Here is a 72089-nt window from a genome sequence, read left to right as displayed (position 1 = left end):
AGGAGTACGTTTCAGGCAATTTAAAGTTGATTGGTAGTGAATTTTTTTTGGTCCCTAACATTCATCGAGTTCTGGACTTAGTAAAATGTTTTCCGTTTCGGTAGTGACTACCGAAACGAAAAAAATAATGTTTCCCCCAAAAACCTGTTAGGAGTACGTTTCAGGCAATTTAAAGTTGATTGGTAGTGACTATTTTTTTGGTCCCTAACATTCATCGAGCTCTGGACTTAGTCAATTTTTTTCCGTTTCGGTAGTGACACTACCGAAACGAAAAAAAAAAAAATCCCCCAAAAACATGTTAGGAGTACGTTTCAGGCAATTTAAAGTTGATTGGTAGCGACTTTTTTTTTGGTCCCCAACATTCATCGAGCTCTGGACTTAGTAATTTCTTTTCCGTTTCGGTAGTGACACTACCGAAACGAAAAAAAAATAAAATCCCCCAAAAACCTGTTAGGAGTACGTTTCAGGCAATTTAAAGTTGATTGGTAGTGACTTTTTTTTTGGTCCCTAACATTCATCGAGCTCTGGACTTAGTAAAACATTTTCCGTTTCGGTAGTGACACTACCGAAAAAAAAAAAGAAAAAAAATCCCCCAAAAAACTGTTAGGAGTACGTTTCAGGCAATTTAAAGTTGATTGGTAGCGACTTTTTTTTTGGTCCCTAACATTCATCGAGCTCTGGACTTAGTACGTTTTTTTCCGTTTCGGTAGTGACACTACCGAAACGAGAAAAAAATTGTTCCCCCAAAAACCTGTTAGGAGTACGTTTCAGGCAATTTAAAGTTGATTGGTAGTGACTTTTTTTTTGGTCCCTAACATTCATCGAGCTCTGGACTTAGTAATTTTTTTTCCGTTTCGGTAGTGACACTACCGAAACGAAAAAAAAAAAAATCCCCCAAAAACCTGTTAGGAGTACGTTTCAGGCAATTTAAAGTTGATTGGTAGTGAATTTTTTTTGGTCCCTAACATTCATCGAGTTCTGGACTTAGTACATTTTTTTCCGTTTCGGTAGTGACTACCGAAACGAAAAAAATAATGTTTCCCCCAAAAACCTGTTAGGAGTACGTTTCAGGCAATTTAAAGTTGATTGGTAGTGACTATTTTTTTGGTCCCTAACATTCATCGAGCTCTGGACTTAGTACGTTTTTTTCCGTTTCGGTAGTGACACTACCGAAACGAGAAAAAAATTGTTCCCCCAAAAACCTGTTAGGAGTACGTTTCAGGCAATTTAAAGTTGATTGGTAGCGACTTTTTTTTTGGTCCCCAACATTCATCGAGCTCTGGACTTAGTAATTTCTTTTCCGTTTCGGTAGTGACACTACCGAAACGAAAAAAAAATAAAATCCCCCAAAAACCTGTTAGGAGTACGTTTCAGGCAATTTAAAGTTGATTGGTAGTGACTTTTTTTTTGGTCCCTAACATTCATCGAGCTCTGGACTTAGTAAAACATTTTCCGTTTCGGTAGTGACACTACCGAAAAAAAAAAAGAAAAAAAATCCCCCAAAAAACTGTTAGGAGTACGTTTCAGGCAATTTAAAGTTGATTGGTAGCGACTTTTTTTTTGGTCCCTAACATTCATCGAGCTCTGGACTTAGTACGTTTTTTTCCGTTTCGGTAGTGACACTACCGAAACGAGAAAAAAATTGTTCCCCCAAAAACCTGTTAGGAGTACGTTTCAGGCAATTTAAAGTTGATTGGTAGTGACTTTTTTTTTGGTCCCTAACATTCATCGAGCTCTGGACTTAGTACATTTTTTTCCGTTTCGGTAGTGACACTACCGAAACGAAAAAAAAAAAAATCCCCCAAAAACCTGTTAGGAGTACGTTTCAGGCAATTTAAAGTTGATTGGTAGTGAATTTTTTTTGGTCCCTAACATTCATCGAGTTCTGGACTTAGTACATTTTTTTCCGTTTCGGTAGTGACTACCGAAACGAAAAAAATAATGTTTCCCCCAAAAACCTGTTAGGAGTACGTTTCAGGCAATTTAAAGTTGATTGGTAGTGACTATTTTTTTGGTCCCTAACATTCATCGAGCTCTGGACTTAGTCAATTTTTTTCCGTTTCGGTAGTGACACTACCGAAACGAAAAGAAAAAAAAATCCCCCAAAAACATGTTAGGAGTACGTTTCAGGCAATTTAAAGTTGATTGGTAGCGACTTTTTTTTTGGTCCCCAACATTCATCGAGCTCTGGACTTAGTACATTTTTTTCCGTTTCGGTAGTGACACTACCGAAACGAAAAAAAAATTGTTCCCCCAAAAACCTGTTAGGAGTACGTTTCAGGCAATTTAAAGTTGATTGGTAGTGACTTTTTTTTTGGTCCCTAACATTCATCGAGCTCTGGACTTAGTACATTTTTTTCCATTTCGGTAGTGACACTACCGAAAAAAAAAAAAAAGAAAAAAAAATCCCCTAAAAACCTGTTAGGAGTACGTTTCAGGCAATTTAAAGTTGATTGGTAGTGACTTTTTTTTTGGTCCCTAACATTCATCGAGCTCTGGACTTAGAACATTTTTTTCCCCAAAAAAAAAAAGGAGTACGTTTCAGGCAATTTAAAATGTTCATCTTACTGTGGACATGTTTGCCTGAAAAGGAATCTTTGAAATGTTTAATAGTTTTAGAATTGTACTCCTTTAAAAGTTCAGAGATTTAGAATGGAGGTCGATGGACGAATTTTGGACCTAAAAAAAACACTTTCACCTAGAAACTCCATTCACAGTTCAAAAATTCCACCTTACTGTGGACATGCATGCTTGAGATTTTTTTCTTTGAAATCATTTGTAGTTTGGGAGATATTTAACTTTAAGCGCCCAATCCATTATGAATGCGGCCAATGGACATTTAAAGGCAGGCTTACAACTACATACTTATGCCTAGTAACCTCAATCATACTTTAAAATGTTCATCTTACTGTGGACATGTTTGCCTGAAAAGGAATCTTTGAAATGTTTAATAGTTTTAGAATTGTACTCCTTTAAAAGTTCAGAGATTTATAATGGAGGTGGATGGAAGGTTAGGGTTAGGGTTAAGGGACCTCAAAAAAACACTTTCACCTAGAAACTCCATTCACAGTTCAGAAATTTCACCTTACTGTGGACATGCATGATTGAGATTTTTTTCTTTGAAATCATTTGTAGTTTTGAACCCCAAACCTTATACTTTCAAATCTTTGACACAGCTCTCATGCCACAGAAGCTTGGTGGAAGCAAGAGAGAAGGAAATACTTAACCTTATAGAATTTAGATGGCGAGTGGAAATGTGAAAATGTGCCTAATGGCAGCCTTGAACACCAAACCTTGCACTTACAGACCACTGACACAGCTCTCTTGCCACAGAAGCATGCCACAGAAGCATGGGTAGCACTTTACAATAATGACCCGTTATAAAGCATTTATAAACGTTTATAAGTAGTTTGTAGACTATTAACAAATCATTAACAACCTGTTTGTTGACATTTGTAAATGATTACTAAAACCTTTATAACTACAGTTACAAATCATTTGTAAAGTATTAGTAAGTAGTGAACTATTCATGAATAAGCCATTTATATACATCTGTAAAAGATTATTAAATCATTTGTAACGACCCATTCTAAAGCATTTATAAACGTTTATAAGCCGTTTGTAGACTATTAACAAATCATTAACAACCTGTTTATTGACATTCGTAAATGATTACTAAAACCTTTATAACTACGGTTACAAATCATCTATAACGGTATTAGTAACTATTCATGAATAAGCCATGTATAATACATCTGTAAATGATTATTAAATCATTTGTAACTGATGTTACATAATATATACAAGCTATTGGTAGCTTGTTCATGTTTAACATATGCTTTGTTAAACATTCCTAAAGTATCTATAAATCCTTAGTACATGTTATTATGTGCCCTATAGTAAAGTGAAGACAGTTCATCATTTACAACTGTCTGTTAATGTGTTTGTTCATGTTTAACATGCTTTGTAAAACATTCCTAAAATATCTATAAATCCTTTGTACATGTTATTATGTGCCCTACAGTAAAGTGAAGACAGTTCATCATTTATGACTGTCTGTTAATGTGGACTTTCTCCTTACCTGTTGCAAACTACCTGGCTTTCATGAATGCAGACACCAAACAATTACTAGAATTATCATTCATGTTAAGCAAATGATGCGTAAGACATTCGTAAAGAGTATGTAAACCATTTGCAGACGTTATCATGAGCCTGAGCCTATAGTTGCTTCTTTTGGGCTTGTTTTCATAGACCTGTCCGCTTGTTTCTTTTGCAAAATCTGGCAACACACTGACTACCTGCATTACACCTGCAGTAGCCTACTAGGGAGGAAGTGAACAGTGATGCAGTTGCAGACTGGACAGAAATATGTCTAATTCATGTTTTATGTGTTTTAACTGTCTTGTTGCAGGTGATCGAGGTAACATAAAATGGCTAATCTTACACACATGAAGTAGCATTATGACTAGGGGGTATTTTGATGTTGGCTGTTTGTATCCACAATGTTTGTTTTGATGTGTAGGCTAGTAATGTCCTCCATGCTTAGCAGTTTAGCTTAGCAGCTACTCCAAGCTGCTACTCTGTGATTCTGTTGTGATTAATTTCTTTGTTTAAATGTCAGTGTGTGTGCTGTGGCCAAGAGTTGCTACATTTTATATCTTAATAAATTGTTGTATACTTGTATACTATATAACGTTACTTTTGCCACTTTTTGATGTCACATGTTTTACTAATCACTGTTAAACATGAAATAATAATGCATAGTCTTCACTTTACAACAAGGCCCATGATAACGTTAGCAAATGGTCAACACACTCTTTACGAATGTCTTACGAATCATATATTAAACATGAAAGATAATTCTAGTAATTGTTTGGCATCTGCATTCATGAAAGCCAGGTAGTTTGCAACAGGAGAAAGGAGAAAGTCACATAAACAGACAGTTGTAAATGATGAACTGTCTTCACTTTACTATAGGGCACATAATAACATGTACTAAGGATTTATAGATATTTTACTCTACTCAGAGTCATAAGTTTACAAAATGTACTAAAGTACAGTGAACGTCTGTGCGGTTTGTCTTCATCACTGAAAATAACGTACATGTAAACTGATATAAAACTGCTGTCATGTGCAGTTGGGGTGAAGAAACACAACCATTTCACTCCTAATGATACCTATTTGATTTGACATCCTGACTTGCTGCTGTAGCTGAGGCTTGAACCTGTTACCTGCGGCTCACTAGTCAGTGACTATCCATTCACCTACAGCTGTTTCCTTGGAATCTGTGGTTCTGAAACGTTTTGTTGTCAACCCCCCAAATTGACATGTATTTGGGCAGTGGACCCCAATGTGAAAAGATGTAGTGTCAGGGCCCCCCATGAAAAAGATTTATATTTATGCTGTAACACATTTTTTAAAAGTTATTTGTCTTGTTTGTTGTTCAAGTCAAAGCACCAGGAAGGCTGTACTTGTCATCCAACTGTTAGCTCAATGGGTGAGACGCAGTATACATGATCCAGAGGCCATGAGTTCAAATCCCATTGATGTCGTTCCTATGATTCTTTCCTTTGCAGACTGGCTTCCAGAATATCAACTGAAAACTACCAGGAAGGCTGTACTTGTCAGCCATCTGTTAGCTCAATGGGTTGAGACGCAGTATTCATGATCCAGAGGCCATGAGTTCAAATCCCATTGATGTCTTTCCTATGATTCTTTCCTTGAGTGGGTTCGATTCCCACTCCGAGGCATGTGTCCCCGGTAACTTGGGGCAACGGATAAATTGACTGATATCCTTAGTGATGCTTCCCTTTGCAGGGAGGCATGCGTTAATCCGACAGACCTTTTCTCCGACTATGTGGCATCCGCGTGCGGTTAGGGTTAGGGTGCGGGTTTGGTTCGGGTTTACTGTTTAATGTCGGAGCACTGCGCTGTCGGAGGAATGCGCTGTCGGACTAACGTATTGCACCCCCCTTTGCAGACTAACTTCTAGAAAACAAGTTAAAACCACCAGGAAACCTGTAACTCTCAGCCAACAGCATAGCTCGACTGGTAGAGCGTCTGTCCAATAACATGACTTGACTTGACTTGAGTAACGTCATTCATACTTTAAAATGTTCATCTTACTGTGGACATGTTTGCCTGAAAAGGAATCTTTGAAATGTTGCATAGTTTTAGAATTGTACTCCTTTAAAAGTTCATAGATTTATAATGAAGGCGGATGGAAGGTTTTGGGACCTCAAAAAAACACTTTCACCTAGAAACTCCATTCACAGTTCAAAAATTCCACCTTACTGTGGACATGCATGCTTGAGATTTTTTCTTTTGAAATCATTTGTAGTTTTGGAGATATTTAACTTTAAGCGCCCCATTCATTGTCGATGCGGCAATGGACATTTAAAGGCAGGCTTACAACTACATACTTACGCCTAGTAACCTCATTCATACTTTAAAATGTTGATCTTACTCTGGACATGTTTGCCTGAAAAGGAATCTTTGAAATGTTGCATAGTTTAAAATTGTACTCCTTTAAAAGTTCAGAGATTTAGAATGGAGGCGGATGGAAGGTTAGGGTTAGGGTATAGGGACCTCAAAAAAACACGTTCACCTAGAAACTCCATTCACAGTTCAAAAATTCCACCTTACTGTGGACATGCATGCTTGAGATTTTTTCTTTGGAAATCATTTGTAGTTTTGGAGATATTTAACTTTAAGCGCCCCATTCATTGTCGATGCGGCAATGGACATTTAAAGGCAGGCTTACAACTACATACTTACGTCTAGTAACCTCATTCATACTTTAAAATGTTGATCTTACTCTGGACATGTTTGCCTGAAAAGGAATCTTTGAAATGTTGCATAGTTTTAGAATTGTACTCCTTTAAAAGTTCAGAGATTTAGAATGGAGGCGGATGGAAGGTTAGGGTTAGGGTATAGGGACCTCAAAAAAACACGTTCACCTAAAAACTCCATTCACAGTTCAAAAATTCCACCTTACTGTGGACATGCATGCTTGAGATTTTTTATTTTGAAATCATTTGTAGTTTTGGAGATATTTAACTTTAAGCGCCCCATTCATTGTCGATGCGGCAATGGACATTTAAAGGCAGGCTTACAACTACATACTTACGCCTAGTAACCTCATTCATACTTTAAAATGTTGATCTTACTCTGGACATGTTTGCCTGAAAAGGAATCTTTGAAATGTTGCATAGTTTTAGAATTGTACTCCTTTAAAAGTTCAGAGATTTAGAATGGAGGCGGATGGAAGGTTAGGGTTAGGGTATAGGGACCTCAAAAAAACACGTTCACCTAGAAACTCCATTCACAGTTCAAAAATTCCACCTTACTGTGGACATGCATGCTTGAGATTTTTTCTTTTGAAATCATTTGTAGTTTTGGAGATATTTAACTTTAAGCGCCCCATTCATTGTCAATGCGGCAATGGACATTTAAAGGCAGGCTTACAACTACATACTTACGTCTAGTAACCTCATTCATACTTTAAAATGTTGATCTTACTCTGGACATGTTTGCCTGAAAAGGAATCTTTGAAATGTTTAATAGTTTTAGAATTGTACTCCTTTAAAAGTTCAGAGATTTATAATGGAGGTCGATGGACGAATTTGGGATCTCAAAAAAACACTTTCACCTAGAAACTCCATTCACAGTTCAAAAATTCCACCTTACTGTGGACATGCATGCTTGAGATTTTTTCTTTTGAAATCATTTGTAGTTTTGGAGATATTTGACTTTAAGCGCCCCATTCATTGTCGATGCGGCAATGGACATTTAAAGGCAGGCTTACAACTACATACTTACGTCTAGTAACCTCATTCATACTTTAAAATGTTGATCTTACTCTGGACATGTTTGCCTGAAAAGGAATCTTTGAAATGTTTAATAGTTTTAGAATTGTACTCCTTTAAAAGTTCAGAGATTTATAATGGAGGTCGATGGACGAATTTGGGATCTCAAAAAAACACTTTCACCTAGAAACTCCATTCACAGTTCAAAAATTCCACCTTACTGTGGACATGCATGCTTGAGATTTTTTCTTTTGAAATCATTTGTAGTTTTGGAGATATTTAACTTTAAGCGCCCCATTCATTGTCGATGCGGCAATGGACATTTAAAGGCAGGCTTACAACTACATACTTACGTCTAGTAACCTCATTCATACTTTAAAATGTTGATCTTACTCTGGACATGTTTGCCTGAAAAGGAATCTTTGAAATGTTGCATAGTTTTAGAATTGTACTCCTTTAAAAGTTCAGAGATTTAGAATGGAGGCGGATGGAAGGTTAGGGTTAGGGTATAGGGACCTCAAAAAAACACGTTCACCTAAAAACTCCATTCACAGTTCAAAAATTCCACCTTACTGTGGACATGCATGCTTGAGATTTTTTCTTTTGAAATCATTTGTAGTTTTGGAGATATTTAACTTTAAGCGCCCCATTCATTGTCGATGCGGCAATGGACATTTAAAGGCAGGCTTACAACTACATACTTACGCCTAGTAACCTCATTCATACTTTAAAATGTTGATCTTACTCTGGACATGTTTGCCTGAAAAGGAATCTTTGAAATGTTGCATAGTTTTAGAATTGTACTCCTTTAAAAGTTCAGAGATTTAGAATGGAGGCGGATGGAAGGTTAGGGTTAGGGTATAGGGACCTCAAAAAAACACGTTCACCTAGAAACTCCATTCACAGTTCAAAAATTCCACCTTACTGTGGACATGCATGCTTGAGATTTTTTCTTTTGAAATCATTTGTAGTTTTGGAGATATTTAACTTTAAGCGCCCCATTCATTGTCGATGCGGCAATGGACATTTAAAGGCAGGCTTACAACTACATACTTACGTCTAGTAACCTCATTCATACTTTAAAATGTTGATCTTACTCTGGACATGTTTGCCTGAAAAGGAATCTTTGAAATGTTTAATAGTTTTAGAATTGTACTCCTTTAAAAGTTCAGAGATTTATAATGGAGGTCGATGGACGAATTTGGGATCTCAAAAAAACACTTTCACCTAGAAACTCCATTCACAGTTCAAAAATTCCACCTTACTGTGGACATGCATGCTTGAGATTTTTTCTTTTGAAATCATTTGTAGTTTTGGAGATATTTGACTTTAAGCGCCCCATTCATTGTCGATGCGGCAATGGACATTTAAAGGCAGGCTTACAACTACATACTTACGTCTAGTAACCTCATTCATACTTTAAAATGTTGATCTTACTCTGGACATGTTTGCCTGAAAAGGAATCTTTGAAATGTTTAATAGTTTTAGAATTGTACTCCTTTAAAAGTTCAGAGATTTATAATGGAGGTCGATGGACGAATTTGGGATCTCAAAAAAACACTTTCACCTAGAAACTCCATTCACAGTTCAAAAATTCCACCTTACTGTGGACATGCATGCTTGAGATTTTTTCTTTTGAAATCATTTGTAGTTTTGGAGATATTTAACTTTAAGCGCCCCATTCATTGTCGATGCGGCAATGGACATTTAAAGGCAGGCTTACAACTACATACTTACGTCTAGTAACCTCATTCATACTTTAAAATGTTGATCTTACTCTGGACATGTTTGCCTGAAAAGGAATCTTTGAAATGTTTAATAGTTTTAGAATTGTACTCCTTTAAAAGTTCAGAGATTTATAATGGAGGTCGATGGACGAATTTGGGATCTCAAAAAAACACTTTCACCTAGAAACTCCATTCACAGTTCAAAAATTCCACCTTACTGTGGACATGCATGCTTGAGATTTTTTCTTTTGAAATCATTTGTAGTTTTGGAGATATTTGACTTTAAGCGCCCCATTCATTGTCGATGCGGCAATGGACATTTAAAGGCAGGCTTACAACTACATACTTACGTCTAGTAACCTCATTCATACTTTAAAATGTTGATCTTACTCTGGACATGTTTGCCTGAAAAGGAATCTTTGAAATGTTTAATAGTTTTAGAATTGTACTCCTTTAAAAGTTCAGAGATTTATAATGGAGGTCGATGGACGAATTTGGGATCTCAAAAAAACACTTTCACCTAGAAACTCCATTCACAGTTCAAAAATTCCACCTTACTGTGGACATGCATGCTTGAGATTTTTTCTTTTGAAATCATTTGTAGTTTTGGAGATATTTAACTTTAAGCGCCCCATTCATTGTCGATGCGGCAATGGACATTTAAAGGCAGGCTTACAACTACATACTTACGTCTAGTAACCTCATTCATACTTTAGAATGTTGATCTTACTCTGGACATGTTTGCCTGAAAAGGAATCTTTGAAATGTTGCATAGTTTTAGAATTGTACTCCTTTAAAAGTTCAGAGATTTAGAATGGAGGCGGATGGAAGGTTTTGGGACCTCAAAAAAACACTTTCACCTAGAAACTCCATTCACAGTTCAAAAATTCCCCCTTACTGTGGACATGCATCCTTGAGATGTTTTACCTTGTAAAGATTTGTAGTTTTTGAAATATTTAACTTTAAGCGCCTAATGCATTGTCAATGGCAATGGATATTTAAAGGGAAAAGGGTACAAAGTTTTGAAGGCTAAGTTAACAGAGCAAGTCAGAACCTCTGTGGTGCAGTGGTTTAGTTACAGGACCTGCAACCAGAATGTTACCGGTTCAAATCCGACCAGGACAGGTTTCCAACAAATACCTGACTCTTGCACTTTATCTGATCTTTCACTGGAAAGCGTGTAAGACACCATAGAAAGTATGTACCATGATGGAGCAGTGGTTAAGATTCAGGCCTTACACACTGAAGGTCCTGAGTTCAAATCTCGCAAGGACATCTTTCTAACTTTTACCTGGGGCTTTTACCTTTATATAATCTTTCAGACAAATTCCACGCAAGTCAACAGAACATGTGAGGACCTCTGTGGTGCAGTGGTTTAGATACAGGACTTGCAACCAGAAGATTCCTGGTTCAAATCCAACTGCCACACTTTTTTTTTCTTTCCCAAGACTCAAGACCCAAAAGAGTCTTGAGTCGAACCAATTACTCCCGCGGAGACATCAAATTTCTCTTTTGGGCCTTGAGTCCCAAGACTCAAGGCCCAAAAGAGAAATTTGATGTCTCCGCGGGAGTAATTGGTTCGACTCAAGACCCAAAAGAAGGTGAACTGACTGTAATGATTCAAAATGTCATATATAGAATAGAAACCCCATTCAAACTTTAAAATGTTGATCTTACTCTGGACATGTTTGCCTGAAAAGGAATCTTTGAAATGTTGCATAGTTTTAGAATTGTACTCCTTTAAAAGTTCAGAGATTTAGAATGGAGGCGGATGGAAGGTTAGGGTTAGGGTATAGGGACCTCAAAAAAACACGTTCACCTAGAAACTCCATTCACAGTTCAAAAATTCCACCTTACTGTGGACATGCATGCTTGAGATTTTTTCTTTTGAAATCATTTGTAGTTTTGGAGATATTTAACTTTAAGCGCCCCATTCATTGTCGATGCGGCAATGGACATTTAAAGGCAGGCTTACAACTACATACTTACGCCTAGTAACCTCATTCATACTTTAAAATGTTGATCTTACTCTGGACATGTTTGCCTGAAAAGGAATCTTTGAAATGTTGCATAGTTTTAGAATTGTACTCCTTTAAAAGTTCAGAGATTTAGAATGGAGGCGGATGGAAGGTTAGGGTTAGGGTATAGGGACCTCAAAAAAACACGTTCACCTAGAAACTCCATTCACAGTTCAAAAATTCCACCTTACTGTGGACATGCATGCTTGAGATTTTTTCTTTTGAAATCATTTGTAGTTTTGGAGATATTTAACTTTAAGCGCCCCATTCATTGTCGATGCGGCAATGGACATTTAAAGGCAGGCTTACAACTACATCCGCCTCCATTATAAATCTCTGAACTTTTAAAGGAGTACAATTCTAAAACTATGCAACATTTCAAAGATTCCTTTTCAGGCAAACATGTCCAGAGTAAGATGAACATTTTAAAGTATGAATGAGGTTACTAGGCGTAAGTATGTAGTTGTAAGCCTGCCTTTAAATGTCCTTTAAATGTCCATTGCCGCATCGACAATGAATGGGGCGCTTAAAGTTAAATATCTCCAAAACTACAAATAATTTCAAAAGAAAAAATCTCAAGCATGCATGTCCACAGTAAGGTGGAATTTTTGAACTGTGAATGGAGTTTCTAGGTGAAAGTATTTTTTTGAGGTCCCAAAACCTTCCATCCGCTTTCATTATAAATCTATGAACTTTTAAAGGAGTACAATTCTAAAACTATGCAACATTTCAAAGATTCCTTTTCAGGCAAACATGTCCACAGTAAGATGAACATTTTAAAGTATGAATGACGTTACTCAAGTCAAGTCAAGTCATGTTATTGGACAGACGCTCTACCAGTCGAGCTATGCTGTTGGCTGAGAGTTACAGGTTTCCTGGTGGTTTTAACTTGTTTTCTAGAAGTTAGTCTGCAAAGGGGGGTGCAATACGTTAGTCCGACAGCGCATTCCTCCGACAGCGCAGTGCTCCGACATTAAACAGTAAACCCGAACCAAACCCGCACCCTAACCCTAACCGCACGCGGATGCCACATAGTCGGAGAAAAGGTCTGTCGGATTAACGCATGCCTCCCTGCAAAGGGAAGCATCACTAAGGATATCAGTCAATTTATCCGTTGCCCCAAGTTACCGGGGACACATGCCTCGGAGTGGGAATCGAACCCACTCAAGGAAAGACATCAATGGGATTTGAACTCATGGCCTCTGGATCATGAATACTGCGTCTCAACCCATTGAGCTAACAGATGGCTGACAAGTATAGCCTTCCTGGTAGTTTTCAGTTGATATTCTGGAAGCCAGTCTGCAAAGGAAAGAATCATAGGAAAGACATCAATGGGATTTGAACTCATGGCCTCTGGATCATGTATACTGCGTCTCAACCCATTGAGCTAACAGTTGGATGACAAATATAGCCTTCCTGGTACTTTTCACTTGATCTTCTGGAAGCCAGTCTGCAAAGGAAAGAATCATAGGAAAGACATCAATGGGATTTGAACTCATGGCCTCTGGATCATGAATACTGCGTCTCAACCCATTGAGCTAACAGATGGCTGACAAGTACAGCCTTCCTGGTGCTTTGACTTGAACAACAAACAAGACAAATAACTTTAAAAAAATGTGTTACAGCATAAATATAAATCTTTTTCATGGGGGGCCCTGACACTACATCTTTTCACATTGGGGTCCACTGCCCAAATACATGTCAATTTGGGGGGTTGACAACAAATCCCATTGATGTCTTTCCTATGATTCTTTCCTTTGCAGACTGTCAAAGGAACTACAGATTCCAAGGAAACAGCTGTAGGTGAATGGATAGAGTCACTGACTAGTGAGCCGCAGGTAACAGGTTCAAGCCTCAGCTACAGCAACAAGTCAGGATGTCAAATCAAATAGGTATTATTAGGAGTGAAATGGTTGTGTTTCTTCACCCCAACTGCACATGACAGCAGTTTTATATCAGTTTACATGTACGTTATTTTCAGTGATGAAGACAAACCGCACAGACGTTCACTGTACTTTAGTACATTTTGTAAACTTATGACTCTGAGTAGAGTAAAATATCTATAAATCCTTAGTACTGTACATGTTATTATGTGCCCTATAGTAAAGTGAAGACAGTTCATCATTTACAACTGTCTGTTAATGTGACTTTCTCCTTTCTCCTGTTGCAAACTACCTGGCTTTCATGAATGCAGATGCCAAACAATTACTAGAATTATCTTTCATGTTTAATATATGATTCGTAAGACATTCGTAAAGAGTGTGTTGACCATTTGCTAACGTTATCATGGGCCTTGTTGTAAAGTGAAGACTATGCATTATTATTTCATGTTTAACAGTGATTAGTAAAACATGTGACATCAAAAAGTGGCAAAGGTAACGTTATATAGTATACAAGTATACAACAATTTATTAAGATATAAAATGTAGCAACTCTTGGCCACAGCACACACACTGACATTTAAACAAAGAAATTAATCACAACAGAATCACAGAGTAGCAGCTTGGAGCCTCTGCAGTCACCACCTCCCAGTGCAAGTTAGCTTTAGCTGCTAAGCTAAACTGCTAAGCATGGAGGACATTACTAGCCTACACATCAAAACAAACATTGTGGATACAAACAGCCACCATCAAAATACCCCCTAGTCATAATGCTACTTCATGTGTGTAAGATTAGCCATTTTATGTTACCTCGATCACCTGCAACAAGACAGTTAAAACACATAAAACATGAATTAGACATATTTCTGTCCAGTCTGCAACTGCATCACTGTTCACTTCCTCCCTAGTAGGCTACTGCAGGTGTAATGCAGGTAATCAGTGTGTTGCCAGATTTTGCAAAAGAAACAAGCGGACAGGTCTATGAAAACAAGCCCAAAAGAAGCAACTATAGGCTCAGGCTCATGATAACGTCTGCAAATGGTTTACATACTCTTTACGAATGTCTTACGCATCATTTGCTTAACATGAATGATAATTCTAGTAATTGTTTGGTGTCTGCATTCATGAAAGCCAGGTAGTTTGCAACAGGTAAGGAGAAAGTCCACATTAACAGACAGTCATAAATGATGAACTGTCTTCACTTTACTGTAGGGCACATAATAACATGTACAAAGGATTTATAGATATTTTAGGAATGTTTTACAAAGCATGTTAAACATGAACAAACACATTAACAGACAGTTGTAAATGATGAACTGTCTTCACTTTACTATAGGGCACATAATAACATGTACTAAGGATTTATAGATACTTTAGGAATGTTTAACAAAGCATATGTTAAACATGAACAAGCTACCAATAGCTTGTATATATTATGTAACATCAGTTACAAATGATTTAATAATCATTTACAGATGTATTATACATGGCTTATTCATGAATAGTTACTAATACCTTTATAGATGATTTGTAACCGTAGTTATAAAGGTTTTAGTAATCATTTACGAATGTCAATAAACAGGTTGTTAATGATTTGTTAATAGTCTACAAACTGCTTATAAACGTTTATAAATGCTTTAGAATGGGTCGTTACAAATGATTTAATAATCTTTTACAGATGTATATAAATGGCTTATTCATGAATAGTTCACTACTTACTAATACTTTACAAATGATTTGTAACTGTAGATATAAAGGTTTTAGTAATCATTTACGAATGTCAACAAACAGGTTGTTAATGATTTGTTAATAGTCTACAAACTACTTATAAACGTTTATAAATGCTTTATAATGGGTCATTATTGTAAAGTGCTACCGAAGCATGATAGAGGCAAATGAGAACGAAATACATAACCTTGTAGAATTTAGATCAGTGTTTCTCAACCTTTTTTGGGCAAGAGACATCTCCAATATTCAGGTCCCCATGCCGTGCATAATGAGGACTATTCGGTTTGTTTTGTTGGAGCCATGTCAGATTACAACTATTTAGGCTGGCCAGTCAAATCTCCCATCACTAATATTGTCTCCAGTGACCAGTTCCTAACAGTACACATCCAACCCTTTCATTTCCTCCTCAGGCGGATATGAACTCTCCTGTCAGAAAATACATCAGCACTATCATTGTCTGACAACCAATGGGCTCAGAGAGAACTCATTCCTGACATTGATCTCTAGGACAAAGCACTGAGAATTTCATATTGACCAAAACCCAAACACTTGATGGCTGCGGTGATATAGGGATAATAACGTTTTATACACACTCATTTAAGAGTGTGCTATCTTGTTTTGCATTGGAAATGTTTGTTATACCTGGAGTGGGAATCTGAAGAAAGGTTCAGACTAACCTTCTGTCTGTGTGTACGTGGGATTTGGCTAGCTTTCCCACCTGCTTTTTCACAGGATCAGACAATCTTAATTTGGAGGCTCTGTGGCAAAGATGTTCCCTTGACTGATTAATCTAATGTGCATGTGATGCAGGGCAGCCAACATTGGACTGTCAGAATCCAGGAGATTTTGGGGGTGTGGCTTGGGGTAATTGGTCAAGTAATTAGTCAATATTTTTGCACAGTCCAACACTCTAGTGTGTTTTTAGAGGATAATATTAAAAATCACTGAAGTTCAATCCCCTAGAGCAGTGGTAGGCAACAATACCTTTGAATTGATGAAATCAGGTATGATGAACAAATAGTTCTATTTCCATTCTTTGAATGTTATGTTTTCACTGTCAACTTTCCTCTTGACACTTTTGGATGAAAAACTCCTCTCACGTTTAAAAAACACACCAAAGCAAAGCTGTGTTTCACATGCCTGGCTTAAATGATACTGTTTCTCTCCATTCTAAGAGACCTTGAACCATGAAAGAGCTCTTGTTCGAAAAGGAGTACTCTGCAGATAAAATGTTCACTAAATATCCTCATAAGTGACACATTCAAGGATGACGCCTGCACAAAAAGGATTACATAAGCATTTCTGTGTGCACCTGTAACATTTGATTCCACATGCTTTTCTATCAATTGCTATACCACATATGTAGTAACTTTTAAAACAATACAGTTATTATTGTATATAAAAGGTTGTTTGTTGCAAGTTCCAGGTCCTAAATTAGCCATTGATTGTGTTCCCCAAGCGTGGGGTTTGGGAGTCCTCCCCCCATTTTACATAGTAGATGTAATTTCCTGTGTTCTGGTGAATCTTGGGAGTTTGATACCAAATCCAGGAGAAATCGAGGAGACTCCTGCAGGATCCAGGAATGTTCTAACAATCAATCAAGATGCCACTTCATGCGGGCCTGTATTTATTGTTATGAGTAACTTGTGACACAGGCTCCCCTCTTTCTCTGTGTATAAGAATGCTCTGGTCTCTCTTTCAGCAGAGAACTACCACCGACCTGTGTTTCATTTACTTCTCCCATGAGCTCAGCCTTCTATCTTAGACATATTCAAGTGTCTCTGCCTCCGTTTGCCTCAACATCCTGATTGATCCAGAATTCAGGGGAAAATAGCAGATCTGGCGAAGAGGTTTGGTGTAGAAGGAAAAAGAGCAGTGTTGACACATACTGACCATGATACTGACATGATACTGACCATGACACTGACACGATACAGACCATGATACTGAGTTGATACTGATGATGTCAGAATCATGTCACAGGGCTGTGACAGGGCCTGACATCCCTGTGACAGTACAGCCAGCTCTCATTGAGCTGGTAATGTGTTGGACCTATAGTGTTCTGTAGAACCTGCTCTCCCTCAACCCCTCTGTTACTCCCCTTGATGTCCCTGGCCACCATGTAAACTTCTCCACCTCTCTCTCAGCTCTAAGAGAGATAGAGATGACTGTGTAATTTCACCACTTTCAACTGGCATTTTTTTAATCACTGTGTGTTTGTAATTCTGTTTTGTTATATGGACCCCGAGTATGAAATAAAGATTGAATTGAATTGAAACCCACCAAATGTTTTTTTCTTAGTATACAGTATGACATTAGTTTTTATGACATATTCAATTCATACACATTTGACTCCAAAATAAAGAAGCAGAGTGAAACTCTAAACAAAATAGTTTAATCGTACAGCACATGTACCTGTCAGGGTCACTAACATAGAATAGTTACAATGGTTGACAGAGGTACATACAATTCTCCAATAAAAATAAAAATGTACGTTTTTTTACTTTTTTATTTTCATCACATTCCAGTAACAGATAATTACAATTAAAGGCATTACTGATTCTGACATACAGTAACAGGCTACTTTGTACACTCCTGAAATAAATTGTGCATCACATAATTGTAAACGAGCAAACCTTGTGAACGACAGGTGCATCGGAGAAGACCGAGAGCCGATCAATGTAGAAGCAAGACTCCTGCACAGGCACACACTGTCTTCAGATGTAAACGCAAAGTTTAACTCCAATCACAACATTTTGATCCGGAGACCTTCATCAAGTTATGAAGGGTTTGTCCACTCCTTTTTTTCCTTTTACGCCATGTCTCTTAGCTAAAAATAGCAGATCTGCAAGTTATGCAGATTTTCTCCAAATGTTTGTCTATTTTCACTGAATGTTCGCCTATTATGACATGCCAGATGTTTATGTGGTTAAACTTTGTATTTGCATTTGAAGACATTTGAGACATAATTGTGCTACAAAATATGATAGGGCCCCTCAAGTTTTTTGTTGTTGCTTTTTAATGCCTGTAAGCAGTCAAATATTTTATTCTAATGAGACAAACTTTCTTTGTGCTTTCACACTCCTAGAAAATCTAATTTGGTTTAGTCCATCCGTAAAGGGTAATTTATTGTGCTGTCAAACAATTGGCTCTGTATTTTACCCTATTTAAAATATTTCATGAATGAAGTTGAACGCATTCTTCTCCAGATTTGCTAATATACGTAATAAACTATGTCTTTAATGATCGATGCCATGAATTATACATGAAAAGATATTCTTTCTATCTAATCATTGGATAGATGTCACTGTTATTTGTGTATCGACGCTCTAAGGAGAGGATGCTGTCGGGTACAGCTGGTCCCTGCCCGTTTTACTAAATTCTTCAAGAGTACCGAAGTCCTGATGTCACAGTATTTTTTTCTATTGAAATCCCATTGGGAAATCTTGAATCGCGTCATATAAGAACAGCTGTGTACCAAAAATAAACATATCATTCTGCGATTCTGTCAGGTACTGTATATGACTATGTGTTGTTTATAATATTGAGTTACATTTGAAACAACCGCTGTGTTTGGAGATGGTTTTTAAATCTTCTTACTCTTTTGATAAATTTGTACTTTTTCACCATCAGTTGACGCTTCATTATCCATAGGAGTAAAATCGCGGGCTGATATGTTTATTTGTGTTATTATTTGACGATGATCTAAGATTTCCCTATGGAATTTTCAATAGAAAAAACTACTCTGTGCCCCAAGGGGATAGCGGCCTCTAGCCGTGATGTCAGACTTCGGATCTCTATTTTGTGCTCAATAAAAAAGTCCTCCCCGCCCTTCTTCATTTTACCATGATCTGTCTTAGCTTAACTTCACTGTCACTGAAATATAACCTAGAGAAGTTATGAAGAAACTTTAGATATTAATTTTCAAAGTAAGACGTCTTAATTAAAGGGGCATGGTTGTGTGGGAGAAAAGGGACATCACTAAAGTTACAACATTCACTCTGCTTGCAAAGACTATACAAAGATAACAAAATGGCAGCAATGTCTGGGAGCAAAATATTAACTCAACATTTGCTGGTATTTATCTGTGATATGATATCTAACAAGGTACATACATTTTAAAACAACATGTATGAGTAGTTTGGTTTCAAAATGATTGCATACAAATGATCAATTGAAAGCTGCAAGCAAAAAGGCTGACTTCACAGTAAATCATAAGGTAGCACACCACAGACGTCTCATATCAAATTGGCACAAATTTGCATTATAGGAGACTGCTGGCACGTTTCATGACAACAAATACAAAGAATGTTTTTGTTCTTTTACATATCCTCATTTTGACATGAATGAATAGCGCCTATGGAACCAAATGGGGAAAACACCAGTGGTATCCTTTAAGATAGTGATTCTCAACCTGTGGGCCGTGGACCACTGGTGAGCCGCGATAATTGGCAAAACACAAAGATTTTAAGGATAATATAACATTAATATACAACAAATTATGTAAAACAAAATATCATGGTATTCTTTTTTAAAACCTTGAAAGAAATGTAGTTTTCTTTGTGATACTGATATGAACTTAAAGTATACTAAGTTAGTTCCATTGATCCAAATCGGAATACATAACATGCTCTGAAAATGTACGCGGTCCACTCATCTGACCACAGCGTGGTCATATGGGGAACCAGAAAAGGTTGAGAACCACTGCTTTAAGATTGTTCACGGGTATTTTGATGAGACTGAATGTTAAAACATGAATTTTAAGAGCTGGAGTTGTCAGGTAATGTGCTAGAGAAACCCTCATAATAAAATAAGTGTACAGTATACAGTACTGTATACAGACAGTATAAAGTACAGTTGTTGCTACACTGAATTTCCTCTACTTGTGATGGAGAGGAAATGGAAAATAACTATGTCAATGTTTCAGTAATTTGTATCAAGTAATATCCACTTAAACTATAAACCACGTCCTTCATTGTAGGAAAAAGGCAATTTATTTTTTTCCACTTCCACTCCAAGTTCAACACATCCGTCATCCCTCAGCTATTGTTATTTTTTAAATGTTAACAATGCTAAACTACAGCTAGTTTGGTAGCTTGGTACCTTTTATTATAAAAATAAGATGCCTCTTGTGTCTCTACCTTCTTGTAGACAGGCCTAGGTTAGGCCACTAACCTGTATATAACCCAGGCTGCTCCAGTACCTTGTATCCAGCCCTTGTACCTTAACATTATGATTCTCTTACAATAACTAAGATAAAAAAGATATGTTTTGATATCAAACAAGATATGACAAATGCAGTTAATTGTATTAAAATCAAATGTCAAAAGATGACCAATATTAGTATCATTAGTAAAAGATTTGCCAGTGTGAGACCTAAACACTATGTACACGGGAGTACATTCATACAGTATATGCTGTTTTACCAAGAGTGGTGAAGACATACTGGAAAGCAACAGTGAATGAATGTACACATGTAACTTACAGTATGTTCCATTGAAAACATTGGGTTACACCTTCATTTACAATGGCCTAATTCCAGCGTATTATATCATTTAAGTATACTAATCAGAGGAAATGTAATTTAAGTACATAATAATGATGTTTTAATGATGTTATAAGTAGCCTACCACCTTTTGCATACTGCCCAAACTAGTATAACAATTGTATTACCAAGTACTTACACATGTGCCTAACTCCCTCAAAAAAAGCCTGTGTATTTACCAAAGGTATATACAGGCTAACTGTGAAACTGAAATAAGACCGTTGTAATGTAAAGTGCTACCTAAGAATCTGTCTGCAGTTGGTCTGCGGCCTCATGTTGCTCCTTCTCCTCCGGTACCGACATGAAGATCTTCTGACAGAACGTGGTGAAGATTTCTGAGGAGAGACAACTCATCGTGTCAGCCACTCCCTGTTGTTTTCCAGCTTGCTCACCCCAGGCTAAATCTAATAAGGTCTGAGCTATTATGAAAACATCGGGGGAACACCTTGATTCAATTCCATCGCCACCAATACAAACATTCCAATTGTATCAATACTCAAAGTTGTGTTACTGCACTAACACCTTTCCATGAATTCCATAAGAACCTATCCCCAGTCTGGACTGTGCCAAATAAATAGACAAAAGACTCTATGAAAACAAGCTCTCCTACTCACCCAGCATCTTCTGGACAACGTGGGGTTTCTTCCACTTGTATCCCAGCAGGTAGGCCGGGATGCCTGTGAGAATGATGCCGGTGCCCAACAGGCATTCAAAGGGAGCTGCCCAGAAGGACACCACGATCATGAACACACAGCCCAACACGAAAGTCACGGGGATGAACAGCCAAATCTGGAGGAAGGAGAAACAAGTTATGTCAAATAAGTCTTGTTTTTACAAACTTTTGGTGGGGTCCTTCATTTAGACAGGACAGTCTAAATGAAGGATGATGTGATACAACATATACACATATAACTACAGTATGCGATCATGCTGCAAATGTAGTTAATTATATTATGTTTTTTAAATTTCATTATACATAACAACCCCCCAACACACACAATTTAGTTTTTATAATAGTGACAATAAAAAATCGACACATTATAACAATAAACGACAACATAACAAAAACAAACAATCAAAAAAAAAACACTGCCATACATTGTATACATCCTTTTCATTAGGTCCCTGTTTTCATTTGCTTTTTATGTTTTCACCAATCCTTTTAAATGGTCTATGAAGGGAGTCCATATTTTTGTCAATCTTTTTGACAGTTTTTATAGCCTTTTACAATACATTTTTGTGAGCTTATTGTAACTGACAGAATACCCCACAATTGAGTGGACATGATTGAAAACTTGTAATTCGATGTTCCAACCCTACCAAAGCTATCTAGATTGAGACGTTAAATTGCACTGATATTATATTATTATAATATGATATTATAATTATTATATATATATTTTTTTATATGGCCTTTTCACAAAACTGTTTTGTGAGCTTCTTGTTATAGAGTAACTAGGCTGAGAGCGTAGTGACTCAAAACGAAGGTGAAAACACTCAGTCAAAGCAATATTCCCAGGGTGAAAGAAAGGGGAATGGCCGTCTATCACTACAGATAGAATTTCATAACAGATAGAAACATAACAGATAAAAACGAGTAGTTCACCCAAAAAAAATCGTATTTTCTATCAATTACATACCCCTTGAATTCATGATTTTTGTCATGAAATATTTTTGTTTTTGTCGCATTCCTAAGCCAATAATTTGATGACCGGGTCATCGGTCAATAGGGGACTCAGTAGTCTCCTACTGGAGACTCTGCCGGTCATCAAATTATTTGATTAGGAATGGGACGAAAAATAAAACATCTCCATGAATTCAAGGCTTTGTGGGGTGTGTAATTGATAGAAAATAAGTAGTATTTGGGTGAACTACTCCTTTAAAGTGTTCCCTCCCTCCCCCCAACATTATGGACTACGGTTATAGCCGCCATAGAGTTAACAGGTCCTCTCGAAAAAGCTGACTAAGATTCTGTTTCGTAAGAAAGTTGGGACACTTAAGATTTAAGATTTGGAAAAAATTACCGACCATACTGTACTTATTGACTAATGACATACTCCAAGGCTATGAATGGACTTTTAAATGTAGTCTCTGAGGCTCTCAGATTGGAACATTCCAAGTGTTGTCGAAAGGGGGGCATTCACTTAATGAGTATTAAAAAGGGCATAATAAAGAATATGGTCATTAGGAAAAGGGGGGAAATGTGTGCTGTAGTTTTTTTTCTTCTCCAGAATCTCTGTCAACAGAAGTAAGTATTCCCCAATGCATACTGATTATTTGCATCATTGATTTGATCAAAGTTCTCTGACCCGGATTGTTCTACCTTAATGGGCCTGTGGAGTTCAGGCTTGGTCCAGCGGAGCCAGAGCATGCCAGCAATGGCCATGCCGACACACATCCAGGTGAAGAAGCTGAAGAGATTGATGACTGAGAAGATGTCCTTAGAGATAGCGTACATCATGGACAGGCAACACTGGCAGGAAGGACATCAAAGGAAAGCTAATGTTAGGCCTGTAAAGCAGGGACGTGCACAGATAGACTCTAGGTGGTGCTACAGCACCTGCCCTTTGCCCTCTTGACCAGAAGTGCCCTTTTGGAAAAAAAGGGGGAAAAAGTATTTTTTTCCCAGTTTACAGCAGGGGTCTTCAACAGGGGGTCCGGGACCCCTAGGGGGTCCTCAGAGTTACTACAGGGGGTCCGCCAAATCTTTATGTGATATGATTTTTCTTTTTACCATAACCACTCGAAACCTAGGATCCCTTTTCTGAGGAGAACTTTAGCCAAAAATAGCAGATCTACAAGCCCACAACGCCTCGCGCTGCGAGGCGTTGTGGGCTTGTAGATCGGCTATTTTTGGCAAAGAGGTATAGGTGTAGAGGGAAAAAAGAGCAGACCAAGTAAACAAAAAAAAGTATAATTTACTTGAGCCCCTGCCCCTCAAAATGTCTGTGCACGTCACTGCTGTAAAGTGTATTAGCATATGAGATGTAGTTTTGTATAACTCTGCCAAATCAAGTCGTCTTCACTAGGAACAATATTTTTTGAATACTGTTTATTTAATGGGACTTTTAAAAGGACCTTATCAGCGTGTGGCATGTTTAGCCCATTGACTAACTCACTGTATACTTGACATTACTGTTATATTCTATTCTCTGTAATTGTTTTGCTCTTGATACGTATTATTTGGCTTTTTTTTTTCAACAATATGTTTATATATTTTTCTTTCTTTTTTTCACAAAGTATTTCAACATTCAATACAAATACAATAAAAAGACAAAAGACATTTACAATAAACCATACAAAACAATCAATGACAAAAACAAGAAACAAAAGAAAAACATACAATACAATGACAACAGCACTACTCCTCTCCAGATTCTTCCATTAAATGTGGCAGATTATTGTTTTCCATATATTGAATAAAACAACCCCACACCTCCTGAAACATTTCTTGTTTGTCCTTAAGTATATACGTGATTTTTTCTAGAGGTAGGCATAAAGACAGTTCTCTGAACCATTGTGCAATGCTTGGTCTATCCGGCTTCTTCCAGGTCAGTGCAATCACTCTTTTTGCTTGTAAGAGACAAATATTTATGAATAATTTCTCATTGCGCTTTATTCTGTGTCCAACTGGATAAAGGCCTAGCAGAAAGAACTTAGGTTCTGGTACAATGTTAATTGAAAGTATCCTTTGTATTTCCTGTCCAATCTCCCTCCAAAAGTCCACCAATCTTGGGCATGACCATAAACAATGGAACAGTGTGCCTCTATCTTCACCACATCTGGTGCATGAGTCAGGAATATTGTTATTGAACTTATTAAGCTTCACAGGTGTGATGTACACTCTCATAAGCCAATTGTATTGAAGGAGTTTTAGGCGTGTATTTCCAGTCTGAGACTGAGCCAATTAACAAGCTGTACTCCACTGCTCCACTGTTAGGTCCTCCTGTAAATCCTCTCTCCAGGCATTGAGCCTATGCTCAGAGGATTCCGGAGAAAATGACAGTAGCAGGTCATAAAATTCTGATATTATTCCCCTTCCGAATGGATTTCTAACCAAAACTCTCTCCAACACAGATAAGGGAGGGGCCAGCATGGAGTGATCCTGGTTAGCCCTAATAAAGTTCCTTAGTTGCAGATATTTGAATATTATTTGGCATTTAACTTAAAATAATGCAAACATTACTCAGACGAAACAATAGACATGGCAAAACCAAAAAATCCATTTCATATTGGGCCATTTTGGTATTGTGCAATGTGTATATTTGATTACATTGCATTTTTGAATACGTTAGCATATATAACGAGTAGAGGCCATTCAACTGTTCATCCAACTGCTTTGAGAGAAGCTACAAGTAGTGTCTATTGGGTGCACGGCTCAGAAGAGTTCAGATAAACAGAAAAATGGCAGCTTTCACAGAGAGCAACCATCTGTTGCCCTGCCTATCTAAATCAAAAGTACCTAAAGGACATTTCCGTGAGTGCTGGCATTTTTCTATTTACATATTATTTGAAAAGCTGATAGAGAGAGTGTGGGGGAATCACAGAATAAAAGCATTGACAGGACTCATTCCTGCAGCAGACCAATCTTGGGTATTGAGCATATCGATTCGTCGCTGTCAGGCAGATTTTTTTGGGGAAAGTTAAAGTAATTTAGTCTGTCTGTGGGTTTTATATGTATATATATTGAACCAAAGGCAAGTATTAAAAAGAGTTTGTGACGAAATAATAATTACATTGGATCCATTGGAACACAGGTTCTTTTTTTACCTTTCCTGAAAAGCGACGCTTTTGGACATACAAATTGGCCATGTGAATGATTTCCACATGGCATTTTGCTTATCAAAAGAAAAACAAATAGTCCACGGAGACGGGCTACTCACTGTGAAGATAAGAGAGGGAACAGGAGTAAACAGGTCAGTATGGACCAATCCCAGAGCAGCAGGAAGCTGACCCTCTCGAGCACCAGCATAGAACAGTCTGTTAAGAGGAGAAAGATGCTGACAGCTCATTATGAATGTCAGTCAGCCGGAAAAAGGAGCAGATAAAAGATACTATTGACAATCTTAATTGAAGTGGCTCAATCCGATCAGACAACCACACACACACGCAGTGGTGGAAAGTAACTAAGTACATTTACTTAAGTACTGTACTTAAGTACAATTTTGAGGTATTTGTACTTTACTTGAGTATTTCCAATTTCCAATACTTTTACCTCTACTCCACTACATCTCAGAGGCAAATATTGTACTTTTACTCCACTACAATTATTTGAAAACTTTAGTTACTAGTTACTTTTCAGATATAAATTATGATATTATAAAACATACATTAACCACTTTAGACATATTTTATACATAGGCTATTTGAAAATAGCAGATCTACAAGCCCACAACGCGTCGCATCGCGACGCGTTGTGAGCTTGTAGATCGGCTATTTTCAAATATTTAGTACTTTTACTTTTGGTACTTTAAGTACATTTTGATGCCAATACTTTTGTACTTTTACTCAAGTAAATTTTTAATTCTGGACTTTTACTTGTAACTGAGTATTTTTATATTGCAGTATTGGTACTTTTACTTAAGTAAAGAATTTGAGTACTTTTTCCACCACTGAAATATACACACCGTGCTGAAGTGAAGAGTGACCCGTTGACAGCTCCAAAGCAGGACAGGCCAACGAACACAGGAATCAACCAGGACATGAAACCAAGGTGATACTCCCCAAAGCTCTGTCACACCACACACAATGTCAGCTCATATTCAGTCAATCTTGTTGAAATTGAGAATCTGTGTTGTTGTTATATATATATATATAGTTGATGTACCTATATTTGTGTTTATTAATGCATTTATTTCTACATGTTATGGATTTTATTTATAAATGTCTGCAATTCTTTGACAGTTTTGTTTGCTCCGCAAACACATTTGTCTCCATTTGACCTGACATGCTCAGACCTACACAGTCAATTCCTGAGAAAACACGAGAGAGCGTACAAATCTGGTTCCATTTGTATGCTCTGAGAGTTAAATGAACACTCAGGATTTAACAGTGTCGGTGGAATAGAATGACAATTCATTGCTGTGAAATATACAGGTTGTAACAAACTGTATTACCAATGTTGCCACGTCCACTTATTATAAGCGACTTTGGGTTTGTTTTTCTGTAAAGTCTCTTCAAAATATTGGTAGTTGCAAGTTGCGTTTTTTTTGGCTTGTTTCTAAAGTGTAGATGCTTATTTGGGCTTGCTTCTTAATGTTACACATTGGCTGCCAAAAACGCAGATCTGCGTTCTATTGCGTCCTTAGAACGCAGGCTGCAAAAGACGCAGATCTGCGTTTTTTGTTTTTTTTCCTATTTGACCCAAAGACCAAGGAGATATGATTTTCCGAAGATTTAAACTCCCATCCACTTCCTTGTTAACTTAAAACTTAAAAATTCTGTATCTCGGCTACTGAGTACTTTTTTTTTTTTTCATTGAAAAAGTCTGGCACTCTACTGTAGAAAATAAATAAATAATTCTGGCAGCCAATGTGTTAAGTGGTTCTCAAACATTTTCATGTCAAGGACCCCCAAATTCATATTTGTATTTGTCTGTGAACCCCCATCTGAAATAGGTGTGTGCCAGGGACCCCCATACAAGATTTGTGTATTTAAAATGTTGTCGTAGACCTGACTGCTTGTTTCTCTTGCAGAATCTGGCAACACTGTTTATTACTCACCACAGCGACAGCCTCTGACTCAACCATCTCTTCTGGAGAGATGGTGGTGAAGTAGGCCAAGTTGGTCAGAACATACACCACGGTCACTATCGGCATGGAGATGATGATGGATAGGGGCAGGTTCCTGGTGAAGGGAAAGGTTGCAGGTCATTTCGGGAAACCCCACAAATTTGGTTTAATCATTACATCCATTCAAATTTGAGCCACAAAAATTCTCAGTGATCCTTTCTCGCAAAAACAGCAGCATCGGTTTTAGGTGAATGCATCTTTCATGCAATGTCATAGCCATGTTCCATCACCTTCAATATGTCACTAATAGTTTCATATCTGATTTCCCCCAGGTCAATGGTGTGGGTTCTAGACTAGCAGTCTTAACACTGGAGGGCGTATGCGTATGCTTGTATTTAATATGAAGCTCTATATTGTTCAATACCACCATGCATTCAACAGATAAGCACGCTTAGATAAAGATGTGAAGGTAGTCATTATAGGCATATATTTACAGGAGCGTCTGTAAAATCCTCAACACAACCTTCATCACATTTAAGTCACCTCTCTGGATTGATCATTTCCTCGGTCACGTAATTCAGGTAATTCCTGGAGAAACAAACACAAACAAAAGATATATCATGTGCATTCTTTAGCACTAGGACACAAATGGATTTTGAATATGTTCACTGACTGTCTCTCTGCCTTACCAGCCTCCAAAAGCAAACAGACCACTGTAGAGAGCTAGGACTATATTGCCAACTCCCATTTTAGTGCCTTCGAACGCCAGCTCTGGTGTAAGGTATGGCGTATCACCTGCACACACACACACACACACACACACACACACACACACACACACACACACACACACACACACACACACACACACACACACACACACACACACACACACACACACACACACACACACACACACAATGAACAGAGTGAGTCCAGTAAGAACAGATAATGAATAAATAAGAACTATTTCCTGCCTAAACAGCTTCAGCTGATTTAGTTCATGTGTTGTTGTTTTTTTACTGAGGAAAGTCTGTTGCTCTCTGTTGACAGACGTGGCATTTTCAAAAAGCAATGAGAGCACAGCCTGAATCCCACTATATATAGGGTGATGCTGCGCCTGAGCTACCCAATACCATTCTCTCGCCACTCGTAGAGAACAACATTGTGTTTTATTTGTTTATAAGGCCCTGTGCGGCAAGCTGCCATTATATTTATCTTCTTTTTTTAAACACCAATCCTACGGGATATCACACGCGCTCACAAGCTTACATTTCTCTTAAAATTCCTCGAATGAAAAGTGAACAAGGAAATCTGCTTTTTCATTTTATGCCCCTAGCAAATGGAATAAACTCCAGTTCTCTCTGAAACTGGATAATCTGATCTCCATAGAGTCTTTTAAGGTTCTTCTCGACGAGGTATTACGTAAAGAGTGTACCTGTTTTGCATTCCCATTGTGATCTTACATCATGTTGTATTCTCTGTATTATTATTATTTTCTTTAATGTTTTTCTATATTTAACTATATCTTACTTCACTGTTTATTGCTTTGTATTGTATATTGTGCTGTACAGGGCATCCTCGCAAAAGAGAGCGTGCTCTCAATGGATTACCCTGAATAAATAAAGGTCAATAAAAATAAAATATAAATAATGGTAGAACAGGTTTCACTGAGGGGAACTCTACACAGTCAAACCTCAGTGTTCATTTAACTGAGAGTATACGCATACTGTAGCTGCTGCTTTCACACATGCACTGCAACCTTGAAGTTATTCTAGACATTAACCGATGAGACTGTATATGAGAACACAAATGTCCCGCTCAGTAGGACTTGACATGCATGCCAGCTCTCTAGTGCTAAGGCGTAATGTACACTGGCGAAGTGTACACTGATGTGGTTGTAATGACTTATAATTGTAATAAAAGTGTAAGACTGAGTCTAAAGTGAGACTGAGAGTTGTTCATTACATGTGTAGCCACCAACCATTTTGAATTGCAAAGCATGCACTCCTATTGAGCAAAAAATGTAAATCATAGGGGGGTCTTCTGTTGAATCTTTGAGACCGAAGGGGTCCAGTGCTCAGAAAAGGTTGAGGACCCCTGACCCTAATGTAAAGCCTTCGTTCCACTTCCCCCTCCTTTCTCTACCTGTCTCTTTCAGATGGAAATGACTCCTTTTTATTGGTGAGCCATATTTACATGCATTCTACTCCCCCTGCATCATTCCCCTAGAAGGAGCACAGCGCCACGACAGACGGCAGGCCCCCCATGCATGCCCAGTTTCCATGGCAACGCAGCGTGGAGGACAATGGCTGGTGGGTGTGGTCAGACGAGGGAAGCGTGACAGATGTACTGTAGCACGCTCTCTTCTAGCACAATGGTTCTCAATGTCGGGTGCGGGGACCATCAGGGGTCCAAATGGACCCTTACGGGTCTTTAACTCTGAGAGTGTACAAATGGAACCCAATGGATTTCACAGAGTAGATTGGGGTCCGTGGCCTATTATGCATATCAAACTGGGGGTTCAAACCTTGAAATTCAAAAGGTTGAGGACCACTGTTCTAGCATGTGTGTGTGTGTGCGTGTGCGTGTGCGTGTGTGCGTGTGTGTGTGTGTGTGTGTGTGTGTGTGTGTGTGTGTGTGTGTGTGTGTGTGTGTGTGTCCGTCCATATCCAGATCCAGGTAACAGAAGTACCACCACTATGTTTTGGGTCTTTGTCAGGCGCCTGACAAAGAGCCTTTCAACAGCAAGCTGGTGTGCTGACTTTTCTTTCCTTTTGATCACATGCTGTGTATATCGTCGCTGTTGGGCAGAAACCTCTTATCTCCAAACTAACTTTTTGTGTTTTTTTTCGTAAATTAACGCCCTACACGCCACACTACAGCGTCATACAGAAGCATCAACATTTTGCTGCTTTTGAATTTGAATCTTGAAAAGTAACGGTTTTGTACATATGAGGTTTCCACCCGACAGAGACAAGATGCACTTGCATGCACACAAGCACCCATGCATTGACACACATTGACGGCCTGCCGCCTCCATAAACAGCTTTAGTGTTATTCAGTTTCAGTAAAAGGATGGCAATACGCCCGATTTGACTCATTAATACGGGTCAACAGTCTGTTGTTCATTAGACATCAATTAAACCTCTGTCAGTGTGCTGCTGTTACATGTACAGTATGTATCTATGCCACTCCTTTCTGGACAAAGACAATATGTTTATTCTTTGTACATATTTCTATGGACCTGAGTACGCTAATAAAGATGCAATTGAATTGAATTGACTATCACACAAACAGTACAAGAAAACAGGATAACCTTGTCATTCATAGTCATACTACCTAAACTGATGGTATGATCCCATTGGCCAATCAACATACAGCAACCATACAGCAGTGAAAAGTGATCCAGGGGGTCCCCAGCTAAATTTGTTATATAGAATCAAAATACTTTTGAACCAATTTAACCCTATCAGCCATTGGAAAATAGCCGATCTACAAGCTCACAAAGCGTTGGCCAAATTGACTGTATACCATTTTGGGGGTCCTTGACATGAAAAGGTTTGAGAACCACTGTGGTAGAGTATTACAATACAATATAACTAACACAACTGTGACGGTTGTATTTCGTCTCCCTGCTCTTCATTTGAGAAATGTATAGGGTCTGACCACTACTGGTTGACATGTGGTACTTCCTTAAGGTCTACATTTTATCTCTCTCCTGAGCAAGCAGGCTTACTCTTCTAGCGCACTAGCGCAGTGGTAAAAATGTCAGCAGCGGACCCGGGTTTGAATCTCAGGTACTAGGACATGAAAGTTACAGAGTGCAGCCTTAAGTAAAGGAAAGGTGTGTGGTGACAGAATGCAGAATGGGTTCAAATCAGGTAAATGGGGCTGAAGTACCTGTGCCGATCTGGATGAAGCCGAACATGATGATGATAGCGAGTGCTACCAGCTTTGAAGCTGTGAACAAGTCCTGGACCTTGGTGGCTGCTCTCACGCTGATACAGTTGACAAATGTCAAGGAGGCTAGTGGAAGCAGAGAGACGGATTGTCAGGCACATACAGATGAATCACCATTGATTAAGTGAATATAAAATCAAGTGTAGCTTGTATTGTTTGTTGTCAACATTTTATGAAGGAGAACACATCTTAGCTAGTGTTTGTGATGATGATGATGATGATGCCTCTTTAGCAAGACTACAGATATGGAATTGACCATATTCACATATGGTGACCATTTTGCTCGTATGTCATACCCCATCTTGTGTCAGACGAATATGTGTGATTGGATTTGGGTGCACTGTAGTGTGCACATCATCCAGTGAGTGTACTCACTGAGACACAAGCAGGCGATGAGCTTGGCGGCGCCGTCAGGGACGGCACAGCTCGGGTAGAGCGGCTTCAGGAGGTACGTGGCGAACACCAGGGACACCACGTACTGGGACGAGGGGCGGATGATGAGCATCTCCACCCACAGCTTCAGGAAGGCGGCGAGCTCGCCATACACCTCCAGGATGTAGGTGTAGTCTCCCCCCGACTTGGTGATGGTCGTGCCCAGCTCGGCGTAGCACAGGGCGCCCATGGTCGACACCACTCCGCAGACGGACCACACGATCAGGGAGAGCCCTGCCGAGCCGGTCTCCTTGATGACGCCGGTCGGGGTGATGAAGATGCCGGAGCCGATGATGGTTCCAATGATCATCCCCACCCCGTTGAACAGGGTGATGCTGCGCCTGAGCTCTACCTTGCCCTCCTTGACTGCCGGCGCACCATCGACGGGTGCAGTGGCGTCCGCGGGCGAGGGGACCATAGGGGTGGTGGCAGACGGGGGCTTCTCCGTGATGGATTCATTCTCATCTGGGACTGGAGAGAGGAGGACACAAATGACACAAGGATGAACTGTCTGTGAGAACCTGGCGTCTGTTGCCTGTGTTGAACAAGGGGGGGGATTGTCTACTAGCAGATGTGCTCACATTAAAAACACAATCCAGGGAGGAAATGTCAACATATAACATCAACATAATTTACGCCAATTCTCTCTTGGCCTTTTTGGTCGAGTATTCATCCAAGCAATTCCTTTTTGTTTATTTTAATTAACAGTACGGTACAACTTCCCAGGACTGTAAATAAACGAAGTAATTGGAGCCATAAGAGAATGTTTTAGTCAATATTTGTATTGTTGTACTGTAGAGAGTGTGTTCTACTGTAGAAGCAATGTGCGTCCCAGTGGATTATCTGTGGTGTGGGATAAAGTGTCAAACAAGACACAGAGTAGCAGCCTGCAGGCATTGTCAAACCAGTTTTTACCAGAACTATGAGTTGGCAACCTCACTGGTTACATTTTCCCATCCCAGAGCCGCAGGTTCGACCTGAAATACCCTGCTTGGGATGAGTTTTCTTTCAAAGTGTAATTGTTTGATCATGAGTGTAAAGACTAAATGAGAGATCCAGAGGACCTTGTGTGTGTGTGTGTAACCTACAATTAACAAGATATATTATCCAGAGAAACTTACACTTACACAGTGCAAGATCAGTGTTAACCCATTAAGACCTGAGGCCGATTCTACAAATGCCCTCTAAATCAGTAGTTCTAAAACTTTTTAGTCATTCAAAATTATTCATTTAAAAAATGGCAAGAAGTGACGCGCTGTGAGCTTGTATTTTTGAATAGCCAACGCAACAATCTAAAATGACACAGATGCTTTCCCGGTTTTAATTTGAATGACATGAACCCTAGTCTGCAAACAGGATTAATGATCATGTAAGTAGAGTGCAAAGAAAACAAACAATTTAGTAACTATACCAGGTAAACAATATTTGTATTTGTGAACAACAAACTGTATGTCAATCTAAATAATATATAACATACTTAGGTATGTATATAACATACACAAGTATGTATATAACATACACAGCTATGTATGTGACCAAGTAAACACACTGTATGCATAGTATGACTAGCATGTACAGTATCAGAAATAGGCAACAAGAGGTGAAACTAGGAAGGAGAAGTGCCAGGGGGTGAGGTATGAAGATTATGAAGAGCTGAGTTTTCAGACAGGTGGAAAATGGGGAGTGCGTCTGCAGTCCTGGTCATTCCATGGCTTGGAATCCAGGAGGGAGAAGAGTCTAGGACGCCTGAAGCAATGGCCAGGGTGTCGTGGGGATGGGAGGACTGATCTAACTAAGGGTAATTCAGATCCTGGAGGTACATGCAACGACAATTTGTCATTCTCACAGTCTGTCAGGAAATCTCTCTCTCACACACACACACACACACACACACACACACACACACACACACACACACACACACACACACACATGCATTATAACATTAGGCGGTGTTGCATCAGACCAGGTGCATAGTGGAAAGATGCCGCCATGCACCATGTGCCATCAACAAAGGTGTGTGTGTGTGTGTGTGTGTGTGTGTGTGTGTGTGTGTGTGTGTGTGTGTGTGTGTGTGTGTGTGTGTGTGTGTGTGTGTGTGTGTGTGTGTGTGTGTGTGTGTGTACCCACCCCCTATCTTCTCCTTGCTCAGCGCCTTGGTAACACTCTCTCGGCTGCCGCGCGATTTCAGCTCCGGCTCGGCCATCCTTTTTCTCTCTCCTCTGAAATCCCCCCTGTCTTCTCTTCCTCTCCCCCTTCCCTTCCTTTCTATATGCCCTCTTCCTCCTCCTGCTTCAATGTCTTCTGTTGCTTACCCACCCACTCTCTCTCTCTCCCTCCCTCTATCTCTCACACACACACACCCACTGTCTCTCTTTATCCCAGCAGCCTCTCTTGCTGACCGTGTATACCTCACTGGCACTCTCTCCCTCTTGAACACTACCCTGCTACCTTTATGTCTCCCTTGTCTCTCACACACAGGTTCTCTCTCTCCTCTCTCTCTCTGTGTCTCTCTCCCTCTCTCTCTCTCTCACACGCACAGTCTCATTCTCTCTCTCCCAATCACAGGCTCTCTCCTCCTCACGCAAAATACAGCTCCCCTGACCCTTGCCGTCTACCTCTCTGACTGTGTGTGTGTGTGTGTGTGTGTGTGTGTGTGTGTGTGTGTGTGTGTGTGTGCGTGCGTGCGTGTCTCCCCAGTATACTAAAGCCGGAGGGGGGTGGAGGGAGGGAGCAGACCTTTGTGGGGAGTGTGATGCAGTGATGCTGCTTGCCTGGTGCCTACGCCCATTCCCTCCCACTGAATGATGGGATATCTCAGTCAGCTGGATGGAAGTAGGTCATAGGCAGCATTCGGAGGTGCCACTGTGGGAAGCTGTCATCTTTTGGTGTGCCAAATGAGCTAGTGTTTGTGATTGTGTGTGCATGCGCGCGTGCGTGCGTGCGTGCGTGCGTGCGCGTGCGCGCGTGCGTGCGTGCGTGCGTGCGTATATGTATATCGTTGATGGGACTGTGTCTCACCAACAAAGGATGCTGAAGGACAGGTGCTCCATCTGGTGGTGCAAAGTAGGAAAGGCAGCTACCTTTGTCCCTCCTCCCATTCTGAATAGGGTGATCCATGGGTGATACACTGACTGAAGGGGAGAAAATGGAGTACCAATGGCTTTGTTAAACAGCATAGAATGATAAAATGCTATTGCTCATGCTAATAATATTACTAATAATAATGCTTAAAACAATAAATAATAATAATAATAATGATGATAATAATGCCAATACCAGTGCTAACAACAGCTGCTGGTCATCTATTGGTTTCATATGACAGGCCAATTAATACTGTTCATTTAGTTTTTAAGTTTTTTTCCACAATGGGTTTTTAAATCTGCATTTTGTAGAGATTAAACATAGAGATTAAATAACTGTGTCTATTTACCCAAGGCGTCCACTAGATGGCGATCTTTACAAGTGTTTCAAACAGAGCCAAATGGTTAAAAGTAGCTCATCACTTTCGACAACAAAGTTTATGATTATATTCATACCATACGTTGTTTAACGTTTTGCTCAAATAGATCATCTCTACTTTTACGATAAAAAAACACGCGTAATTAACATACATTCAAAACAAAATCACGGTTGTGATCTATATGTAAGCATACGAATTAATAAACATCTTTGAATTATTGCGACCTTGTCAAAATGGTTAAGGGGGGAAAAAACGCATATCCCACATGTATTTTCCCGAACCATTAATTTGTCAAAGGTCGTAATAATTTATAGATAGATAGGCTAGTGTTTATTCATTCGCTTGTCCACCTGCTGCTGACTTCAATGCATTGCATCAAACTTTCGGCTCCAGTTAAGTTTGTGTTTGCATCCCAGAGTGCGGAGGTTATTAAATAATCGAGTTTATTCTTCACGTTACGGGGCCGGGGGCGTGTATCATGAAGTTCCATAGCCTTGGATCAAGACTATCATAGATTTATCGATTTCGCATTTGTGTATCTATGATCGTCTTGGGCTTCACCCCCCAGTTGTCACTGGTCATCCGCCCGTCAAGTCCGTATTTCTCCGAACATGTACAAATGCAAAATATAAGGTGCTTACCCGGTAGCCCCGGATGTTCACTCTACATTCAGAATCTTTGTGCACTTTATTAGTCCGTATTTTTCAATAGATGTGTGTGTTTTAATCCCGTCTGTGCTGAACGCTTTAACTCTATGGCTGAACGCCATTCCCCCCTCGTTTACTTCCTGTTTACATAGGGTGTAACACCGGCTTTCACCGGATGCGTCTCGTCACTACCGCCCAGGAATACAGGGAATTTCCGACACAGACGGGATTAAAACCCAAATCTATTGACAAATACGGCCCAATACACAGTACACACAGGTTCCGAATGCCAGGCTAACATCCTGGGCTACAGGGTCAACATTTTACATGTTTTTTGTACATGTACGGAGAAGTACGGGATTTTCGCGCGGATGTGCAGTGTTATGTCTTGGGGGTGAAGCCCTGCCCAAGACTATCATAGATACGAATGTAAGTCAAACATACATCTATGGCTAGCTTCGTTCGGACAACTGAGTCTGACTTTCCTAATCAATCAACAACAAAAAAAACAGCATTCCGAGAATGAGCCCCGTTCAGTTCGGCGGTGATAGGTCACGCGCTTGCATTCCTATCAAGCTGACAAAGTCGACTTGCAATCACCCAGCTCCACTCCTAGAGGAGTCTCTCAGCTGATGCACAAGTCATGTGAAGCACAAGTCAAGAGCTGCATTTACGCAGTGCACTTTCTGCAACGTGTCCGGGGACTTTCCCCTGGGCGGGGTTATGGAGAAACACTGTTCTCTGTGGGTAGCCCAGAGTGCAAGCCTTCCGAATGCCCGGATGTTTATATGTCTGCCCCACGTATTTATTGGTACACGGGGGTTGAGTGTTTACAGTCATGGTGTCAAAAAAGTTACAAATGGTTTCGTTTAATGCTTTTAATTGTCAAAATACCACATATGCTTTGTGAGCGCAGTGTTGGATTATTATGATGTACTTACTTGAGGGTTTATTAAAGTACATTCGTTGTGGAATGCGTACACAAGTGCATCATGGGGGATTTAAAGACACAGTAGCCCCCCAGATACCCAATGACGTATCTACATACAACATAGCTCTATTGATCTGCAATGGTTCTCAAACTTTTACATTTCAAGGTCTCCTAACAGTGTACAAATGGACCCTAATGGTTCGTTTGGCTCCATTTGTACACTGTCAGAGTTACAGACTTGTATCGTCAATTTAGACCCCCCTTAAGGAACCCAGAGAGTCCCTGGAATCCTCTGTATATTGATTGATTGATTGATTGATTGATTGATTGATTGACATTTTTATTAGGCAAAACAATGTAAAACAACACAGTTACATTCATAATATTTTTGTCTAAAAGTCCGACCAAAAAAGTCCTTGCGGACTTGTTTCCGTTGGGGTCCTTGAATTAATTTCATAGACAATCCGAGATGTAATGTATGAGATGAAAGACAGGTAAGATTAGACCATTTTTACTTATATTGTCCTAGTCTAGGCATCGCAAAAGGATTCTGAAATATGCAATTGAAATGATACTGCATCTAAAGGGCCATAGCAATATGTCTTCTAAAAAGAAAAGTGGTCCTGTGTGGCTCAACTTGAGCACCATATTTAAACTTGAGCATAGTAATAGTTAAACAAAATCATAAGTTATGTATTTATCAAAATAACTTAATACCACTTCCTATTCCAAATAGTATTTATTTTCTTAAAGGTAAAGCACATGTGGTCTGATGAAGCCAGCTCAGCAACGGTGCTGGATGTTGAAACACTGGATGGAATCATCTGCAGTGTCCGTAAACTCAGATTTGGCCTGTCTGACAGTGACATCATGTCGTTTCAAGGTAGAAAAGGCTAAGGGAGGGAGGAAGAGAAAGAAAAAGATGGAGATGGAGAGAGAGTGTGAAGGTTAACATGAAGTTGATTCAGGAGGAACAGCAGACATGTCCATCTCTCTGTAGATAGATGGATATATAGACAGCTAGACAGCTAGATAGATAGATAGATAGATAGATAGATAGATATCATTTTTTATTATAGTGTCCTGCACCACAAGATGCCCAGCCCACACAGGCTTACAAGACACTCACGCATTTTGCATACCACAAACAGAATACATAACCATATTGATTGTCCAGGCTGAGTTACGGATACATCGTTCCACAGCACAACTGCCATGCCTTCACTATGAATTTTCCTAAAACAAAAACGTACTTAGTGAACAGCCAACTTAACACACAACAACATTCAGACATCCAAAACAAATCTGGATTCTTATACAGGATTTTTTTCAAATAAAAAATGTATTACATCAATATACAGTGGACAGTGAAAAACTAAATGAAACTCATCCTCCACATCTCCCAGGTCACAAAGAACACACAACCTCTGTATCTCCCTGTCACTTCCCCCCCACCCCCTTTTCTCTCCTCCTTTATTTGTTTGCTTTTCTTTTTCTCTCTTATCTTCTCACACAATCCAGGTAACTATTTGACCTCTTGACCTCAACCACCATTGGCCAAGTCATGACTCTGGTTCCCAACATGTGGTGGGCTGGGGTCCACTAGTGGGCCATGAGGATGTTGGCAAGTACATATAAATATATATAAATATTGGAAAGGTTGTAATGATAATATTATAACATTAATAATAGAAAATAATTTAAAACAAATTGTCATGGTATCTCATCTTTAAACCCTGACCTTCATTGTGATACAGATAAATAGGAACTTAAAGTATACTATGTTAGTTATATCCAAGCCGGAACACATTTAATTGATTAATAATTAAAATAAACATGCTCTGAAAATACACGCGCCCCACCCATCTGACCACTTAACACGCCAGCCATTCGGCTGCTGTGTTAAGTGGTCAGATGGGTGGGCCACGACCACTTTAGAGATTTCAAGTGGGCCCTGATCCAGAAAAGGTTGGGAACAGCTGCTATAGAATATTCACTGGCTGCTGCTCATCTGGCAACTGCATGCAAAGCATCACCGCCCCCATCTCTCTCTCTCTCTCTCTCTCTCTCTCTCTCTCTCTCTCTCTCTCTCTCTCTCTTCCCCTCTGGGTTTGTTCTTGTCCTCCTCACTCAGCTGACTTTATCTCTTGTTCATCCCTCTCTCTTTAGTGTTCATGAGGATGGAAGTTCTTTCTCTCTTAATAAATCTAGCTGTAAGCCTTGTTGTATAACCGTTTTTTACCTCCCCCTCTCTCTCCTTGGTATCCTGACTTATGTGTGTGTGTGTGTGTGTGTGTGTGTGTGTGTGTGTATATATATATATATATATATATATATATATATATATATATATATATATATATATATATATATATATATATATATATAATTTTGGAGCCGTTTTTTAATCCCCTCATCTCTGTTCCTTCTTTTCTTTTCAAGCCCTTCTCCTCACTGCTCTCTCTCTCTCTGACATGCATTTTTATCAGTCTGTCTGTCTGTCTGTCTGTCTGTCTCTCTCTCTACGTTAGCTGTTATCTAACACATTCTCCATCTCTCCTCCTTCTCTCTCCCTTTCTTTCACCCTCAGGCTAATCCATCTGCCTCCGCTCTATCATTGTTATATCAACACTATCTTCCATACTGCAGACATCTCCTTCCGTCTTTCTTGTACCATTTTTCCCTTTTCTCATTGCTGTCATCTGTTTGTGATGAAGAGGAATGAGACTATACAATAGATGATTGTTTGATTACAGAACGTTGCTGGTCTTATAAGACTTTGAGAGAAGCGCAACTCAAGTCTGACAAGTTCTTCAGATATTGTTTCTTTGCATGAGGCAGGTTTAAGTTAACATTTGCAACATCTGCCACTGGCATGTCGCACATTTTCCCTCATTCATCCTTCTCATCTTTTTTTTCATCCTACCACTCACTTCTCCTCTTTTCCAATGCTTTTTTTAAATTATATAAGTCCCATGACGTTCTGTTGTTTGCTGGTGAACATACTGACAACAAATCACAACGTGCAACACATTGTGTAAATACAAGCTGTTCGAAGTCTAAAAAAAACATACAGAAGGAGACTTCAGTATGATTCAAGAGGGGGCGGCCAACACGATGTGCTGTGAGCTTGTAGATTGTGTATTTCTGCTGTGGGACACAGTCATACGACAAAGTATAAACTTAAGGCTTTAAAGGTTTTTAGGTCCCGGGAGCCTGGGCCCCCAGGTGGTCAGGAAGGGTGAATTCAGTGTAGAGATGAGGTGCAGCTGAACAGACAGCCCACAATCCCCCATAGTGCTGAGCTTTTCCTGGGGGATTGGTGGAGCTGTCAGAGATTGTGGTTGGAGGGTGGGGTGTCGTGGGGATGGGGGTGGTTAGGGGTTCATGGCTGCAGTTAAATGCCAATATTAAGGGTAATTCTTTGTTTCCTCTTCCCTTTTCAACTGAAATGTGTATTACCTTCACATCATACTCCCCCCCTTGCTTAAGTTCACAACAATGAAACTCATTATTTTTGCCTTGATCAGTGATGTACAGGATCGGGATTCGGGATACAAAAATATCTCTTCTTAGCTCAGTCATCATGTTTGTGAGAAGAGGCCTCCCTCCTTGTGTGTGTGTCCGTGTGTCCGTGCGTGTGTGCTTGTATATGTGTATCAAACAGCTCAGGCTGTGGAAAACGCACCCGCTGAATCTTGCCGAGCGAGCTGTATCTGATACAGTATCTGATAAGATGGTTCGAAAAGGGCTTCTAATTCCAGAAATACATTAGTGCCCTGGGACTGTCTCTAATACCTCCTTGATCAGCTGTCACTGAGCTGGCCTTTTAAGCTGGGGGAGCGCAGTCACATCGCTGTTTCCTGTCCTAAAAAAGAGCAGCCTAAATTCTTCTCTGTGATAACTCCTCTAGTTCTCCCCACCTCCATCCTCTTCCATCTATCATTCTGGTCTTTGTAGCTTGTTACATATGGCTGCCGCTGTGTATGTGTGTGTGTGTGTGTGTGTGTGTGTGTGTGTGTGTGTGTGTGTGTGTGTGTGTGTGTGTGTGTGTGTGTGTGTGTGTGTGTGTGTGTGTGTGTGTGTGTCTGTCAGTCAGCCAGCCAGCCATCAACCTACACACTTATTCTCTTGGCCTCTCTTCTATTAACTGCATTTCTCTCTCTCTATTTCTCACTCCTAATCTCTCACACAACCACCCTGTCTATCAACAATATCTATCCATCCACCCACCCACCCCCCCCACACACACACACACACACACACACACACACACACACACACACACACACACACACACACACACACACACACACACACACACACACACACACACACACACACACACACCCCTTTCGCTCCTTTACCTGTCAGTAATGAGATAGCGGGATAATGGTACTCGACTATTAAAACTCAGGAGGAAAGAAGCATCTGTGAACCAGAGTGCCAGGGGACATAAATGGCACAATTATTCCAATGCATATTGATTGGCCTAGTCATATGGTTGCCTTACACTTAATCAGTGTCCATCAGTCTGGTGTGGAATTGGACTGTTCAGCTAGCAATTTTCCGCTTGTAAATTGCATGAAATAGCAGTTCCTATAATGACAGCCATATCATTGTTCAACCACGCAGACATTTAAAATATTCACGCAGTGGTGGAGAAACAGCAAAGGATGCTTGACATTTATATAATGGAACATGAGTGGGCATGGTATTGTACAAGAACATTATATAGCCCATACATAGCTTGCAATGTATTCCTTTCTCCGAAAACCCTTCAGGAACACCCCAGGAGAAAATAGACAGATGAGAGTATTGAGATCTAGTGGGAGACAATAGTTTCTCCATGTGAAAGACAGGCAGTTATGCCACATCCAATAACCATTTACATTGTATGTATACTTTGTTGGACAACAACATTTTCCCTCTATGTCCAAATTCTCTTTCAAAGCACCATATCACAGTTTGTTTTGTGCTTGATGCGGAGGCTGGCAGGTGGGTATATATATATATATGTGTACATACATTACACACACACACACACACACACACACACACACACACACACACACACACACACACACACACACACACACACACACACACACACACACACACACACACACACACACACACACACACACACACACACACACACACACACACACAGTATAGATATCTTAAGTGGTTAATGTACAGGCTAATGTCCTGGAATAAGGCCATTAATACTGCACTGTTTAATGGTGCCATAAGCTGTCAGCTGCAATAGCAACAATCATGTTTGAAGAGGAGAAAGCCAGCTAATTGCCCCATATTCGGCACTGAGCTTTGTTATTTTCTGTGATGAGATTAATATTATATTTACAGAGAACTTCAAAGTGTCTAAGCTAATTTAGCCGAAGAGAAGGAAAATTATTTCTTGGGAGATTTATTTTTTCATCTGTTACTTTTTCATGTGAAAGCTGTTGCAAAATTGGATTCTGACACAACTTAAAAGGAAGAACTACAAGTCCTTCAAACAAAATAACATGCTAATGAAGCAAGAATAGCTTTTTCCTGATTATGCACCGCACAGACTGTTCTCCCAAGACCTATGAAGGTAACAGACTTCTCAGACTTTATCGAACATAAAATTAATAGATGCAACCCTACAACAGAACATTGTAATTTGTTTTACACAATTCAATACACTCGCATTGCACTCGTCCTAAAGCTGAAGTAAATGGATTAATGAATGCCAAATCAATTTCGCCATGAACTTTATTTCATGCCAGAAAATAAACATAGCATCCACATGACAACTTTAATATAATTGACTACAAAAGATCCAATGAACACCCACAGGAGAGAGCGGATACATTCATTCATCCCATATCACAACGATCATGGTACAGCATCATATAACATATACATTTAACAATGTTCAATAACGGCTTTATATATCATCTGTCATAATATCTACCTGATGCAGATGATTGAAGGGGCATGAAACCATGGCCTGATTATGTAGTTTGCTTTCCAGTTCAGGGTGAACATCTAAAGCATATTAAAAACATGGCAGACTACTCATAGCAGTGGTTTTCAACCTTCTTCATGCCAAGGACCCCTAAATTGTTATACATTTGGCTACGGACCACCACTTGAAAATGATTTGTGCCAGGGACCGCCAGAAGCAAAGATATCAGTTAATTTTTGCTTTAAAAAAATATAAATATTCAAAGATATGCACACTTTTTCAAGGTTTTTCAAAAATAGCAGATCTGCAAGCTCATATGAGCTTGTATATCTGCTATTTTTGAATAGCCAAAGCTAAGCGGTTAAAATGATATTGACGCTATGTTAACTCATTTCGCTGGGGACCCCCTGCTACTCCCTCAAGGACCACTGGTGGTCCCCGGACCACTGGTTGAAAACCACTGACTTATAGCAACACAGCAAATCATGGGTCTGTTAAGATCATGGTGTACTATAATGTCAGCCTTATATAGGCTTACATAGACATATACATGCAGTATAGTCAGTGCCTGCCATGGTTTTTACCCTGCTGCAGGTTTACACCTGAACCGGCAAGCAAAACTACAAAATCAGCCTAGGATTTCATCCCCCTTTCACAGAATGTAATAATGTGACTCAAGTTTTGCTTTAGTTTTTCTTAATTTCTGTACACAAAATATATAAACTTGCATTTGACTGTACCATGAAAGGATTCATACTTTCATAGACATTGAAGGTAAAATAATGGCTTTTAGGTTTCTTTTCATTGTGGTCATAACAGTAGGCTACTACAATCTGCACAATTAAAAGCTATCATGCTCTGTATTGTGGTTGGTCCACTTCCATTCATCTCACAACTGGCTTTACGGTCACATTGTAATTCATACTCACACAAGTATGGTATAATCTACAATAAACGTCCAATTCATGAGTTCAAACTACAGGGTGTCCAAAAAGTGTAGAATCATAGGTAAGTCACTCACTCTTTCATCACCAACTGTAATATTTGTATGTAAGCAAGAACTCCTGTTTCTTGGTATCTGAATCTGCATTTTTAGATTAAAGGGGTGAATAAGTGATATGTTTATTTGCTAAGTTAAAGCTCTATATTCGGATAGTAATGTATTTGTTCAGTAACGGGTCCTGTTCCCAGAACAGACAAAAAATAAACAACGGTCTGCCCCGACGTCTCTACTTAACAACACAAGATGGAAGGGCAGCAATCACCTCCGCCCAACAACTCTACTCTAAACGTATCTATACTGTTTGAGCGGCACAGACTCTATGCAAATTTCTGTTCAAGAGTGCTGCTGCAGTGATTAGTGGGCCATTACATAGCAAAAGATTGCTGGGCAAGCGGGCAGCAATGCACCTCCTCAACAACACCCTCATCAGAATCAGTACATTTGTCTACCTTAAACTACACTAGCCTTGATACAAGACTGTCATATTACATGACCGATGACCGTCTTGATCCAAGGCCAAAACTACACAAACGAAATGAGTCACCAAGCGCTTTCCCAAGGCTGCCCAGAGTCAGGAAATCGCGCAAAATTGTAGATTTTATTTGGACCAAACGGTCACCTGAGTTTCAAAGTTGGATACAGTTATTGCTACCTATGAGGACAAAAAGCATCACTACTACACAAGTGACGTATTATGTTTTGTTGTAATAATTCTTCTGCACTGTTTAAAGAGCTGATCATCCACCTCTTGTATGAGTACCCTATTAATTACCATACCATACAATACATTTTCAGGTCAGAATACCAATGTTATCCAATCAGGATTGAGAATATCGTTAATCAGCTTCAATTTTATAGTGCTCCAGTTCCAATATTATCTGCAATATTTTTTTACTATTTTACTAAAGAGTTGGACCTGTTGCTGAACAAATAATATAGAGCTATTTAACACTAATTTTAACACTTTCACAGCTGCACAAGGCAAGTCATTTGCAGTTGCAGATTGCGCTCATATTTTCACAGTATAATATTTTCCTATCTGGCAGTCCAAGAAAGCTAAATTAAGATGACTCAGGGAGCCCTCTCCAACCCATGAATTCATTAGGCCAGTAGTTCTAAATATTTGTATTTAAAGTACCACCAGTTTGATATGCATTAGGCCACAGGCTCCGATTACTCTGTGACTCGAGAGCACATATGGAACCAAATGGACCCGTAGTTTCCATTTGAACACCCTTGGATTTACAGAAATGTAAAGGACCATTTGGTTCCTAATATTACTATCAATAATTTAGCTGGGGACCTCCAGACCCCACTTTGAGAACCACTGCATTAGGGCCCAGCCAGCCTTACTATTATGATTCCAGATTTTTTGGACACACTGCTTTAGGTCCAGTGTTGACTCTTATTAATTCTGAACAGTAGAGTGTAAGTATGATACCGTATGATATTAAACCTTTCAGTGTGGACCATAACCATTCTTCCACTACATTCTACCTAACAACCATCTACAATACCCCCTCCCTAAAATGCTTGTAAGCGCAGCTTTGGAGGAGACAACATTGTACAATACAACAGAGAGAACGTGGGGAAATGCAGGTCAACCCTACCTCCACTGTATGCATTTTTTATTTGCAATGAGGGATTGGTGAATTGATGGGTTGTTTCTTTTTTATGGTTGTTAATGGGTTAACTGTGACACTACCTACCTACTAATAAACCGAACAGTAAAATCCTCTGTGTTAACTTAACTCTGAGAGTTACAAATGGATGAATTAACACTGTAGCATTGGAAAATAATAAGAAACCATGCAGAAATATTTTCTTTTTCTTTCTTGCATTTCATATTTTACAAAGCATAATTTGCAAGAAACATGGTCACACCGTGAAAGTGACAATGACAGGGTTTCCAATAGCACAAATATTATTGCATTATTGGCTTCTTTTGTTTGTTGACTGTTTCAGCTGGGCAGTCAGAGAGTTAAAACTTTATTTTTAACAACACAGCAGAGTGTTTTAGAAATCCTTCCGGCTATGCCCATGATGCAAAAGTAAAATCAAAGAAACCATTAAAAAAAACAGATAAAACAATAATGCCAACTCCTCTTCTTACTGAATACGGTTTGCCCATGTCAGTTGTTGTTCATAATCCACCAAGAGGCTGAAAGAAAGATCACCACAGTTGAGGATAATTGGTGTATATTCTGTGCTCAAGGCAAACAAATTAGTATGGACAGAAGAGCAACAAAACATGCAGTAATTGTCCTAAAAACAATCCGTTTCTGCCCAAGGGTTGGTGCAATTGATTTGAAGATTTTCAGCACCAGTCTTAAGCTCATTACACATTTGGTTTTATACATTGTTTTTGTTTTTGAGTTATAAAAAAACCTATTAATCGTAGGCTATTAAAGCTGCAATCTGGAACTTATTTAAATAAATAAAACGTAATTCTTTAACCAATCTGAGTATGTTAATATAATACAACTACCAAATCTGAAGTGGTTGGAGGTGGTCTCTCTATTCTTTCATTGAAAAATGTAGACCCTGGTGTTGGGTAGGACACCTATGGTTATACAGTGTTACTGCCTGAATCTAATACTGTAGGTGCAACACCTCCTGTGGCCAATACTATCAGGTGACGATAACCCAATAGCGTTTGAAAAATGACCAGGAAAACAAGAACACAGTAGCATTCATTAACGGTACCCTTTAAGACCGGGAAAGTCATTTCTTTGCCATTATTTTATACTTATAAAAATAGCAGATCTACAAAGTCATAGTGTGGAACTCGGTGCCGTGCTATGAGCTATATGTATAAAATAACGGCAAAAAAATCTAAATAACACTTAATTATGCTAGCTTTTATTTATGGCCACATTATGTGAATGTATTTAGGCCGTATGAATGTATGACACCCCCCCAGAACATCTGTTCAGTGTTGGTTTAAATTCCTTCGGAGGGATATACTAGTCCTGTGTTTGTCATTTTTGGCAGAGCATCCAGCCAGAGGAGTTGGAACATCTTCCTCGTTGATAAACTAATAGCCGTGGTTCTCAACCTTTTCTGGATCTTTTTTTCACCGAGTCAGATGTGAGGGCCGGCATGCATTTTCAGAGCATGTTTATTTTAATGATCAAATCAATGGGGTTCCGACTTGAATCAATGGAACTAACATAGTGTACTTTCTAAGTCCATCGGTATCACTATAAAAACACAAGTTTCAATGGTTTCAAGAAAGAACACCATGATTATTTTTGTTATATTATATATATTTTTTAAATATTAACGTTATATTAGGATCCAAATCTTAGTGTTTTGTCAATTATTTGGGGGCCCACTTGCAATACCCTCGCGGCCCACAAGGTTGAGAACCACTGACCAATAACACTGCTTGCAGTTTGCCACCTTTACCTGGGAGCAGCATGGTGGAGACGATCTCAGCCTCTTCCAGGGAGTCGATAATGCAGCGCTGGAAGGTCTTGCTGATGGACGACTGCAGGTAACTGATGGTAGAATAGGGGAGAAAAGCAGTGGAGCAAACGAGCCTGGCCAAGCTTACCGTCAACAAAAAACAATAACACCTCAAGAGAAAAAGACTCAGGAGCAGCTGCTGTGAGCCAAGCCAATTTGTGGTTGGGAGATTAAAGGATACTGATGGTGTTTTTGACTCATTTGAAAAATGCCTGGCAAGAGGATGTATGTCTACTTTAATGCAGCACAATATCTATCTTTTTTTGCCATTATGAAGTAGCCTATGTATCTTTTTTTATGTAAACCAAATATAAAAATGTGATTTTTTTTTCTTGTCTTTTTAAAATATATATATTTTATACTGAGAATTACAGTACCTCATCCAGGACAGACGGTCTTGCCAAAACTCGTACATAATGAAGCACGATCTGTCTGGCAGGTTCTGCACTGAGACACTGGGTGGGAGGGAGGGAGGGAGAAAAGAGACAGAGGTAGAGAGAGGGAGGGAAAGGGAGGGAGGGAGGGACGGAGAGAGAGAGAGAGAGAGCAAAATGAGAGAGAGAGGCAGACAGATACAGAGAGAGGGCGTGTGAGAGACAAAAAAAAGCAAAGGAGGAGGGAGTAACAAAAAGAAAGACAAAGACAGATAGAGCAAAGAGGTAATGAAAATTAGTGATAGGGAAAGGGAGGGGGAGGGAAAGAATGACTATCCCTCGAAATATTTGGCTGGACAGCAGAAATGTAAAATGGCCGACATCGGTGGCATCAAATTAGAGTGCCACCCCAGATGTAAACAGAGAGGTTTACATACTGTAGATTGTTGGGCTGGCTGCTGGTGGCGTCTTCATAGATCTTAAGTGCCTGTTGGAACTCATCCATATCGCTCTCCTTCACAGATAGTTGTCTCTGGACCAGAAGGATGTTCTGGACAGGATGGACAGAAAATTAACCAAACCCATGATGAATGACATTGTATTGAAATGATCTTAAAGGCACTACACCATGAATTAAAAAAAAAAAAAAAATATTTAATATCATATTGTTTATGTCCCTCAAACGTTTTTCAAAAGGTTTGAGCCTAAATCAAGCCTCAGATATACTCATTCCAACTAACTTCTCTCTGGCTTATAAAGCACTTTCACCTGCAATACCACATTGTCCTGTTTGGCACAGGGCGTTATTGAGCCAGTTTGTATGCATGTTATCTCCTGGTTCTGTGTGGAAAAAGTAAAAAAAAGAAAAAAAGAAAGAAGAAAAAAAGATCTTTTTTTTTTGGAACTGAAAAACGGGAGGAATTGTTCCCTGACGTGACGTAGGCAGGGGGACCAAATCAGTTTGGCCTGTTTTTAGACCAATATACAGAAAACCCCAGATTTGCTGTGAAAGCCTGAGTGTTCAAACTGGGGTATTTTTGAGGATAGAAGAGAGGTAGGGGAGACCAAAAACACACAAAAAAGAAGAAAAAGTTAAAATTCATGGTGTAGTCCCTTTAATAGATAGTTTAAATGTTCTAAGCCGATGTGGGAAATGTACATTATATCAAAAACCAGTCAAACGTGTAATAATATACAAATTAAACCTGAACAATCCGCCAATAGCTGTATTGGTTTAAAATGATACCATCTGAGCTGTCACAGCAATACACTATTATACAATTATATTATAAAAAGCTGATTTGTGACATATTTGAGTTGACAAGTGTTCATTTGTAATAATTTCACTCATGGAGCAGATACAATTATACTGACTTAAATTAACACCGGGGAGATCGCTGAGTAGGACATGATCTATATTTCTGCTAAAAGTGGACTCACCGATTTATATGTGCCTGCTAACGTGTCTTCTTTGAGGGGTTCAAGATGAGGACTCTGCAAATGGAAGCATGAATATTTCAGTCATGTCATGGGCAGAACAAGCCTCGACCGCGTCGCTGGCTGAGCCATGAATCTATGCAAGTATGGCCTCTAGTTACCGCCTGTCACAAAGCGTTGGGTCTCGCAAGGAGAAGGAGATCTCTAACTGTGTATGCATGAGCCCAGAAACAGCCTCGACAGGGCTCTGTAAGCAGTGTTGTGTTCTGGTCTCTGCATGGTGAAGATAAGGACAGTTGAGGGGGTTTGCTACTGTATGTTAGGGCACTAGCAGGCTGGCTTGTTATCCTTGTCACTCAATGCTGAAGTGTATATACCCATTCTCGGAAAATCTCCAGCCACACTGAAATCTCAAATTAATGTTTAAAATTAAATCACATAAACCAGTTGACCCCCAGGGCTCTATACTTGGTCCCCTCCTCGTTTCCCTCTACACCAATCTCTAAGGCAAAAACGAATGCTACTAATACTGTAATCGTGCCAAGTGTTTAGTGTCAGATTTTGATAAAGTACTGTACAGATTCTTTCTTTAGAGCATGCAGGTTCCATTCACTGTCTAGCTCAGCAGGAAAACCATAATACAACCAGCTAATAAATAGAAGCCTACTCATACAGTATGAAAACTATTAAAAATAGGTAGAGTGGCCAAAATTCGACAAATAATTATTGCAGAAAATGATGGTGCATGGCGTGGTGCAGAAACCCCCACGACTATGAAAGAGATTTTAACCTTCGAGCTATGCAAGACTTTGAAATAAAAAGATGGAGGTAAGCTTTACTAGCAGGAGTGTGTGCAGCAGCACACAGACAGGTTTCTGAGTGGCTAGGGTGCAGAATGCAGCATTCTTCTTGCTGCATATCTGGAACGCATTCTCCTGGTTTGAGACACACTTGTACTTGAGGTCACGCGATCACCCACTACAGTTCACTCTTCTAGCTGACTCTAATCACACACAGATGATTAGAGTCTCAGCTGTGTGCGTACTCGTCAAAGTGGTTTTGCCCATGCACCCAGTGATGTTTGATACAGCAAGTGTAGGAGGGGCCATATTTAAATGGTCTTCCTTGTCATGAGAAAGGGCTGTGATTGGGTCATAGAAATGCATGGCTGATTAGAAACAGTTATTCGATCAACATATTATTATTAGGGCATATGACTCCCGTGGCCTGCATGAACTCACACGATGCTTCATTTATACGTTATTGATCCCCAGAGGGGAATGTGTCCTCTGCATTTGACCCATGCTCGCTATCTGGAGCAGTGAGCCACTGGACAGTGCCTCTAAGGCTAGCTCCTTGGTACGGTGGTGACTCATTAGATAAAAGAAATCCATCAAATAGAATATGCTGTTATTCATTTAATTCCCTAGCCCTTGCAAAAACAGTTGAGGAGGGAGACCACTGCACAATGCAAAATAATAGTGTTAATGCCTTCAAACAGATTTTACAACTGTTTTGTTTAGGCAAACAAACTCTGCAAACTAGGCTTCAAATCTTACAGACTTCGAGTACAAGAACTCTTTCTCAGGCAGCAATTCCCTAAGCCGAGCTAAATGTAAAATCCTGAGTGTTAATTTAATTCTGACATTTGTACACTCCTGATTTACAAATGGATAAATTAATTAATTTATCCATTTGTAAATCAAGAGTGTACAAATTATGGAATAATTGGATAAATGAATGAATTTATCCATTTATAAAAATAATAAATTAATTAATTTTACGGCATAACCAGTAAAGCCCTCCTATAGCAATACTCACTACCCAAGCCCCATACAAACCTCACACTCCAGTTTGTCTATGAGCTGCTGCAGCCGGTTCATCTGAGAGCTCCAGTGGTTGTCTGATTCCACACTGACCCCTGAACCAGGAAGCACAACATCAGCACATTAGAGTCAAACAGGGTCCGTCACAATCCCCAAGATGCTACGGTTGGAGTCAACTGGAATAGGGCTGCAACTAGCCATTATTTTATTAGCAATTGTTCTATCCATTAGTTTTTTGATTTATCGAATCAATGCTGAAAAAAGTCTAATAATGTTTTATAATCAACTAAATCGATTAGCCTGATTAACCACTTTATACGTTGTACAACTGTGTTGTTGCAGATAACCACTTATCTGCTATTTTCGCTATTTCACCTATAACGACATGCCCAAAATAGGGATGAAAGTGGTTAACTGGTGCAGGACAACAGTTGACAACTGTTGCACTGGCCTAGTGCATGGTCCATTTGCGTTACTCGATTGATTATTTTATTGTAATTTTTTAAATATAATCGATTAGATCAATTAGTTTGATTAATAGTTGCACACAGTGGTTGAATTGTGCACCTGTAGTGAGCATGCCAGAGTAGGGATCCGTAGGAGAAAGACACATGTTCTTTTGGATGCGTCGGCCAGGGCGCTTGGCGGCCCTCTGGATGGGCAGGTCCTCGGGCTTCCTCAGCATTCTCTTCCCAGTGCAGCTTTGCTCGTCCACAGCCTCCATGGCACAGTCCAGCGATGACTGGAGGGACTGGAGCTGGGTGGAGGTCTCCTTCAGCAGGAAGCGTGTCACAAACTGGCCCAGAACCGAGGAGCCCTGGTACTCCTGGATGGCAGAGTTGGAGAGAAACGGATGTAAAGAACAGATGATAGAACCAAGTGTGTGATAAACAAGTGGTGTTTAAAACGATGTCACATTTTATGATGGAAGCCGTTCAGCTAGTATGCCTTAAGGCGTCCACACACTGGCACAGAAACGCCATGGCAAGACAGTTCTATTACGGTGTTCCCTAAGTTGTCTCTTATGAAGACCCTTGAATGTTGATTTATTTTAGCCCCTACGCCCCTCTTCCGCCTTGCCTTTTGCCAGGCCACATACAGTAGTTGTAAATAATAATTGATCTTTATTACCTGCCTGGTTAAATATTTTTTAAACATTTAATGTTAAATAAATAAAAAAATAGAACAGATGTGGTGTCCTGCATGGGATCCATTACGTTAGCTCATGTAAGTTAAAAAAAAGCAACCTAAACGATCGTTTTGGCTGGAATCATTGGAAATGTATGAGCAATGGCTCATGGAGAAGTAGTTTGTCTTGTACCTTCGCCTTTTTTGCGTCTACCAAATATTGAATAGAATCAAATGTTTTATGGTCATAATACACCAGGAGCCTGGCTGCCTTGATTCCAGGCTTAAAACTCTTAAAAGGATTTTTGTCTATTTCGTCTATTTTCGTCTATGAAACGTCTATGGAGAAATGAATGGGATTTCTATCAGTGGGACTGCGCCAGTGAAAAAACATGGCGGCCACTATTTCGCTCTATAGGGAAGCTAGGGTTCAAGTGGTTAATAGTGGCACCAAAATGTCCAAGATGATTCAGTATTGATCAAAATGGAAAGAGATGGCGTTAATACATTCTGTATGGAATTGCTCTGATGAAATTTATCCTCTGATATAATGGATCAGTAACGCTGAGAGCTTCGGCTGCTGTGTTCTGATAGGGTCTCTGCAACTTTGCCAGCGCTGCTCTTGTGTAAGCACTAAGCAGAGAATATATGATGTTCATCCCTGCAGTGCAAGTGTACCCCAGGCCTGCTTGTCTTTACTCCCCCCTTTCTTTTCAAGGCAGAGGAATCATGACACGTGAGTTGAAGCATTCTTTTTTATCTTTTTGAATCAAAGGAAATATATTCTGCTCTGGTCTTGCCTCAGATGAACAAAATGTATTCTCCTTCTTCCATTCCCACAACGGGTCCTTTTTTACATTCTCAGTTAATTTAGCGTTCCAGATTTAGTGTGCATGAGCTTTGAATGTGGTGTGAAATAGAGTTCATGTACATGCCACATGGAGGACTGATATTCCTTCACCCTATAGCCATAAAGAGCAGTGCTGATGACCTCTGAACGCTGCTTAACATTGCCTTTCATAATCCGTTGCAGCGATCACAGACAGCTGATCCGAGTTTGAGGTGACTCGACTTTTCAGGGGGAAAGAGAGACTTGTGACTAATGGCAAATGAAAAAATGCATGAGACAAGGCCGGGGAAGAGTGAGGATGGAGTAATCAAAGAAGTGGAGAAAGGCGGGCCAGACAGATCTGCCACAAGAGACAATGACACCAAAGAGGGATGTTGAGACTGTGATAAAAGACATAGGACTGGGGGTGGCTTGAAAGGAGCAAGACAAGACAAGAAAGAAAGTGCAGAAAAGAGATGAGAGGAGCTGATAATCATCTGTGTGTGTCTGTGGTGCAGTGGCAGTGTGTGCAGAGGACATGTGATGTCTGGCCATTCGGTGAGCTGGGGGCTCTTGTCAGCACCGTTTACTGTCACATTAGATATTACACAGTAGAATCCTCAGTGTTCAACTAACTCTGAGAGTGAACAAATGTAAGCGAATGGACCCGGAAAGGTCCACTCGGTTACATTTTGTACACTCAGTTACAAATTAATAAATTAACACTGAGGATTTTGCTGTGTACACTTTTTTTGGAATATTTCTTTGGGGGAAATGTTATGCTTTATTTCAGGTTGGTATAGAAAGACAGGAAACTGAGGAACCACAGAGAGGGCAGACAGAGAGACCAGAGTGTGTGGAGCATTATGTTCTGTGCCACCATATGTGCGCCATATCACACTCTATACACCAAAGAGACAAATCTCTCTCTTTCCTGCACTGCCTCCAATTCAAGATACCCTATAATCATAGTGGGTTTTGTTTTATACTTCTTCTACACTGTAATTTTATCTCAAACTTTCCTTTTATTTTTGTTGCATTCAATATCATTTTCTTTTGCACTCTCTTAATACTCTATCTTGATGTCTTAATGCTCAATGTTTATGTAAAGGACTTTGAATTGCCTTGTTGAAATGTGGTAGACAATTAAATTGCCTTGCTTTGCCTAATAATGGTCATATTACACTACTACACTCACTGAGGAGATAGAAAGCTCAATCTGTCGCTCTTTCAAACTGTACCCCTCTTTATCGCTCTAACACTTGATAATTTGACGCTTAGCCTGATGCGCATAAATCATGTGTAGGAAGATTCAAGAAAACTATGTACAAGGAACTGGACACATTCTACTCTCTACTCTACCTGGGTGCGCTTACAAACATTATACTCAATTCCTGCCAGCAATGAACACAACTGGAATGGGACAAAACATAACCTCCTGCTCAATATGCATCCACACTGAAGCCTCCCTTTATTGAGTTAACACCCGAGTCTGTCCTCTTGCCATAGTGAAATAACTGTTTACCACTTGGCGTGCAACATGGGTCAGGTGAAATCGATGGAGAGCGAGCTGTGCTATTGATTATATCTCAGCGGCCGTTCTTCAACGTTTGACCTCAACGCCTTGCTTATCGCCATCTCATTACGGCCCTCCTCACTGAGGATTCACACAGTGATGTCATGAGCAACCTAGTTAATCCACTCTCTACATCTTGTTGGCATGTGTGTCACTCTGCTCCATGGGGCTTAAAGAACAGGATTTCCAACACTCTAATTGGCATGTTTCATCATTTCTCTGATAAGATAACCAGATATGATTATCTATATACAGTGACTAGAACCATAGGCTATCGTGGTTATACTATGGTGTTACGGCCAGCCGTATTTTGTTTTGTATTCATTTATATTTACAGGCTATTATTTTGGTAAATTATATTATATATACTTGCATTGTTTGAATTTTGTATTATTTTATGTTTCTAGTTTTACAAGGTGCAGAATGGATGTGCTGGTGAATGGTGGAGAGTTGGTGTGGTGGTGAATGCTGGAGAGTTGGGTGTGGTGGTGCATGGTGGATTGGTGGTAATTGGCAGATTGAATGCAGGCTGTGTTCCAGATTGCCAGAGCCAGCTTCTGCCTGTGGGGAATTGATCCCCATTCCCCACCCATGATTGGTTGGCTCTTCTCATAGCCCGGTTGCTGGTTCGTTGTGGGCGTTATATTTAGGTCCAACTATAGATGCCTTATCAGACAATGCCACACTTATAAGAACCAGTATGCACGTGCAGGCCGGCACCAAAAAAAAACAGATCACTCATAGATGTAATGGAAAAGTGCTCACAGCACTCTTGTGTAAAAATGAAACTTCCAAATGCTGTTTTTCTCAAAGTGTGTTTTTCTCAAAGTGTGGAGGAAGGAGGCTAAGGATGTTTAATGTGATCGCCCCCTCTTCAAATAAATACCCCTTGGTTTCTGTTGTGTGTAAACAATAATAGCAAATCTCAATGCAGTTCTGTCCTCCAAACCCCACCTCCATTCACTGTCATTAAAACGGAGCGAGGGCTCACTATGAGCATGGTCGGCATGATTTCAGCCCCTAATTTATGCTTCGTCGCACGAAGGTGTCGTGCACAGAGAACGGCCGAGAACAGCAGATCTCCAAGCTCACAACGGTCGCATCTGCAGCGCTTTGTGAGCTTGTATGTCAGTTATGCTTGGAGGGCAGCACCGTTGTGCGACGAAGTACATATACCTCGCTAGGCAGCGCCAGCCAACACACAGGAGGACATTGAATGAAATGAAACCAGCCAAAACATATATTATTGAAACTAGCACCCTGAAGTTACATAAGAAAAACGAAGAGAGAAAACGTATAAATCTCTGCTGAAAAAAATAAAAATAATTTCAGTTTGGATTCAGCTGTCGTCCTCCATTTTATGTTACCCTCCCTACCCTAGACAGGGGGTCGTAAAATATGGTTACTATTTAATCGAATAAAGGAAAAGCATATTTCTTTGAAATAATTAACTTGATTTTTTATCATTGACTATCATTGTCTGAATTAACCACTTAAGAATTATTTTATACTTTGTTGTACAACAGTGTCGAGCAGAAATAGTACATTTCTCCATTTTGGAAAAGTTATAATAAAAAATAAAGAAAAACATTTGATTAACTGTTGCACCCCTGCCATGGACTGAAGATATGAATGCTATTTTTTGTACTGTAGAGTGTCAAATAAAATGAAGCCACAAATTAGGCCTGAGGCAAGTTTCATTTTACTTATTTCCCCACCCTTGACTTCATTAGCTGGATTAACTCCAGGGTGTGCAAGTCTAATTCTCACTGCAACTCTTTGCCTCTCAGTCACTGAATAATTCAGACTGGCATGTGAATATGGGAGATTGAAGGCTTACAAGACATGTTAGTTGTGACTAAATAATAACCACATTGGATCACATGTTGTTTTCCATTTCCTGAAAAGTAACTCTTTTGGACATACAAGGTATCCACCCGACAGCGACAATATGTTAAAATCATACTGTGTAAATTCGCTTTTTGGATTTTTTTGGACAGCTCTGATAGCTATGTGGTTAAACGTATTACAGCCCTTGCAACCCTTGCATCGTGATGCATTGTGAGCTTCTAGGTCTGCTATTTCATGCATTTCTTTTATCTCTGCAGTGCACAAAACAAAACTGTGAAAAAATGAGACAATCTTTTCAGGTCAAGAGAAAATAACTGCACTAGAAAGTCCAAAATGTTTATCTAGTGACAGTTGGTTTTACAATACCCTTCCAAAATGTATCTCTTGGCATTTTATACATGACACTTTTACTTCTTGCATAACAAACATATATAATGTAGGTCTAAGTAATTTGCTTTCATTCCAAGGTTTCTTTTCTCTACAAGAGTAGAATTAATTCAAAGAGTGACCATGCATTTGTATATGTATGTATGTATGTATGTATGTATGTATGTATGTATGTATGTATGTATGTATGTATGTATGTATGTATGTATGTATGTATGTATGTATGTATGTATGTATGTATGTATGTATGTATGTATGTATGCATGTATGTATGCCTTACTGCACATTCTATAAATCTGATACTAACCACATTAGTCATAGTATCATATTTTCCTTGTTCTTTTTCTTTCTTTAAAATCCAGTATTATCTTTTGTACATATATTGATTTGCTGCTGTTGTTGTACATGCCGAAGCAACATTTCGCTGCTTGTACCTGTATGAGCGAGTGAAAAATACAATCTATCTATCTTCATTCTTGAGCTGTAGCTCTAAAGGCCATTGTGAGGACAGAAGGGTTCTGAGAGTACAGTTCGGCGAGCCTTTGAATGAAAACATAATGTCAGGGAGTAGAACCTGAGAGGGAAGCAGGCAGAGCCAGTCGTGCAGAGCGATTCTCCATGCTGTCATATCATTGTTACAGCTGAGGGGTCTTTAAAAGGCTTCGGAGGGGATTTCATACTGACAACGTGGGCGCAAACAAAAGTACAGCCCCCACATCCTTGGTAATACTGGGCGCTTTGAAGCAGTCTAATTCTAATGCTTAATGTATACTTCATTGTGGTGTCCTGTGCTGAAAATATTAGACCTAGAAACTTACAATGCGTTGCGATCAAGCCAGAAATATATTCTAGTTGTAGTCACTTGGCCATTGGTGTTCTAAATGTTTTGAGCGCATAAAGGCCAAATACCAGGGCAGCAAGGGAATAGCCGCGGGAACTAGGGGTGCTGGGTGGGCTGTATTGAGCTGGCCAGTAACTATTTGAAAACTCAAACTTGCCATCTTTGTTATGATCTGATCGACAACCCAGGACGAATGTCATCATAAATAGCCTGACCACCAGCACAATATGGTGCACTCCGCACCCCCTGGTCAAAAATATTTACCGCGGCTATGGCAAGGCCAGTAAGTAAGTCTTGTTTTACTTGGACCAGGCCTCAGATCATATCATTTTGGAGGAGCATACGGCCCAACAGAGGGGGCATGGCGGCCATGGCACAACTAAGTATAAATCACCTTAAAGGTAATTTAAGTGGATAATGGCCTGCTGTTGTTATACCATTAATATTCTCCCCATGTACTGTATGTCAAATGTAGTGACACTGACGATGACTGGATATGAAGAATGACTCAAGCCTTCACCAGTGAAAGCTGAAAGATGGCAGCTATAATAGGCTAAATTCCGAAGACCACCCACCTCTTTAGTTTTGTCCATGGCATTCAGAACGGCAACATTCAGCTTTTCCAGGGCAGACAATACGTTGACATATTCTCCCAGGTGTGGAGTGAAGTACTCTGGATGTGAAGATGAGTTTCAGTTTCAGCATACTATGTGACAGGGCTACAGTTCTTTTAATTCTTTTTTGTGAAATCCAAATATTGACTACTCGTATTTAGCAAGAGGCTGCAAGTTTGTTATCATGGAGAAATCAGTAACATTATATAACAGTCAGTAACATAAACATCAATATAACTATGGCAATACTGCATTTGTCTCTTCATATGGTCTCTGAGAGTAAAAAATGTAGTTCACAATTTAAAAGTATAAAAGAGTATACAAATATATTTGTTTAAATGTGTACACCACCGGAGTTACAAATGGATACAGATTGTACTAGCTATCAATACCCAGTGCCTTGGTGATAGTTTAAAGTCGCACAAAGGTCACCCTGGAATAAAGGCTATGAGAGTGATGTTGCCGACACAATAAAGCACATGCAACACTGGGACAGAATTACCTGTCAGTTTGTCCGTGTCTAGCTCGCTGAGAGGGAAGGAGAGGTTGGTGAAGGGGAAGAGCACAAAAACATTATGGAAGTAAACAGTATCACGATATTACGATATTATATATATGTGTGTATATATATATATTTATATATATATATATATATATATATATATATATATATATATATATATATATATATATATATATATATATATATATATATATATATATATATATATATATATATATATATATATACGTATATCTGAAATAATAATATTTGTTAGGGGCTCCCTGGGAAAAAGTGCAAATATATATAAACGTTACCTAAGTGAAGTTGTTGTTTACTATGCTGTTCCACAAATGCATTTTCAAACACTGATGTAATTTCACTACAACTCCATCACAGTGATACAATGACCATACATTTCTCTATCCATTGGGGGTCTTCATCCCTCCCATGTAAAAAGGCTAAATCCTTCTAACCTTCATGCTGGAGATGTCTAGGGTGAAATATTGACACATCCTCCTTTAAAGTGGAGTTAACTCAGATTACTTACTCGCTGCGCTGTCTGTCGATGGAGTAATACAGCTCCTGCATCTGTTCGTCAGTGAGCACACCATCAGCAAAATACGACTGGAACTCTTCCATGGACAGCTTCCCATCGTCTGAAAGGTGGGGTGGGGTGGGGAGGGGAGGGGAGGGGAGGGGAGAGGAAGAGAGAGAGAGAGAGAGGATTTGGGAAGAGAGAGAGGATTTGTGAAAATGATGCCTCACCCTTCTACTGGACTTTCGTGAGGCCTGCTATAATAACTCACACTATAACAAATCACACTGCAATTTTCTTATAGATGTGTTGTTCTTTGTCACTGTTCAAGGAATGAAAAATAAATGTATGTATATATATTTTGTTTTTTACAAAAGGACACCTTTTTGAGGACTTACTTTTACAGTCTATGGTGAGGACTGATTATCGCAAAAACATTCAATATATCCTCTATAATTATAATTATTGCAACATAAACATAAATCTCATGAGTAGCATTTGTTGTTGTTGTTTACTTTGTTTTCTAAGTACATCTATTATTTGAGGAAAAGGTTACAATTAAAGTGGCACTATATAACTTTTCTTTTATGAATAAAATGTAATTGTGTCCAATCTGTATGGTATTGGCTTATATACTATAGACCATATTCACACGGCGGCCATATTGCCATTAAGTCAATGAAATGCCACCCCAGTTGCCACAGCAACGCAATGTTAAATTCCAAAATGGCCGCCGTGTGAATATGGACTATAGACCAATTATTTGTTTACTAACATTGAGCCTGGACGCACAGGTGATTGTTTCACGCAATCAATTCCCAACCTGTTTCGGGGTGCACTGGTTTCAGCACACCCCAACCCCCTCTTGTGTGTGTTGGCTAGTGAGACGCGTCCTAACGAGACCTGATATAATGGGTTTCGTTGCGCGCATACTGGCTGCACGCAGCCAGTATGACGTCGTCTGTTAAGGGGTCTATTGGGGCACAGATATAGAAACCTAGATACCTCATTGGCCTCTGCAGTTCATTGGAGCGACGTGCTTGGTATGGTGGCCGCCATATTTCCGGGGGGCACGGGCACTGGCCAATCACAGCGCGTTGACAACTGGCCAATCACAGCGCGTCTTTTCCAGGACTTGTCAGAATCTAGTTGTCCCGCCCCCACCTACCTCTCATTGGCCTACTGAACGCCCCCTTCTGTGACATACGCGGAAATTTCCAGCTGCCCCCCAGAAGCGGAAGTGCGTCCGCCATACACACGCTTTAGAGCCAGAGGAGGCGTCTACCTTTATATGTCTATGCTATTGGGGTGGTTGTATTTCGTCTCCCTGCTCTTCTATTGAAACATTTAGTCGTGTCAAAGGTCATGTCTCACCTAGACACAGGATCTGACACGAATTTTGACCTAAAGGTCAAGATTCAATTTATACCCTGAGCAAGCAGGCAGGCTCCATTAGCTCAATGGTAAAAGATGTCAGCGCTTGTGCAGGAAAACGGGTTCAAATCCAGGGTACAAGAGAAAAGTTACATAGTGCAGCTTTAATCATACAAAATTATTTATGGCAGCAAATGTTATACTTTAAAAAAGGTTAGATACATGAACTGACTATAGTATGCTAGGCTACACTCTCACAAATGGAATCCATTTGGAGGTAGTGAATGGTGCACTTAAAAATGCAGAACGGCAGATATGAATCTGCAGTCTATTATGGTAATATGATTCATAAGCAGCAGTGTCGCCAGTCCACTCAGGTTATGAACAGTGTGGCTATGATATCTGTCTGTTACTGGATCAGCAAGTATTCAAGGAAACTGGGAATGAGGACTGAGACAGTCAGATCTAAAGCCTAATTCAGACTGCAGCAATTTTTCTCCACAACATTCTAATGCTTAATTTATGCTCCTCTGCGCAATGGTGTTGTGTGGAACACTGCAACTATCAATTATTTTCTAAGCGATTATTCTATCAATTACTTTTTGATTAATTGAGTAATCAAGAAGTGCATTTTTATTATATATCAACAAATCAATTAACCACTTACTCATTATTTTATACTACGTCTCAACGTCATGCAAAAATGGATGAAATAAGGAGATCTACAAGCTCACAACCCATCATTGTGACACGCTGCGAGTTTGTACATTTATACATAAGCTTGTAGATGTACTATTTTCGGCATGCAACACCATCATACGTCATACAAAGTATAAATCGGGCTTAACAGGGTGTCATCTTGTCGCAAATCTTTGGTCTGAGCTAGGCTGCTTTACAAGCCCAGATCAACACTCTGTTAACCACCTCTGTCTTCACTGCTAAATAAACTATGGCTTCAGCCTATACCGTTTAGGTCAGAAATGTTGTTATTTTCTAAAAGAAATATTATTTGTATTACCTTTTTTTTGTACTAAATGTATGTTACCACAAAATGTACTGAAATAAACAAAAAAAAACATTTTAGACTTCTTCAAACACATCAAACTGCTCAATGTGTGATATAGCTGTAAATGACATAATGAAATAACAAAATGAGGAGAGTGATAATATTATTTATTTATTTGCCTCATTTTGTTCAAAAATACATATATATTTCACCTCTTTAAATTTGTATTTTCTTACAAAGTTAGCAAGGATGTGTTCCTTCTCCCCAAAAGTAGATCCAAGATACCAGTTAGTCAGCAGTCTCTCATTGTCTGGAATCATGGTAAATCGTGTTACCGGCCAGTTTTGTTCGGTACTCAGATTTGGACCTCTTGCCATCTTACAAACATATGACTCACATGTGTACAGCAAGCCTTGCTGAACACTTGTCATGAACACTTGTTGTGATGTTTCAGACTCTGGAAAATGAAAGACAAGACTAGTGTATGCTAGTGGAAACTTTGACCTACGGGTGGTGCTACAGGAATTGGCACAGGTGTCACTAAAATCAGTAGGGTTCATCCTCCAGGACGGAGCATACATTTGCTCAGCAAGTTTAGTGTGGTTTGCTTCATTTAAACACCAACAGGATGAGCAAGTTAATACGAAGGATTTGCAACTCTTTCTTCAATCGTCCCTGCCATGAGATGTGTATTTCTTTATGGATACTCATTACATACTTTTCCCTACATTGTTTCTTTGTTCAAGCTTCACACCCAATTACACATTATGTAAGTCATAGCATAGCCCAAATTCCCCTTTATGCAAACATTCATTTATTTTCAAAGCACCATGGGAATTTGTCATGTGGGGATGTGGAGTTTGCTTTGCTTTAAGTATAATTATTCATGAAATTTTGTTGGTTCTTGTAAGGAGCAAGGTTTTGGAGAAGAGGGAAATATTAACAGATAGACAGTATGTTTTGGATTAACTAAGATCTGGATGCTTAGTTTTTGGGATGGAGCTCTAGATTAAGATCCAGATTTTGCAGAAGGCGACAAGCGTGCCGAGTTTGAAGTCATTGCATTTATAGTAGTCTCTTGCTGTCCATATGTTATTTGAAGCATTATCTTTCTTGTTTCATGTGTCAGCATGACAATACATACGTTGTTGATGTGTACCTGCAGCAATCCCACCACTGGCAAAAGTCTGTGAATACTTGGTGAAGAAAGATCATTTCTGACTCCAACTGTTGAAAAACATGCATTAATACTTCCGTCGGCCATCCCACCCATGACCCAAAATTTCATTATAAAACAAAATGCCAGACGCAGTAGAAAGCTAACTATTCTTAATACTTTAATGGTCAATATATTGACCTCTCAGCTACTGAGGTTTAATTACAGGATTTGCGGATTTCACAAACTTGCTTTGTTGTGAGTCAATGCTACTGGACTATGGTCAAAATAACCTTGCGTCACCAGACTTTCCACCTCGGAGGAAAGCCTGGTATTCGTTCTAAAACTAGCTGTGTGATCCGGTTTAGAAAAAAGGAAAGAAATAATCGTGGTTCCGGTGGTTCGCATTGTTTTTTGTCCCCACATAATGCAAATCAATTTGTTTAGTCTCGCTAGTCGCGCTACGAGTTAGAATAAAAGATGGACGATTATTATACCAAAAGAAACGAAACGATTATACCAAACTAAACAAGTTTTAAACTAGGGTAATCATTTTGGAGATGCACGGCGCCGGTGGTTTCGGTCACTCGTTCCGGCCACCTGATGACGTAATGATGGCGTTAAGTTATTTCCGCTCCGACCGGATCAGAAACCCGAAAATGGTATTGATCCCAGGCTATGGTCAAAAGCATCACACTCACTGCATTGGTTTCAGGATAATGCTAGAGGTAAGAATAGCATGGTATGACTGCTTGTGCAGTAATCATGTTCCAATTCTTGTTGCTGCGTGGCTCTATTGTTGGATGTAATTGTGAATGCTATCTTTGTTTTGGTTTTGAGAAATTAATACTTTCTCAGGCCCATGTTTGACTGAAAAAAACAAAAAATACAAAAGTTTTGATAGCATAAGCACTGATGAGAAACCTTTGTATAATGCTGAAGGCAACTATAATAAAAATATAAATCCTAAAATGACAAATAAACCTACATGAGTCTGAAGAAAGAATGTCCTAAATTCTTTGGAATATATTTTATGAAATATGCCAAACCATATCGTTACATATGTGCATTGTGCAATACTCTGGAGTCTGTACCCCGTACAGAATGTTCCATATCATTACATAACTACAAAATGCTCACCTAGTTTAAGCGAAGAAAAGGAATTTCTTTATGGTTTAGCACACAATAAATATACTAAGTGCCAGATTGTTATGATTAATGTGTGATTTCTTCCCAATCAGCTAACTCTCATTATGTGTTAAAACCATATTAACGCCTATCATGGCAACATGCTCAGTGTTACCCCAGAAGGACTCCATTTCCTCCAGCACACAGTGTGACTTAGACAAAGATAGACGTGAAACTACAGTACATGATTTAATTCTGTTCTCATTTATATTTTAGGGAGGTGTAAAAATAAATGCTTTTATGTTTCTTTCAATGATCGGGGTGAGAAATTAGGATTTAGCTTGGTCCAGAAATAACTTGTAGCTGCAGTGTAACAAGTTTAAAGAAAAAAGCACGATAGCACCAGAGATATGCATGCTATGCCTTAGGAATATTCACCATGAATCTTTGTAATAAATATCCTTTTGTTAGTGACAGGTGGTCTGTATCAGTATAGCGTTTTTGTGAACAACCTAGGCGCATCTTAATCCCAATAATGTGCTGTCTAAATATTAAGGAAATGTCTGCGCTGCCTGTCACTGCGCCAAAGTTAAGACTTTGCGCCGGGCGGAAGATATGGCCCTAAAAGCCCCGCTAGCAACTGTGCTGCTGCACTCTTTGGGCCCAAAAAGTATAGGTTCAATGCAATCTCCCCATTAGTTTATAAGATATCTTGTGTGCAATGTTAACATTTTGGCCTGAGGATGGCACTAGAGGAAAGGTCACGGGGTCACTCAAATGGTTAGGGTTCTTCCGACAGGGAGCATGAATTGTCCTCAGCAAGGTCCATGGTAATATATGTTATGTATGCTTGTTATTATATATCCTGTACGTTTTTTGGTACCATAATTGTGCACGGAATGGTTGGATTGCCCCATCCTTAGAGCCCCGTCTCTAGCGGGTTTTAAAAATATGACCTCGGGGCCCTTAAAACACACTGATGATGACATAAATTCTGTAGCCCCTATGTAGCATGGAGCCCCATGAGTCATTATCACTTTTCATTGCTTCGTGACAGCCCTGATGCTCACTATGGAACAACAGAAATCACACATATGTACGCCTTCTGACCTACAACTAAATCCCAGCAGAGCCTTCCTCATGTACTGCCGCTGCACTGTCTCCCTCTCTCAGCTTTGCTACTGTATAGAACATATATGGGTGGACATATATGAGTGGAACACATGTTCTCATTCTCCTTTATAATACTACACAGTACATTCTATCAGGTCCAGGTTTTTGACAAGCCATGAACCAAGGTGGCTTGAATCCAATTTTGTGAGAAGCTCAACAAATTTGCATATGTTGCATCATTAAAACTGGTCTTACATAACAGCAGTTTGCTGTACTCTAGAGGAAACCAGCCAGTGTTTTACAGATACATCACATGCATTAATAACCGTCCTTATTGCAGTTCACATTCCATTATAACGTATTACCGTGCTGCATGCGTGAATAAAACATTAAGGGCAAACAAATGTCTATTTGTCAGCGTTATTTCCCCACAGCTAAAATACTCCTCTCCCCCAAGTTTGTAGAGCAAATTCCTGATATTAGCACAAAGTGAAGCAAATCTAACACAAAGGGTGTTTCATTGTAAAAATACATCCACTTTCATTAAGATTTACATTTTTTAATCAGTTTGCATAAAGCCCCTCACGCAGCAGGTGTTTTGTCGAAAACATGTCTGTCACCAGGCAGGTGCAACTCATTTAATCAAACCACAACAACTTCTTTAAAGAGATTTTAATGGATAGTAATTAGTAATATAATCTAATTAGTTACATATTTTATTTACTCACCATTCTTGTCTGCTCGGCGGAATATCTGAAAACAGAAAAAAACATAAGGTCAGGTTTTTTGTATAAGGGTACATACTACGGTCATACCTGCAAACTGGTGCAAGCTGAAGCTGATGAAGGCAGGTTGTGCGCGGCCGCCTGTTTTGTGCATCCGTTTGGACAGTGGGGGGAAGCAGCAACGGTCTCGAGCATTTATCTACATGTACTTCAAATAGACTTTTTCTCTACTTGAGGTGCCCTGGCGCATAGAACGCATCAACGCAATGTGTGCACAACACGCGGAAAGCTGCGCAATGGCAACAAAACGCTCTGTTCCCATTGAAAACCATTGTAAAAAGGCAGCCACATAGGCAGAATCAAAGTTAGGTGTGACTGTTGCATTTTGATTTATTTGTAGAAATTAGTATATAAATAATAGGAAAAGGATCATAGCCATCACATAAGAATATCTTGGCGTGTGATGAAATGGAGGATAGGGGTGTCAGATAAAAAAGATTGAATAGCTTTGGAGGGACAGGAGGAGTTAAGAAAAGCAGTAATTATTGGCAGCCCCACAGACCCTCTATAACTTCTATCCACAAACATGCAGACTAATCCACTATTTGTTCCTAAATGTTGTTGGCATTTTACTGTTTTCTATACCCAAGAGGACATTTAAGTGGGGCTTTAGTTTCCGCAAGCATTTCAGTAACAGAGAGCGAGGACATCTTCTCAGGAAATGAAACGCTGACATTTAGGTTTTGGAGGAAGTAGCCTGGAGGGAGAAAGTTAGTGATTGGAATCAATGCCAGCTTCAGTAGTATCTGTGTTTTCTTTTCTTTTTAGCACTTTTAGGTGAAGGCAGTTGAAATATGATGGTGTTGCTTCTTAGCAACGGTTTCCTGATGTTTATGGGAAAACTGTGGAGTGGAGTGTAGAGACAATTAAATTGTGAAAGAGTTGTGTTATTTCTTAATTTACTTATGGTATGTCGGACTATGTCCATGACGGTATAATTACTGCTATCTTGATCTTTACCACTCAACGTGAGTTAGCACCAACATACCGAGCAATCAGATATTTCCACTGAGCTGAGACACGCAAAGTGTGGAGTTCAGCACCTTATCCACTCCCACTGCCACTTCCCACTAAAAGCACCTTGAGTGCATCCAATTTGTCCCATGGCGCTGGCTGACTGACTGACTGACTGACTGACTGACTGACTGACTGACTGACTCACTGTATTATCAGTTACGCTCGGATCCATTGCTGTCGCCCTTCAAGAACAGCAGTGTGTGTATGTGTATGTGTGACAGACAAAGACACGCCCAAATACCATCCTCTTTTAAACAACATTGCACCTCCATTCAAGTGAATTTGACTGAAGAAAGATATCCCACGGTGACAAAATAGAAAATGTATAAACCAACCAAAAAATAACAGAAGTGCAGAACTGTAAGTTAATGGAAAAACTTACCGTCAGTAATGGCTGGACTCAAGTTTGGGGCTTGTCTAGACTGTTTATTCCTTCTTTTACTCTGCTATTCTCTGGTGTCTAGTACTCCTTTTCCTAATCCCATTGAAACCTGCTGACCTCTTTTTCGTATTTGAATCATAAGGTTTTTGTTTTTACATTACATTACATTACATTACAGTCATTTAGCAGACGCTTTTATCCAAAGCGACTTACAATAAGTGTATTCAACATAGGTAGGGAACGAAAACTACTAATCACCAGAAGTCTTAAGTGCATTTCCTGCAAAAAACAAGCAACCAAGAGTATACCTAGCGCTAAGGTAAAAGTGCAATATATCAGCTACCTACTTTCTTAAACAGATGAGACAAAATAGCAAAATCAAACGAGCACGAGCTCAGACAAATAAGTGTATCGACTAAACAAGATCCAATAAAACAATACAAAACTAAAACAAGAGTTCGTACAAATAGTTAACAACAAGTAGGCCAGGCAAAGAGGAAGGGTAGTGTTTCCTGAAGAGGTGGGTTTTCAGCCTGCGGCGAAAGATGGGCAGTGACTCTGCTGTCCTGACTTCAGTGGGAAGTTCATTCCACCACTGTGGGGCCAGAACAGAAAAAGGTCGTGACCGTGTCGATCGACCAGAAGGACCCCTGAGTGACGAGGCAATCAGTCGCCCCGAGGTGGCAGACCGAAGTGGTCGGGCAGGGGTGTAGGCATCAACCATAGCCCGGAGGTAGGAAGGAGCTGTTCCTTTCACTGCCCTATAGGCTAGCACCAGGGTTTTAAACAGGGTTTTAAACTGGATCCGAGCTGCTACGGGGAGCCAGTGTAGAGAACGGAGAAGGATAGTTGTGTGGGAGAACTTGGGGCGGTTGAAAACCAGACGAGCTGCAGCTTTCTGAACAAGCTCCAGAGGTCTGATGGCAGATGCCGGAGCACCAGCCATTTTTTTTTAAATATACCGGTCGCTGTATCTCCTTTTTAGGTATCTGTCCTTGTCCTGTGTTTCTTTACTGCTGTACTAGCAATGACAACTAAATTTCCCCCTTGGGATCAATAAAGGTATATTTATCTATCTAAGTTTTTTGTGGAATTGGTAAACATTATGGATTATGCTCCAAGCCCATTCTACTGTGCACTGCACTGCAGACTTATCCGCTGATGATGCCTATAGTCATTTATACTCCATAGTATATGACGGTGTCGCTTTCCGACAAGAACTGATTTGCACGTGTCTCTTGTCGGCAATCACATACGACATAGCTGTGCAAGGGAACAGTGATGGCATGCTGAATTTTGGTGATGACATCAAACTGTAGGCTATCGTCATCATGCACCTGGTAACCAGTCAATTGTCAAAGTAATTTCATGGCTCTATACACTGTCATTTCTCGTAAACCAAACAAGTTGCTGGTGTAAGCATGCTGTAGACGAGGCCTAAGAGAAAATACCTCCATAAAACCTTTGGAAACAAATTGTGGGTAATAAATCCTGGCTATGAAGAAAAATGAACGCTTAGCCCCTAAAGCAGGAGATTTAATTAAACCATAGCACTGTTGTTTCACCGTGTGCATGGGTATGTGCGTGTGTGTTTGTGTGTGTTTGCATTGGGGGAATTATACTAGAGATGTCATCAAGCAGTGCCAAGGGTGGGATAATTCAATTTAAATACTATTTCCATTTTGTGTGTGTGTGTGTGTGTGTGTGTGTGTGTGTGTGTGTGTGTGTGTGTGTGTGTGTGTGTGTGTGTGTGTGTGTGTGTGCGTGTGCGTGTGTGTGTGTGTACTTAAATGTTTCAAAAAGCCTACATATGCTAAAATAAGACTATCGTGAGGTGATGTCAGATGTGTTACTGGAGTTTATACTGGGTGGGGGGAGGTGAGGCGGCAAGAGTGAAAAGGGGAGAAGTGGAGGGAAATAAAGTCATAAAGTGAGGGCAAATGAAAGGAGAGACAAGATAGAGGAAGGGAGAGATCAAAAGAGATAGAACAAGAGAGCAAGATGTCATATGCAGTATACTGGTTTGTGGTTACACGATGAGACTTAAAGCAAGCTTGACTGAGATTGATACAATGAGGCCACAGTGTGTAATACTAAACATAAACAAGGCTTAATTCGCAGCAAAACACAAGGCAAATGGTGAGCATGCACTGCCATCCCATTGTTTCATTAATTAATTGGGAGGGGCAAGGAACCAAAATAAAGGCATGAAGAGTTCTAAAGTGCTGAGTAATTACATTGAGTGCCATTCCACTGAAGCCAAACCATGAGAGATTAGGCTTTCAAAATGGCTGGAAAGGGTCAAATATAGCAGAGTTGGATACAAGCCTATATAGCAAAGAGAATCACACACATTGTGCATACAAACTAGGCCTGGGCAACATGGACAAAATCAAACACAGATACAGATAGAAAACCTATGACGTTTTCCCATAGAGATTTATTTTAAGCCTGGAACTAAACCATCAAGGCTCCTGGTGAATCATAACCATAAAACATTTGATTCTGTGTCAGAAAATGTGAAAACCTTTTAAAAAATAGGTATTTATTAAATATAGTACATATATATATAATTAAATATCAAAATATTTTTTGACACAGAATCAAATGTTTTATGGTCATGATTCACCAGGAGGCAGGAGCCTGGATGGCTTGGTTCCAGGCTTAAAACAATCTATATAAATGTTTTTGGAAATCTCTATGGTAAAATGAATGGCTTTTCTATATGTGGCACCACAAAATGGCCCCACTGCTATGCCCTATAGAGAATGAAGGACATCCATAATACATTGTAATAGGTCCTATGAAGGGATGCCAGATTAGAGATAATACAACATATTGGCCTGCAGGCTGCATGGCCTCAATTCTGGATACAAACACTAACCGCATTTCAGCCAAATGTACACTTTCTGCAATATAATGTTCCCTTTGCCAGCCAATACTCTGCCTCTGTGCAATTAGGAGAGGTGATCTAATTACCACTAGGAAGACTGAAAGAGGCAGGGCAATGATGCTGCCTGCTACAGCAACACACTGCCTTGTTTTGTTCTGGAACACCCTCAGCAAATCAGAAGCAAGGCAAACATCCCTACTACACTGCTGTATCTACACACACTCTGGAGAGCCCAAACAGGGTCTCTGTAGCAGTTTTTTTTTAATGTAGAGTAACAGAATGCCTGTGAATTATTCAAAACAACAGAGAAACAGCTGCACTATATCTAAGTACCTTTTGCTGAGAAACAATCATTACTGTGCAATTAAACCAAACAGACATAGCTGCCTAACAGTTAAATAATAATAACAATAGCCCTATTGTTATTATTATTATTATTATTATTATTATTATTATTATTACATCAATAGAAATAATTACATACAAACCAAGGCTCACTCTCATCTGCACAACCAATGTCATGACCCTGATTACCATTATGAAAAACATAGAAACTGTGAAACATTTTTTTAAAAAGGCCTAGTTATGTTTGCATTATTTTGACAGTTGGAAAGGTAACAAAAAAACATTAAGAACCAGCATAAAGCATGTTGAGATACGCATTATTGTGTGGTTATTCACGCATCAATGGTCAAGTCCTCTCACCTCTCTCATGTAACACTACACAGAATAGAGCTTAATTCACCTGGAAGCCACTGACATTAATCAGCTCCATATCCACCATTCATAAAACACTGAATTGACAGGAAACGCGAAAGCGTTTTTGTTGAGGCTGCAACTGACAACCATCCAAGATGTGGAAACAGGCATATAGCTCTCTGTGGGTTGACAGCTATAGCTATACCATGCATTAAAACGGGTACATTATTGCAGTGCTACAGTGGTAGTAGCCCCATTCTAAACCTATACGGATACAGGATAGGTGGCAATAGGGACATCTGGACATCTGGGCACCTCGATGTAAAATTGGCTATTTTGACCAAAATGTTGGGGGGAAAAATACAATATTTAAGGTCTTAAGTAATGTAATGTAGGCCTACATGATGTGAACATGCACAGTACATCATTATCAGACTTAATTGTATCCTTCAACTTCTTGCTAATGCCCCCAAATGACAGGTTTTGTAGCAATTTTGAGCAATTATTGTAGAAATATTAGACCTTAATTGTCGAATGTTTAAGCATGTTCTAATCATGTATACTTTATTTTGGACAAACTAGCCAATTTTACATCGAGGTGCCCAGATGTCCGTAGTGCCCACCTCTCCTATTGACAGTGGGTAGCCCCGTTCAATCTAAACCACACGGCACACACGCGATTCAAGCGATGGATCACTTACATCCTGAAAGATTGAGATTCCTTGATTTTGCTTGATCTGCTCGAGGACCTGCTGCTTCCTCAGGTGATCGTGCTTGGCAGACTGCAGACACATGGTGATCATCTCTGTGCACGCCAGCATGATTGTTTCTGGTGAGATTTCTGCGTTTGAGAAAGATACAGATTGTCTTTGTACTTGTAACAGTCACCACCTCTGTGTCCTCTGTGCTCCCACTGCTCTCTCCTCTTGTGATGATGATGGAGCCCAACCCGACGTATCCCGGTGTACGTTAACAACAACTCCTCCTCTCCACCGTCAGAGTAGGCTAGTCACGAGGAGTGAGGAGCTATTCATAAAATTCAGTGGAATGTTTCAATGCACCATCTGCTGGCGAGCGCTGAAAACAGACAGATCAGTCCAATTAATTATCCTAGAGTTATTAGTCCCTGTGAAAAGATGTAGCCTATGATTTTTCAAATGTGTAAAATGTCTAAAAGTATTTTGAAAATAGCTGATCTACAAGCTCACAATGCCTTGCATGGCAACGCATTGTGAGCTTGTAGATCGGCTATTTTCAAATGGACGCAATGGTTGAAGTGGGTAATGTATGTTTTGTAATAATAATCTAAATCTACAAAGTAACTAAA

The 72089-nt window shown here is 39.6% G+C and overlaps 2 protein-coding genes across 5 annotated transcripts; both read right to left on the bottom strand.

Moving 5' to 3' along the window:
• Positions 1–17586: 17586 nt before the first annotated feature.
• LOC311053753 (large neutral amino acids transporter small subunit 1-like) lies at positions 17587–36019 on the bottom strand. Of its 2 annotated transcripts, XM_084069439.1 has the most exons (12): positions 35937–36019; positions 34854–34966; positions 31776–32303; positions 31341–31466; positions 28127–28232; positions 27981–28025; positions 27429–27552; positions 26334–26437; positions 25590–25686; positions 23030–23179; positions 21321–21495; positions 17587–21041 (listed from the first exon to the last, which is right to left on the bottom strand). In XM_084069439.1, the coding sequence occupies exons 3-12, from the start codon at positions 32248–32250 to the stop codon at positions 20947–20949; spliced, it is 1497 nt and encodes a 498-aa protein (XP_083925565.1). In that variant the 5' UTR covers positions 32251–32303; positions 34854–34966; positions 35937–36019; the 3' UTR covers positions 17587–20946. The 2 variants fall into 2 exon arrangements, with proteins under 2 accessions (XP_083925565.1, XP_083925564.1); XM_084069438.1 differs by lacking the exons at positions 34854–34966; positions 35937–36019 and adding an exon at positions 33963–34061.
• A 6654-nt stretch (positions 36020–42673) lies between these two features.
• LOC311053592 (N-terminal EF-hand calcium-binding protein 1-like) lies at positions 42674–71658 on the bottom strand. 3 transcript variants are annotated; one of them, XR_014601652.1, is made up of 13 exons: positions 71464–71658; positions 65715–65739; positions 59222–59330; positions 58672–58697; positions 58131–58228; positions 51511–51769; positions 50959–51038; positions 49121–49174; positions 48118–48230; positions 47684–47761; positions 47247–47338; positions 43294–45996; positions 42674–42938 (listed from the first exon to the last, which is right to left on the bottom strand). XR_014601652.1 is itself a non-coding variant. In XM_084069201.1 (12 exons), the coding sequence occupies exons 1-12, from the start codon at positions 71581–71583 to the stop codon at positions 45968–45970; spliced, it is 1083 nt and encodes a 360-aa protein (XP_083925327.1). In that variant the 5' UTR covers positions 71584–71658; the 3' UTR covers positions 42674–45967. The 3 variants fall into 3 exon arrangements, 1 of the variants encoding a protein (XP_083925327.1); XM_084069201.1 differs by having other exon boundaries at positions 42674–45996; XR_014601653.1 differs by lacking the exon at positions 42674–42938 and having other exon boundaries at positions 45958–45996; positions 47684–47748.
• Positions 71659–72089: the final 431 nt, after the last annotated feature.

This window comes from Gymnoscopelus microlampas (assembly GCF_963454915.1).
Source record: "Gymnoscopelus microlampas genome assembly, chromosome: 10".
NCBI lineage: Eukaryota > Metazoa > Chordata > Actinopteri > Myctophiformes > Myctophidae > Gymnoscopelus > Gymnoscopelus microlampas.
This window is presented reverse-complemented; position numbering and strand designations above follow the sequence as displayed.

Bases quoted from the DNA above. Each gene is read 5' to 3' on its own strand.
- LOC311053753 (XM_084069438.1), bottom strand. From the start codon at position 34,038: ATGGCCGAGCCGGAGCTGAAATCGCGCGGCAGCCGAGAGAGTGTTACC. The intron at 31,467-31,775 runs GTGAGTACACTC...TGCTTCCACTAG, and splicing joins CATCGCCTGCTTGTGTCTCA to CCTCCTTGACATTTGTCAAC. The intron at 23,180-25,589 runs GTGAGTAGCCCG...CCTTCCTGCCAG, and splicing joins TTCCCTCTCTTATCTTCACA to TGTTGCCTGTCCATGATGTA.
- LOC311053592 (XM_084069201.1), bottom strand. From the start codon at position 71,583: ATGCTGGCGTGCACAGAGATGATCACCATGTGTCTGCAGTCTGCCAAG. The intron at 65,740-71,463 runs GTAAGTGATCCA...TTCTGTTTTCAG, and splicing joins GAATCTCAATCTTTCAGGAT to ATATTCCGCCGAGCAGACAA. The intron at 49,175-50,958 runs GTTTGTATGGGG...TTCCATTTGCAG, and splicing joins TAGACAAACTGGAGTGTGAG to AGTCCTCATCTTGAACCCCT.